General features: G+C 47.2%; 3 protein-coding genes across 6 annotated transcripts; 2 read left to right on the top strand and 1 right to left on the bottom strand.

Moving 5' to 3' along the window:
- The first annotated feature begins 44,090 nt into the window (after positions 1-44,090).
- Positions 44,091-48,168, top strand: LOC123119804 (spore wall protein 2). 4 transcript variants are annotated; one of them, XM_044539733.1, is made up of 10 exons: positions 44,092-44,336; positions 44,411-44,449; positions 45,335-45,388; positions 45,797-45,850; positions 46,209-46,262; positions 46,361-46,432; positions 46,515-46,604; positions 46,756-46,845; positions 47,203-47,259; positions 47,603-48,168. In XM_044539733.1, exons 1-10 carry the CDS (start codon positions 44,250-44,252, stop codon positions 47,921-47,923), a joined length of 918 nt encoding a protein of 305 aa, XP_044395668.1. In that variant the 5' UTR covers positions 44,092-44,249; the 3' UTR covers positions 47,924-48,168. The 4 variants fall into 4 exon arrangements, with proteins under 4 accessions (XP_044395670.1, XP_044395668.1, XP_044395669.1 ...); XM_044539732.1 differs by having other exon boundaries at positions 44,093-44,336; positions 47,600-48,168; XM_044539735.1 differs by lacking the exon at positions 46,756-46,845 and having other exon boundaries at positions 44,091-44,336.
- Positions 48,169-48,948: 780 nt separating this feature from the next.
- On the top strand, positions 48,949-53,959 carry LOC123119801 (polyprotein of EF-Ts, chloroplastic). The gene is made up of 4 exons (XM_044539730.1): positions 48,949-49,231; positions 49,707-51,352; positions 52,234-52,945; positions 53,120-53,959. Exons 2-4 carry the CDS (start codon positions 49,753-49,755, stop codon positions 53,724-53,726), a joined length of 2,919 nt encoding a protein of 972 aa, XP_044395665.1. The 5' UTR covers positions 48,949-49,231; positions 49,707-49,752; the 3' UTR covers positions 53,727-53,959.
- Positions 53,960-54,038: 79 nt separating this feature from the next.
- Positions 54,039-56,979, bottom strand: LOC123119803 (5'-adenylylsulfate reductase-like 6). The gene is made up of 4 exons (XM_044539731.1): positions 56,681-56,979; positions 55,420-55,592; positions 55,202-55,326; positions 54,039-54,753 (listed from the first exon to the last, which is right to left on the bottom strand). The coding sequence occupies exons 1-4, from the start codon at positions 56,876-56,878 to the stop codon at positions 54,347-54,349; spliced, it is 903 nt and encodes a 300-aa protein (XP_044395666.1). The 5' UTR covers positions 56,879-56,979; the 3' UTR covers positions 54,039-54,346.
- Positions 56,980-70,969: the final 13,990 nt, after the last annotated feature.

The raw sequence follows: 70,969 nt of genomic DNA, 5'->3' as shown, positions 1-70,969 counted from the left end.
AACGCTTCCGCTTTCGGTCTACGAGGGTACGTGGACACACTCTCCCACTCGTTGCTATGCATCACATAGATAGATCTTGCGTGATCGTAGGTAAAATTTTGAAATACTGCGTTCCCCAACACAAGAGTCGATCTACCTCGAGATCGTAATGGTTAAACCCTAGATGTCTAGCCTGTATGATTTGTCTTAGCCCCTACGGACTAAATCCTTCCGGTTTATATAGACACGGGAAGGGCCTAGGGTTGTCCAGAGTCGGTTTACAGAGAAAGGAAACTGCTCATCCGGACGCCAAGCTTGCCATCCACGCAAAGGAGAGTCCCATTCGGACACGGGGGAAGGTCTTCTGTCTCGTATCTTCACGGCCCATCAGTCCGGCCCATGTAGTATAGGCCGGCTCCCCAAGAACCCCATAATCTAGGACTTCCTCAATAGCCCCTGAACCAGGCTTCAATGACGATGTATCCCGCGCGCAGATTGTCTTCGGCATTGCAAGGCGGGTTCCTCCTCCGAATACACCAAAGCAGTTGAACAAGAGAACTATATCCGGCTCTGTAAAACAGTTACAACCCTAAACCACAAGGGCAAAATACTTGAACAAAATAAGTCATGTCCACTGACAGCTTTTTCCGGCGAGACGTTGCATCCGGCCTTATCATTATATCAAACCGTTTTTTGGCCTCTCGCCCCGGGTTTCGAGGCACGGCCTCTATTGACACGTCTTGTCAAAGCAGAGATCGTGTCCCCTTATTGTGGGATTCTCATCAATACAGGCTTGGGTAATCCAACCGCATCATTCGCACGACCCCTTGGGAACAGGCGAGTTTTAATACTTGAGGGGGGCGCTTGATATTCACGGCCTATATAAACGGATAAAGATCCAACCTCTCACCCCACGCCCTCTTCCTTCCTTTGCCTTCCCATCCTCAAGCTCCAGCGCCCAAGCTTCAACCTTTCCCACCGCCTCCAACCATTCCAGGAATGTTTGGATCTGGTGCTCAAGGTAAGTGGATGGCCTCCTCCGTGACGGAGGAGAACGTCAAAGAACTCCGGAGGCGAGGTACCTGACTGCGGAAATCACACACAGGCTCCCCGCAAAAGGGCAAGTCATCCCTACACAAGAGCCCGCTGAGAGGGTCGTGTTCATCCCTCATTCCTCCATGGGCTGGGGTTTAGCCTTCATCCCTTTGTTCGCGGCCTTATGTTCTATTACGGGCTAGATTTTCATGATCTAGCCCCGAACTCCTTCCTTCACATCTCAGCGTTCATCATCGTGTGTGAGGCATTTCTCTGCATCTCCCCACACTTCGGCCTATGGCTCAAGGTCTTCAATGTGAAGCCGAAGGTGGTCGAGGGGCAGCACGCAGATTGCGGCGGCGCCATGGTGAGCAAGCTCCCCAAGGTCACCTGGCCCAAAGGGGCCTTTGTGGAGACCGTCAAGACATGGCAGCAGGAGTGGTTCTACATCACCGAACCATGCGGCACCAAGTGGGTGGCCACTCCCGCATTCAGATCCGGACCCCCGTTGCGGCTTGCGTCGTGGACCAACAAAGGTCTGGACTGGGGGTCGTCTGCCGAGGTGTTGATGCTACGGAAGCGCGTCAAGAGTATCATAGAAAAGAACCCCAGCCTTACTGATGTGATCCAGGTGATGCTAGTCCGTCGAACCCTTCTGTGCCAGCGACGGCCTCTCCGAATGTGGGAGTTTAATCCGGAGGGGCCGCTGACCTTGCAGCGTTTCTTTGGCACGACGCACAAAGAGATGTGGAAATTGCTCTTCAAGACTCAGAAGTCATGACCGGAGACGTCTGAGGACATTGGCCTCGACTGCAATCATCCGGCCACCCCGGTAAGTATTAAATTTCCGAACATAGCTTTAGTTCATCAAAAGAAAGAAAGAGGGAATGCTGAGAAATTCCTCCTCCAAACAGGGTTGGACGAAAAAGGCAGAGTGGATCAGGTGTCCGGCCCCACTCCCCGAAGACCCCAGCCAATCCTCTGCTAATGAAGATGCTGGTCCCGGCGCCATACCAGGCGCCGGTGAAGAAGAACAAGAAGAAGAAAGGCCAGGAGGCCGAAAGTGGCCTCCACCATAAAGGTACTCCGGACGCCGTGTCCGGAGGGACCGAGGCTCCCTCCTCCCATGAGGGGGACGAAGACAAGGATGAAGAGGAGGAGGAAAAAGATAACCCTCCTCCCAAAGGGAAGAAGAGAGCGGCCTCCATAGACCCAAAGGCGGAGGTTTCCAAGAGAGGAAAATATCCCTGTCCGATGACTCGGATACGGACGACGAAGCCGCCCCCAAGCATCGCGCCAAGGTCAAGCCCCTAGCCGAGTCGTAAGTATCTAAAGATGCTCTACACACATCCAGTTTGTTTCCGAATCGTGGGAATCATATTAAATCATGTGCTGCAGTCCGGCCCGCGATCTTCCCCAACTAGCTTCATCATCGGGGAATTCTCTGGCGTCGAAGATGATGGAGAGCGAATCACCTCCGCGAACTGATGTCTACTACACAACCTTCTTCTTGTAGATGTTGTTGGGCCTCCAAGTGCAGAGGTTTGTAGGACAGTAGCAAATTTCCCTCAAATGGATGACCTAAGGTTTATCAATCCATGGGAGGCATAGGTTGAAGATGGTCTCTCTCAAACAACCCTGCAACCAAATAACAAAGAGTCTCTTGTGTCCCCAACACACCCAATACAATGGTAAATTGTATAGGTGCACTAGTTCGGTGAAGAGATGGTGATACAAGTGCAATATGGATGTGTTGTAGGGTGAAACCCTAGAGGGGATCTTTTCACACTTGGAGGGGGGAAAGGAGGAAGAACACTCAAGAACACAAGGCACAAATCACTCAAACAAACCCAAATATCACATCCACTAGAGTAGCACACAAGAGATCCACTAGATCACATGAACAATTCAAGGAAAATAGCACTAGGGTAAAGTTCTTCCCACTAGGTGAGGTCTTGAATCCAAGAGGATCTTCCCCAAGAAGGAGGGCTTGATCTCCAAGAGGAGCTACTCCAAGAGGAGGTCTAGATCTCCAAGAGGAGGAAGATGAGCAAAGCCCTCTTTGTGTTCTAAAATAATTTGCTAAACCTAGAAAGGAGGTGGAGGTGGTCTATTTATAGTCTAAGCCACGAAGGGGTAAGTGGGAGAGGGATACAAGGCCAAAGGCCCGCGGTTGCGCACAGGCTGAGCGGAAGTACCGGGTCTTGGGCGGTAGTACCGCTTGTAAGCGGTAGTGCCGCTTGGACTGGGCGGTAGTGCCGCTTAGATGGCCTTAGCGGTAGTACCGCTTGTAGGCGGTAGTACTGCTCGTTCCAGGTCTTCTTCCTCCTTCTCGTTCTCCTCTCCCTTGCTCCATGGATGCTCGAGTCTCCGTCTTCCCCTTCTCACGATCAACTTCCTCGTACCTAAGAATGAACAATGTTTCCGAGTGAGGTAGAATCCAATTCTCGCGGGAATCCAAACGAGACTCGAATAGGAAAGAGTTCACCTCGTTCTCGATGTTGCGTGCACGTGCTCTTGTCATTGGCCCTCTTGGTGCTTGCGGTGGAGATGGAGTGTCGGTGCGGGTAGTTGAGGGATGCTCCGCGTCATCTCCCCCCTTGGGAGAGATCCGTCCACGGATCGTGCTCTTCATCACCATGGTACTTGGCCAAGTCTTTGACGTTGAAGATGTCACTTACGTTGTACTTGTCACGTGGGATGTCAACCTTGTAGGCGTTGTCGTTGTAGCATGCTAGCACCTTGAATGGTCCGTCGGCTCTCGGGAGTAGCTTGGACTTGCGTTCCTTGGGGAAACGGTCCTTATGGAGATGTATACATACTTGATCACCCGGTTGGAACACCATCGGAGACTTGTTGATGTTGAGCCTGGAGGCTAGTCGGTGTACTTGGCGCTCGATCGTGGAACGTGTTTCTTCATGCATCTTCTTGAGGTATGTGGCTCTTGCGCTTGCGTCCATGTTAGCTCGTTCTTGAAGCGGTAGAGGAAGGATGTCCAACGGTGACAATGGGTTGAAACCATAGACAACCTCGAAGGGGGACTTGCCGGTTGTAGAGTGTCTTGCGCGGTTGTGGGCGTACTCAGTGATGGGTAGGCACTCCTCCCACTCCTTGATGTTCTTCTTTATCAACATGCGTAGGAGAGTTGGAAGCGTTCGGTTGGTGACTTCCGTTTGGCCATCGGTTTGAGGGTGGTACGCCGTGGAGAAGAGTAGCTTGATTCCGAGCTTGGCGCATAACGTCTTCCAAAAGTAGCTTAAGAACTTGACGTCTCGATCGGACACAATTGTCTTTGGCACACCGTGTAACCTCAAGATTTCCCTACAAAAGAGATTGGCAACATGTGAAGCACCGTCTATCTTATTGCATGGGATAAAATGAGCCATTTTAGAGAATCGGTCCACAACAACAAATACGGAGTCCTTGCCATTTTGAGTCCTAGGCAATCCAATTACAAAATCCATGCTAATCTCTTCCCAAGGTTGGTGTGGAATAGGTAAAGGCATATGTAAACCATGGGATTGAGATTGTGACTTAGCTTTGCAACATGTAGAGCACCGGTTGGTGAAACGGGCGACATCGCGAAACATCTTGGGCCAAAAGTAGTTCCTGGAGAGCGTGGCATAAGTCTTGTCGCATCCAAAGTGTCCCATGAGTCCGCCTCCATGAGCCTCTTGCAAAAGTAACAAACGAAGAGAAGACTCGGGAATGCATAGTTTGTTAGCTCTCATAAGATAACCATCTTTGATATAGTATCATTCCCAAGAAGTATGCGTCACACACTTAGCATAAGGAGTGGCGAAAGTCACATCATGCTCATATAAATCTTTGATATGATCAAATCCAACAACATACAATTCAAGTTGAGTAAGTAACATGCATTTGCGGGAAAGGGCATCCGCCACAACATTCTCTTTGCCCTTAATGTACTTGATCACATAGGGGAAAGATTCAATAAATTCACTCCATTTAGCATGTCGTTTATTCAACTTGGTTTGGCCTTTAAGGTACTTAAGTGTTTCATGATCGGTATGTATGACAAACTCATGCGGACGAAGATAATGCTCCCAAACATGCAACACACGGACTAAAGCATACAATTCTTTGTCATAGATGGGATAATTGAGTTGAGCACCGGAGAGTTTTTCACTAAAATATGCAATGGCTCATTTTTCTTGCATCAAAACTCCACCAAGTCCATTACCACTAGCATCACAATGGACTTCAAAAGTTTTGTCAAAGTTAGGCAAAGCAAGAATGGGAGCATGAGTAAGCAAGGTTTTGAGCTCATCAAAAGCGGTTGCTTGCAAGGGTCCCCAAACAAAAGGTGCATTTTTCTTACTCAAGGCATGCAAAGGTGCTGCAATAGAGCTAAAATCTTTCACAAAGCGACGATAGAAACCCACAAGGCCAAGAAAACTACGCACTTGTTGCAAATTGGTGGGTTGTGGCCAAGTTTTAATTGCTTCAATTTTAGACTCCTCAACATGGACACCCTTTGAGGAAACAACGAAACCCAAGAAAACAAGTTTGTCAACACCAAAAGTGCACTTTTTCATGTTTGCATAGAGACGTTCCTTGCGAAGAGTTTGCAAAACAGCCCTAACATGTTTTAGATGTTCTTTGATGGATTTGCTAAAAACAAGTATGTCATCGAAGTAGACCACAACAAAAACTCCAATGTAAGGGCGAAGCACAAAATGAATAAGACGCATGAAAGTACCGGGAGCTTCCGATAAACCCATGGGCATAACCAACCACTCGTACAAGCCAAATTTGGTTTTGAAAGCGGTTTTCCATTCATCACCTTCTTGTATGCGGATTTGATAATAGCCACTTTTAAGATCAATTTTTGAGAAAACGGTGGCACCGCTAAGCTCATCTAGGCGAGGAATGGGATGCCTATAACGAACGGTGATAGCATTGATGGGTCCACAATCGGAGCACATGCGAAAACTACCATCTTGCTTGGGCACAAGTATAACTGGAACGGCACAAGGGCTTAAGCTTTCACGTACATGACCGTTGTCGATGAGTTGTTGTACTTGCCGTTGGATCTCCTTAGTTTCTTCGGGGTTGACGCGGTAGGGAGCCTTGTTCGGAAGAGGTGCTCCGGGGATGAGGTCGATCCTATGTTCAATGCCACGTAGAGGAGGAAGACCGGGAGGTAGCTCATCGGGAAGACATCCTCGAATTCCTGCAACAAATTAGAAAACACTAAAGGAAGAGGATTAGGAGTGTTAGTCTTTGCCACCTCATCTTTGCATAGGAGAACAAAGTGGATGACACTTGATGGGTTCTCACACACTTCTCTCATCTCTCTTTTTGTGGCTAGGAGGACTAAGTTTTTCTCTCTTGTCGAAGAGGCGCTCAATTTTGGCTTGTGGCTCTCACTTTCTTTTTGGTGGATCACTCTATCACTAGGATCTCCACGATGGGTGGATGCTTGCTTATCGGCGATCACTTGGCTTGGTGACATTGGTCGAAGCACATATTCTTTGCGTTTCATCTTGAAGCTATAGTGGTTGGTTCGTCCGTTGTGCATGACTCCGCGATCGAATTGCCAAGGCCTCCCCAAGAGGAGATGGCACACGGACATTGGGACCACGTCGCACTCCAAGGTGTCCTCGTAGGCGCCGATCTTGAAAGAAACTTGCACCGTATGCTCCACTTGAATAGTGCCAGAGTCGCTTAACCATTGTACCTTGTAGGGACGAGGGTGCTTCTTCGTTTCCAATTGCAGCTTGGAACATAGCTCTTCACTTGCTAAGTTGTGACAACTTCCTCCGTCGATGATGACTTTCACGGAACGCCCATTGATGCCGACCTTTGTGTGGAAGATGTGGCACCGTTGGTCTTCGTCTTGGTGGTGTTGAAGCGTCAAGACCTTGGAGACCACGAGAGAGGGACTTGAATCATTGTCGCAAAACACTTGGTCATCTTCATCTTCGTTCACGCGCCGGTGCATGGCCACATGCTCAATGGCTTCCATTTCTTCTTCGCTCATCGAGTCATATGTGCCATCATCGTTGTAGATCATTGTTCGCTTGTTTGTGCATTCGAAGGACTTGTGTCCTCGGCCACCACATGTGAAGCACTTGAATGAACTTGTCTTGACGGTGTCGTTTGGTGGCGCCAAAGATGAGGAAGACTTGGACTTGTAGGTGCTTGCCGGAGGACGAGCGAGGAGGGCGTGCTTGTAACTTGACTTGTCGCCGGTACTTGGTGATGCTCTAGTTGAAGTAGGAGGTGCCGGGGTCGCGGGAGCTTGAGAGTAGGAGTCGTAGGTCTTGGACGAGTACTTGGCGTATTTGAAGTCATCTTGGACTTGTCGCTCGGCCTTGGTCACTTGATGAACTAACTCGAGAAGGTTTGAGTATGGTTGGAAGTCGGCAATCCGCTTGATTGGGTGGTTGAGGCCGTTCAAGAAGCGTGCCATTGTTTGCTCGTCGTCCTCCTTGACATTGGCTCATATCATGGCAATCTCCATTTCTTGGTAGTATTCTTCCACCGTCTTCGTGCCTTGTTTGAGGAGTTGCAACTTCTTGAAGAGATCACGGGTGTAGTGTGTAGGCACGAAACGGGCTCTCATGACATCCTTCATCGCCGTCCAAGTTGTGATTGGTGGTTCGCCTCTTGTACGTTGTTGCTCGATTACTTGTTCCCACCAAATAAGGACGTAGTCTTGGAACTCGAGGGAGGCCATGGCGATCTTCTTTTCCTCGTCGTAGTTGTGAAGACGGAATATCTTGTCCACCTTCAAGGCCCATGAGAGATACTCTTCGGGATCATTGCTTCCGGAGAACTTGGGCATGGTGAACTTGAGCTTGCCGTAGCGGAGTTCTTCATCGAAGTAGCGGTTTTGATGTCGCTCTTGCCGTGGAGGAAGGTCCTCAAACGCTCGTTCCTCGAGATGTCGCTCTTGGCGTGGAGGAGGGTCTTGAAGCACTTGTTCCGCTTGGTGTCACTCTGTCTTGGAGGAGGACGATGGATATGCGCTTGGTTGCGCCTTTCTTGTTGCTCTTCGCGTCGCGCGGCTTCTTCTTGTATCTCGCGACGAAGAGCTTCCTCTTGTTCTCGCACTTGGCGGTTGCGCTCTTCAACGGCTCGAGTGGCGTCGTGGAGTGCGCGTTGTGCTTCGAGTTCTTGCGCTTCACGTTCGAGGGCTTGTGCTTCATGGCGCTCTTGTGCGTGTCGAACTGCCTCACCGTCTTGAGGGTCTTGACGAGGCACTTGTGGAGGTATTTGCTCTTGCTCCATTGCTTCTTGCGCTTGGTGTCTTGCCCTTTCACGTGCTCGAACTCGGTCTTGTAAAACATTGCCATGGAATGGATTTTCTTGAGAATTTCGATCGTGGGGAGCATCACGTCGAGGGACTCGAGCTCGGGGAGGACTTGTATCATAAGATGAGTAGTCCGAAGAGTGTCGACTTGAGCGGTGGCTTGAGTGGCGCTGTCTTGTTGAAGTAGACGAGGAAGGCGGGCATTGCACGATCATGTTGCGGAGCTCTTCCATTTGTGTAGTGAACTTGTCGTCGATGTAGTCGCGGTTCCTTGCTTCCGCTTGACGAACGTCGGCGGCGAGTCGGTCAAGGCGTTCACCCAATGCTTCACTTTCTTGATGGAGCGCTCGTTACGCGGTGAAGAAATGGCCCTTGGTGACGTAGTTGTGATCACCATCTTGCTCCACGAAAAGCGGGTTCGCCGACGAACTTGGCCTATCCATCATAACCAAGTGGGGTGAGTAGGAAAATGAGAGAACAATACCGAAGTTACCTTTTCCGAGGATTGAGGATGTAACAAGTGTCACTCAATGTAATGCCACAATAGTAGAATTGGAACCGGGTTTGTTTCTCACACCTACAAGTAAAAGGCTTATGGAGGAGCTCGGTTGGGATGGTGGCAAAAATTTCAAGCAAATTGTTAGTCAAGATATTGAAAAGGTTGAGAAAGTTCACAAAAATGCAAGTAAAGCAAATAGATCAAAGCCAAGAGTATCACTAGGAACACACACACGGAAGATAGATGGGATACGCACAACCAAGGGGTGAGCTCAAAATGTGTGACCACGGAAAATGCTCTTGTTGTGCGAATGCTAGAGAGACGCTAGCCCGATTGCTCAATTGGGCAAGATACGCTTGTGCACCCACCTATGATAGAAACGTTCCGTCTTCAATCCCAACTATGCTATGTATGTGGTGACCAAGATGATATGCAAAATGGCTCAATGCTATTGCTTATAAGCTCTTCGTGTCTCCTCTTTTGCTTAAAAGCTTTTCATTCTTTCTCTTTTTTTTCCACTATGCTTGATGCGCGAGCCAAGTATGATATGAGACAAGTATGTAAGATATGCACAGGAGAGACTTATGGCACTAAGATGATAACACAATCACTAAGGTGCACAAGAGCGTGGCCCGGCAATTCTCAACTCGCTAGTCTCGATGGGTAAGCAACGCAAAAGGCTCGGGCTATCAATGCAAAAGCAAAGGTGAGTGTCGTCGAGGTTCCGTCCTTTCTTACGGTTAGCGGTGAAGATGACTCCGAGGCGATGATGTCGATGACGGAGATGTCGATGTCGAACGTCCCTAAGTAGCCGAAACACCTTAGGAGACGCGAATCACAACTCAAACAACCTCAAGTGTTATATGGAACAAAATGGGTTAGGTTGCGGTGGTCGGTGGTGGCTATGCGGATGATATGGTTGAGGCCTAGGCAAACTTTCCAAAATTTGGAAACTTTGATGGAGTCAAATGATGGTGGTGGTATTTTTGTGGGAAGGGGGATGTCAATAGCTTCAAAACGATCTAAAGAACGTCAAAAAGGACTCCGGATGAATTAGTTATGGCCAAAACGGTGAAACTCGGAACGCTGAAACTGGGAGGGGCGGTAGTACCGCTTGGGATGGGCGGTAGTACCGCTCGTGTCGGGTTTTTTCGCAAAATCTGGAGCTGGGAGGAGCGGTAGTGCCGCTTGGAAGGGCGGTAGTACCGCTTGGAGGAGCTAAGCGGTAGTACCGCTAGGTGGGCGGTAGTACCGCTGGTGTCGGGAAAATTCGCAGATTGAATCGGTGTGCGATTTTGGGGCGGAAAAGGATGATCTCGGTGGCAAAATTTGACGAAATTCGTGGAGGAAGGGTGGGGATTGTTGGGGAGGGGCTAGATCCACTTGCCAAACATCAAATCCATGGACCAAAACAACCAAATCTCACAAGATCCAACAAATTGCAAGAAAAAATTTGGGGCTATTTTTTGTGGGGATTTTCGAAATTGGACGAAAAACAACAAAATCAAGCTAGCAAATGGGGGGATGGGACTCCAAGATGTGAATCAACCTTGCTCATGATACCAAGATGTTGTAGGGTGAAACCCTAGAGGGGATCTTTTCACACTTGGAGGGCGAAAAGGAGGAAGAACACTCAAGAACACAAGGCACAAATCACTCAAACAAACCCAAATATCACATCCACTAGAGTAGCACACAAGAGATCCACTAGATCACATGAACAATTCAAGGAAAATAGCACTAGGGTAAAGTTCTTCCCACTAGGTGAGGTCTTGAATCCAAGAGGATCTTCCCCAAGAAGGAGGGCTTGATCTCCAAGAGGAGCTACTCCAAGAGGAGGTCTAGATCTCCAAGAGGAGGAAGATGAGAAAAGCCCTCTTTGTGTTCTAAAATACTTTGCTAAACCTAGAAAGGAGGTGGAGGTGGTCTATTTATAGTCTAAGCCACGAAGGGGTAAGTGGGAGAGGAATACAAGGCCAAAGGCCCGCGGCTGCGCACAGGCTGAGCGGAAGTACCGGGTCTTGGGCGGTAGTACCGCTTGTAAGCGGTAGTGCCGCTTGGACTAGGCGGTAGTGCCGCTTAGATGGTCTTAGCGGTAGTACCGCTCGTTCCAGGTCTTCTTCCTCCTTCTCGTTCTCCTCTCCTCTCCCTTGCTCCATGGATGCTCGAGTCTCCGTCTTCCCCTTATCACGATGAACTTCCTCGTACCTAAGAATGAACAATGTTTCCGAGTGAGGTAGAATCCAATTCTCGCGGGAATCCAAATGAGACTCGAGTAGGAAAGAGTTCACCTCGTTCTCGATGTTGCGTGCACGTGCTCTTGTCATTGGCCCTCTTGGTGCTTGCGGTGGAGATGGAGTGTCGGTGCGGGTAGTTGAGGGATGCTCCGCATCAGGATGGTAGATATAGGTTTTTGTAATCTGAAAATATAAAAATAGCAAGGTAACTAATAATAAAAGTGAGCGTAAACGGTATTGCAATGCATTGAAACAAGGCCTAGGGTTCATACTTTCACTAGTGCAAGTTCTCTCAACAATAATAACATAATTGGATCATATAACTATCCCTCAACATGCAACAAAGAGTCACTCCAAAGTCACTAATAGCGGAGAACAAACGAAGAGATTATGGTAGGGTACGAAACCACCTCAAAGTTATTCTTTCTGATCGATCTATTCAAGAGTCCGTAGTAAAATAACACGAAGCTATTCTTTCTGTTCGATCTATCATAGAGTTCGTACTAGAATAACACCTTAAGACACAAATCAACCAAAACCCTAATGTCGCCTAGATACTCCAATGTCACCTCAAGTATCCGTGGGTATGATTATATGATATGCATCACACAATCTCAGATTCATCTATTCAAACCAACACAAAGTACTTCAAAGAGTGCCCCAAAGTTTCTACCGGAGAGTCAAGACGAAAACGTGTGCCAACCCCTATGCATAGATTCACGAGCGGAACCCGCAAGTTGATCACCAAAACATACATCAAGTGGATCACGTGATATCCCATTGTCACCACAGATACGCAATGCAAGACATACATCAAGTGTTCTCAAATCCTTAAAGACTCAACCCGATAAGATAATTTAAAGGGAAACTCAATCCATTACAAGAGAGTGGAGGGGGAGAAACATCATAAGATCCAACTATAATAGCAAAGCTCGCGATACATCAAGATCGTATCACCTCAAGAACACGAGAGAGAGAGAGAGAGAGAGAGAGAGAGAGAGAGATCAAACACATAGCTAATGGTACATACCCTCAGCCCCGAGGGTGAACTACTCCCTCCTCATCATGGAGAGCGTCGGGATGATGAAGATGACCACCGGTGAGGGATCCCCCCTCCGGCAGGGTGCCAGAACAGGGTCCCGATTGGTTTTTGGTGGCTACAGAGGCTTGCGGCGGCGGAACTCCCGATCTGTTCTGTTCCCCGAAGTTTTTAGGGTATATGGATATATATATATATATATATATATATATATATATATATGCGAAAGAAGTCGGTCAGGGGAGCCACAAGGGGCCCACGAGGGTGGGGGTGCGCCCAAGGGAGGCAGGCGCGCCTCCCTGCCTCGTGGCCACCTCGAAGCTTCCTTGACTTCAACTCCAAGTCTCCTGGATCACGTTCGTTCCAAAAATCACGCTCCCAAAGGTTTCATTCCGTTTGGACTCCATTTGATATTTCTTTTCTGCGAAATACTGAAACAAGGGAAAAAACAGAAACTGGCACTGGGCTCTGGGTTAATAGGTTAGTCCCAAAAATAATATAAAACTATATAAATAAGCCCATTAAACATCCAAAACATAATATATAATAGCATGGAACAATCAAAAATTATAGATACGTTGGAGACGTATCAAGCGTCCCCAAGCTTAATTCCTGCTCGTCCTCGAGTAGGTAAATGATAAAAATAGAATTTTTGATGTGGAATGCTACCTAACATATTTATCAATGTAATCTTCTTTATTGTGGCAAGAATATTCAGATCCATGAGATTGAAAACAAAAGTTTAATATTGACATGAGAACAATAATACTTCAAGCATACTAACAAAGCAATTATGTCTTCTCAAAATAACATGGCCAAAGCAAGCTATCCCTACAAAATCATATAGTCTGGCTATGCTCTATCTTCATCACACAAAATATTTAAATCATGCACAACCCCGATGACAAGCCAAGCAATTGTTTCATACTTTTGATGTTCTCAAACTTTTTCAATCTTCACGCAATACATGAGCGTGAGCCATGGACATAGCACTATAGGTGGAATAGAATGGTGGTTGTGGAGAAGACAAAAAAGGAGAAGATAGTCTCACATCAACTAAGCGTATCAACGGGCTATGGTAGGGTACGAAACCACCTCAAAGTTATTCTTTCTGATCGATCTATTCAAGAGTCCGTAGTAAAATAACACGAAGCTATTCTTTCTGTTCGATCTATCATAGAGTTCGTACTAGAATAACACCTTAAGACACAAATCAACCAAAACCCTAATGTCGCCTAGATACTCCAATGTCACCTCAAGTATCCGTGGGTATGATTATACGATATGCATCACACAATCTCAGATTCATCTATTCAAACCAACACAAAGTACTTCAAAGAGTGCCCCAAAGTTTCTACCGGAGAGTCAAGACGAAAACGTGTGCCAACCCCTATGCATAGATTCACGAGCGGAACCCGCAAGTTGATCACCAAAACATACATCAAGTGGATCATGTGATATCCCATTGTCACCACAGATACGCACATGCAAGACATACATCAAGTGTTCTCAAATCCTTAAAGACTCAACCCGATAAGATAATTTAAAGGGAAACTCAATCCATTACAAGAGAGTGGAGGGGGAGAAACATCATAAGATCCAGCTATAATAGCAAAGCTCGCGATACATCAAGATCGTATCACCTCAAGAACACGAGAGAGAGAGATCAAACACATAGCTACCGGTACATACCCTCAGCCCCGAAGTTTTTAGGGTATATGGATATATATATAGGCGAAAGAAGTCGGTCAGGGGAGCCACGAGGGGCCCACGAGGGTGGGGGCGCATCTAGGGGGTAGGCGTGCCTCCCTGCCTCGTGGCCACCTCGAAGCTTCCTTGACTTCAACTCCAAGTCTCCTGGATCACGTTCGTTCCAAAAATCACGCTCCCGAAGGTTTCATTCCGTTTGGACTCCATTTGATATTCCTTTTCTGCGAAACACTAAAACAAGGGAAAAAACAGAAACTGGCACTGGCTCTGGGTTAATAGGTTAGTCCCAAAAATAATATAAAAGTGTATAAATAAGCCCATTAAACATCCAAAACAGAATATATAGTAGCATGGAACAATCAAAAATTATAGATACGTTGGAGACGTATCACGAACCTCCCCGCCACCTACTACGGACGATGCCGAGGTATTATCCCAAAGGACCTCTCCAGTTTGTGGAGAGGCGCGGGGGACCGCCAAGATGGCACCAGAGGGTAATGCCTCGGCTGCCGAGAACATGGGGGATGCAATCCCCATGGAGACTTATGGGCGGGGCCTCGACCAATCCGGCCCCCAGCCGGGCACCACTCCGGACACCCAAGTGGCTCCGGAGCCGAATAAGCGCCCCCTTCGAAGGAGGGGGGCGTCAACTCCAGTGGCGACCTCCGATAATTCGGAGGCGATGAACACATTGATGGAGATGCTTCAACGCGCTTCCATCATGGAGGAGCACCGTACCCTAATGGGTGTGGTGGTTGAAAAGGTTCAGTCTGCTAAGAGCGGGCTGAACGAAGCCTTCACGAACCTGTTAACAGGTTTCGAGGTATGCGATGTAAGAACTTTTAGCCACTGTTCATATGAAAAAATATGCTTGTGTATAGATAGTAGCCCCTGAGACTCTGTTCGGTTTGTGGAAAAGCGGCCGAACAGAGGATCGATAGTATTCGCAGGACATAATGTACTTATCTATTTTGAAAAAGCAGGCATCGCTGTTAGCGGCAGCCGCCTAGGCCGCCGAAGTATCCGAGCTCAAGCGGAGGCTGGGGCTGGCTGATGAGGATCTCGTCCGCATCAATAAGAGGTTTGATGAGGCACATGGTATGTTTGCGAGAAAAAGAAAAATGTTTGTACACTCGAAATGTGTGACCATGTGGAGTCTAAGCTCCTTTTCATTTGCAGGAAGTGCAGCCGCGGTCGACACCCTGAAGGGCGACCTCGCCCAGGCCAAGGAGCAGGCGCGGATAAGCCAAGCAGCTACTGACAAAGCGGCCGCTGATTTAAAGGCCGAACAGGCTGCCCGCCACTGATACGAGGAGTGGGTGACTGAAGTAGAGCAGGCACTCAAGGACGCCGCCAATAAGTGCGAGTCCTTGGAAGATAAAAATAAAGCCCAAGTGGCCGAGCTGGCCAAGACTCTCTAGGAAGCCAAGGAGGCGCGGAACGACTCCCGTGCGGTGCGCGAGGAGATCAAGCAGGCCAAGCAGATAGCAGTTGGTAAGCGCTTCCTTTTACAGAGTAAATTCAGCAGTCAGAAGTATGCCCTGCTCACTCGACTATGGAGTTCTCCAGATGCATTCGCGGATCTTCCAAAGAGTGCTGCCGACGCCTCGCAGTTCTTCCGGGCCCAGGAGGGGCACACGGCGGAGAAGCTATTCTGGTCGCAATTCACGGTGCAAGAGCGCTCGTCGCTGTTGAACGACCAGATGGCGCAATGGGCCGAGCTGCATAGGGTGTACGGTTTGGCCATGAGGGACGTTATTGTCCAACTATGGCCGACCAAACCCGTTCCGAGCAGCTACTTCAGCCTAGTGCAGCGACTCAGCGGCGCGCTGCCCCGAATTGATGCAATCAGGCGATCGGCATGCATAGAAGGTGCGCGGATGGCCTTCGCCCGTGTCAAGATGCACTGGGCAAAAATGAAGGCCGCCGTTGTGGCAGTTGAGGGCCCGCCTAGAGGCAAGGACCACCGCACGCCGGAGCGCTATTTCGGGGACATCCTGGAGGGTGCCCGTTTGATAGAGGGTCAATGCTCGAAGGATCTTATGTTCGAATGAATGTATCCGGATTATCCAGACTTTTAGTTTATGAAACAAGGCCTATGTATAACATGCTTGCTTTGTTTTTTTTACAAATTATTTTCCTCCTGTGCGGCCGTTTGTTATATCTAAAAGTTTGCCAGTCATTGGCTTCGGCCCACACTTAGATGCTACGAGGGTGTTCAGAATAGCACGTGACCACACTTGTTCCAACGTCTTGGTCCGTAAAGGAGGTGATTGTGCAGTGAACGAGGCAATCAGACTATGCGGCTTTAACACTCTCACTTGGCCTAAGGAGTTTGACAATAGAATTAGAGGCGTAGCCCCTTGTGTCGTCCAGTTAGCCGAACTTGGGTGCTTGAGATGCCTGACCGGGTGGAGACCAGTCCTTCGTATAATACGGAAGAAATCACTAGAGATTTAGTAAGTTGCCAAATTGCTGACAAGCTCGCGCCACATCATGACAGTCAGTTTTCGGCTTTCTCTACTGAGGTGCTTTACTGAGCAAGCCAGAAACACAATCGCAGAAGTTATCCCTTTACTACCTTAGCCGCATAAGCGGAACGTAAGGTGGTAAGCACAGGAGCCGGGCAACCCAACTATTGACCAAAGACATGATTCGGAGCGCATATAATGTGAAATTCGGGACGCCGAAGTATACTGTGAAAGTGTTCGGACTTGTTGATTTTGAATGTTTGTGGCGAAATAAAGCCCCTGGCCATTAATGCCACCGTGTGCGTATCCATTGGTCGTGAAGACGAAATGGAGTAGGTCAATGCCGAATAAGATAGGAAAAAAACGTTTCCATTATAGTCTGATTTGATACGTTCAAAACGTACTCTTACAGAGGACGGCGTACAGGTCCAGGCTATTTTGCATTCCAAGAATTTGTAGGTAAAGGAAGAGTTCCATACAGGACCTAATAAAGGTGGTCTTTGAATATCTTGCCGCATGTCTGCGTCACTTTCATCTTTGAGGGAGGTTCCTTGAAAGGAACGGTCCACGGCCATTCTTACGAAACTGGGCTCGGGGGGGGTCCTTGTTCGTCCGTGGAATAGCTAGGTTTTAATGCACATGTGTTATTGAAGAAGAGAGGGAAAAGTAATCAAAAAAGAGAAAAAAGGTCAAGGTCATATAGGGTGTAGTTGCGCTATAGACCCATCCGTATTGTGCCTCCGTTGATGCCCAGGGTATTTTGAGTGCATAATTATGCACACGCGGTACAAATGTCGCGGGTGTGTGCGGCAATCGACGGAGGCAAAACTGCTAGGCTAGCTCTGGAGTTGCCGAGCTGTCATCGCACGTAGTTGATCGGACTCGTTTGTCCGGGGGCTTGATGGCCGATAAGGTATGCGGTTTAATAGGGTTGCTTTGTACCTCGGCTACGAGGGCCACGGTGTGTTCCTCGGTACGGAGGGAGCGCTCCGTGTTTCCATTAACTGTAATGATGCCACGGGGTCCGGGCATTTTGAGCTTTAAGTAAGCATAGTGCGGGACCGCGTTGAAGCGGGCGAAGGCGGTTCGTCTGAGCAGGGCGTGATAGCCACCGCGGAAGGGGACGATGTCGAAGATCAAGTCTTCACTTTGGAAGTTGTCCGGCGAACCGAATACTACTTCCAATGTTATGGTGCCCGTACAACGGGCTTCAATGCCAGGGATCACTCCTTTAAAGGTGGTTTTGGTGGGCTTGATTCTTGATGGATCAATACCCATTTTGCGGACAGTGTCCTGATAAAGCAGGTTAAGACTACCGCCGTCGTCCATGAGGACTCGTGTGAGATGGAATCCATTGATAATTGGGTCGAGGACCAATGATGCCGAACCTCCATGACGGATACTGGTCGGATGGTCTCTGCGATCGAAAGTGATTGGACAGGCTAACCATGGGTTGAATTTTGGGGCGACCGGCTCTATGGCCTAGACGTACCTTAGTGCACGCTTGCGCTCCCTCTTGAGAATATGTGTAACATATATCATATTCACTATTTTGACCTCGGGGGGAAATCTCCTCTCTCCCCCTCTGTTTGGTTGGCGAGGCTCTTCATCGTCGTCCTCGCTAGGCGGCTCTTTCCCCTTATGTTCGGTATTGAGCTTACCGGCCTGTTTAAAGACCCAACAATTTATGTTGGTATGATTAGCAGGCTTGTCAGGGGTGCCATGAATCTGGCAAGGCCGATCGAGTATTCTGTCCAAACCGGATGGACCATCCTTGTTTCATTTGAATGGCTTCTTCCGCCGTCCAGATTTGGAGCCGCTAAGTCCGGCGTTGACCGCCGTGTCTTCGGTATCGTTATTGCTGTTTTGGTGCTTATGCTTGTTGCATCGTGGTCTACTATTGTTGTCTTTGGCTTCGGAGGTGCCAGGGCCGCTGGTGCTGTTGCTTTGACAAGCCAGCCAGCTGTCCTCTCCCGCGCAGAAGTGGGTCATGAGTGCGGTGAGGGCTGCCATGGACTTTGGCTTTTCTTGGTCGAGGTGTCGGGCAAGCCATTCGTCCCGGACGCTGTGTTTAAAGGCCGCGAGGGCTTCAGCATCTGTACAATCAACAATTTGGTTCTTTTGATTAAGAACCTGGTCTAGAGCTTTCGGGCTAACTCTCTGGTTTGCTGGACTATGTGACTAAGGTCATCGGCGTCCGGAGGCCGGACATAGGTGCCTTGGAAGTTGTCTCTAAAGGCATCCTCCAAATCTTCCCACCTACCAATAGAGTTTTCTGGGAGGCTATTTAACCAGTGTCGTGCTGGTCCCTTGAGCTTCAGGGGGAGGTACTTGATGGCGTGGAGATCATCACCGCGAGCCATGTGGATATGGAGAAGAAAATCTTTGATCCATACTGCGGGATCTGTCGTTCCATCGTATGATTCAATGTTTACAGGTTTGAACCCTTCTGGGAACTGGTGCTCCATTACCTCATCAGTGAAGCATAAGGGGTGTGCGGCGCCTCCGTATCATGCGACATCGTGACGGAGTTCGGATGACGTCCATATGCGGTTTTCGGCCCGGGTGAGGTTGAGCTTATCGCGCCAGGCCTAATGGCCATCCTCTCGCGTTGGGGCACGCCCCCTTGATCCGTAGATTGATCTGGTCTGACCGGCTCTATTGTCCAGGTCCTGTCGTAGGTCGTAGGTATATCCTGGGGCCGCTATCTCCCTGCCTCTAAGGCGGGGTGGTGCGGGCTGGTGTTCGCCTGAGTGGCCGCTCTATCCCGTCCGCGCGGTGGCCGGTCTGGTTCATCAGCGCGGTCATGTTTTGACGGTATTGGCTCGAGGGCCTCGTCGTTGAATTGTGGTAGTAACCGACGCTTTGGATAACTTCTTGGTGGGCGTTGAAGCCCATACTATTCGGCAGCTAGGACCTGGGTCCATCTGTCGTTGAGTGTATCCTGATCGTCTTGGACCTGTTGTTGCTTCTTTTTTAGGCTTCCCGCCGTGGCAATTAGCTGGCGCTTAAAGCGCTCCTGCTCAAATGGTTCCTCTGGCACAATGAAATCTTCGTCATCGAGGCTTACGTCATCCTCGGAGGGTGGTAGATAGTTGCTGTCCTTGATACGTCCATTTTGCATCATGCTTTTATATCGATATTTATTGCATTATGGGTTGTTATTACACATTATGTCACAACACTTATGCCTATTCTCTCGTATTTTACAAGGTTTACATAAGGAGGGAGAATGCCGGCAGCTAGAATTCTGGGTTGGAAAAGGAGCAAATAATAGAGACCTATTCTGCATATCTCCAAAAGTCCTGAAACTCCACGAAAGTTATTTTTGGAAATAATAAAAAATACTGGAAGAAGAATCTATGTCAGGGGGGCCTCCACCTGTCCACGAGGGTGGGGGCGCGCCCCCTGCCTCGTGGGCCCCCTGTTGGCTCTCCGATGCCCATCTTCTGGTATATGAAGTCTTTCATCCGAAGAAAAATCATAAGCAACCTTTCTGGACGAGACTCCGCCGCCACGAGGCGGAACCTTGGCGGAACCAATCTAGGGCTCCGGCAGAGCTGTTCTGCCGGGGACACTTCCCTCCGGGAGGGGGAAATCATCGCCATCGTCATCACCAACGCTCCTCTCATCGGGAGAGGGCAATCTCCATCAACATCTTCACCAACACCATCTCCTCTCAAACCCTAGTTCATCTCTTGTATCCAATTCTTGTCTCTAAGTCCGGGATTGGTACCTGTAGGTTGCTAGTAGTGTTGATTACTCCTTGTAGTTGATGCTAGTTGGTTTATTTGGTGGAAGATCATATGTTCAGATCCTTTATGCATATTAATACCCCTCTGATTATGAACATGAATATGCTTTGTGAGTAGTCACGTTTGTTCCTAAGGACATGGGAGAAGTCTCGCTATTAGTAGTCATGTGAATTTGGTATTCGTTCGATATTTTGATGAGATGTATGTTGTCTATCCTCTAGTGGTGTTATGTGAATGTCGACTACATAACACTTCACCATTATCTGGGCCTAGAGGAAGGCATTGGGAAGTAATAAGTAGATGATGGGTTGCTAGAGTGACAGAAGCTTAAACCCTAGTTTATGCGTTGCTTCGTAAGGGGCTGATTTGGATCCATATGTTTCATGCTATGGTTAGGTTTACCTTAATACTTTTGTTGTAGTTGCGGATGCTTGCAATAGAGGTTAATCATAAGTGGGATGCTTGTCCAAGTAATGGCAGCACCCAAGCACCGGTCCACCCACATATCAAATTATCAAAGTACCGAACGCGAATCATATGAACGTGATGAAAACTAGCTTGACGATAATTCCCATGTGTCCTCGGGAGCGCTTTTCTCTATATAAGAGTTTGTCCAGGCTTGTCCTTTGCTACAAAAAGGATTGGGCCACCTTGCTGCACTTTATTTACTTTTGTTTCTTGTTGCTCGTTACAAATTATCTTATCACAAAACTATCTATTACCTATAATTTGAGTGCTTGCAGAGAATACCTTGCTGAAAACCGCTTATCATTTCCTTCTGCTCCTTGTTGGGTTCGACACTCTTACTTATCGAAAGGACTACGATAGATCCCCTATTCTTGTGGGTCATCAAGACTCTTTTCTGGCGCCGTTGCCGGGGAGTGAAGCGCCTTTGGTAGGTGGAATTTGGTAAGGAAAAATTTATATAGTGTGCTGGAATTTACTGTCACTTGTTACTATGGAAAGTAATTCTCTGAGGGGCTTGTTCGGGGTATCTTCACCCCAACCAGTAGAGCAAAGAGTTGCTCCTCAACCTACTGAAAATGAAAATGTCTACTTTGAAATTCCTTCGGGTATGTTAGAAAAACTGCTAGCTAATCCTTATGCAGGAGATGGAACCATGCACCCTGATGAGCACCTAATCTATGTGGATGAAGTTTGTGGATTATTTAAGCTTGCAGGTATACCCGATGATGTTATTAAGAAGAAGGTCTTCCCTTTATCTTTTAAGGGAGATGCATTGACATGGTATAGGCTATGTGATGATACGGGGTCATGGAACTACAAACGATTGAAATTGGAATTTCATCAGAAGTTTTATCCTATGCATCTTGTTCATCGTGATCGCAATTATATATATAATTTTTGGCCTCGTGAAGGATAAAGCATCGCTCAAGCTTGGGGAGGCTTAAATCAATGTTATATTCATGCCCCAATCATGAGCTTCCAAGAGAAATAATTATTCAAAGTTTTTATGCTCGGCTTTCTAATAACAATCGCACCATGCTCGATACTTCTTGTGCTGGCTCTTTTATGATGAAGACTATTGAATTCAAATGGGATTTATTGGATAGAATTAAACGCAACTCTGAAGATTGGGATCTCGGCGAAGGTAAGGAGTCAGGTATGACACCTAAGTTTGATTGTGTTAAATCTTTTATGGATACCGGTGTTTTCTGTAAGTTTAGCACTAAATATGGACTTGACTCTGAGATAGTAGCTTCTTTCTGTGAATCTTTTGCTGCTTATGTTGATCTCCCTAAGAAGAAGTGGTTTAAATATCATCCTCCCATAGAAGTAAAAGTAGCTGCACCTATTAAAGTTGAAGAAAAGACTATCACTTATAATGATCCTATTGTTCCTACTTCTTATGTTGAGAAACCACCTTTCCCTGTTAGGATAAAGGATCATGCTAAAGCTTCAACTGTGGTCCGTAAAAGCAATATTAGAACTTATACACCTCCTGAGCAAATTAAAGTTGAACCTAATATTGCTATTGTTAAAGATCTCTTGTCTGATAATATCGATGGGCATGTTATTCATTTCCATGATGAAACTGCTAGAATTGCCAAACCTTGTGCTAAAGATAAACATAGACCTGTGGTAGGCATGCCTGTTATTTCTGTTAAAATAGGAGATCATTGTTATCATGGCTTATGTGACATGGGTGCCAGTGCTAGTGTTATACCTCATGACTTATACAAAGAAATTAAGCATGATATTGCACCTACTAAGTTAGAAGATATTGATGTCACAATTAAACTTGCCAATAGAGATACTATATCGCCAATTGGAATTGTTAGAGATGTTGAAGTCTTGTGTGGGAAAACTAAATATCCTGCTGATTTTCTTGTTCTTGGTTCCCCACAAGATAGCTTTTGTCCCATTATATTTGGTAGACCCTTCTTGAACACTGTTAATGCTAGGATAGACTGCGACAAGGATGTTGTTACTATAGGTTTGGGTGATATGTCTCATGAGTTTAATTTCTCTAAATTTCGTAGACAACACCATGAAGAAGAATTGCCTAGTAAGGATGAAATTATTGGTCTTGCTTCTATTGCCGTACCTCCTAGTGATCCTTTAGAACATTATTTGCTAGACCATGAAAATGATATGTTTATGAAGGGAAATAGATGAAGTATTCTTTAAACAGGAACCTATCCTGAAACACAATTTGCCTGTTGAAATCCTAGGGGATCCTCCCCCGCCCAAGGGTGATCCTGTGTTTGAGCTTACACCGTCACCTGATACTCTTAAATATGCTTATCTTGATCAAAAGAAGATATATCCTGTTATTATCAGTGCTAACCTTTCAGAGCATGAAGAAGAGAGATTATTGAAAACTCTGAAGAAGCACCGTGCTGCTATTGGATATACTCTTGATGATCTTAAGGGCATTAGTCCCACTCTATGTCAACATAAAATAAATTTGGAGAAAGATGCTAAACCAGTTCGTGATCATCAACAACGGCTGAATCCTAAGATGAAAGAAGTGGTAAGAAAGGAAATACTAAAGCTCCTTGTGGCAGGTATAATTTATCCCGTTGCTGATAGTCAGTGGGTAAGTCCTGCCCATTGTGTTCTTAAGAAAGGAGGTATTACTGTCGTTCCTAATGATAAAGATGAATTGATTCCGCAAAGAATTATTATAGGTTATAGGATGGTAATTGATTCCGCAAATTAAATAAGGCTACTAAAAAAGATCATTACCCCTTACCTTTTATCGATCAAATGCTAGAAAGATTATCCAAACATACACATTTTTGCTTTCTAGATGGTTATTCTGGTTTCTCTCAAATACCTGTGTCAGCCGATGATTAATCAAAGACCACTTTTACTTTCCCTTTTGGTACTTTTGCTTATAGACGTATGCCTTTTGGTTTATGTAATGCACCTGCTACCTTTCAAAGATGCATGATGGCTATATTTTCTGACTTTTGTGAAAAGATTTGTGAGGTTTTCATGGACTACTTCTCCGTTTATGGATCCTCTTTTGATGATTGCTTGAGCAACCTTGATCGAGTTTTGCAGAGATGTGAAGAAACTAATCTTGTCTTGAATTGGGAAAAGTGCCACTTTATGGTTAATGAAGGTATTGTCTTGGGGCATAAAGTTTCTGAAAGAGGTATTGAAGCTGATAAAGCCAAGGTTGATGCTATTGAAAAGATGCCATGTCCCAAGGACATCAAAGGTATAAGAAGTTTCCTTGGTCATGCTGGTTTTTATAGGAGGTTCATTAAGGACTTCTCAAAAATTTCTCGGCCTCTGACTGATTTATTGCAAAAAGATATACCATTTGTCTTTGATGATGATTGTGTAGAAGCATTTGAAATACTTAAGAAAGCATTGATCTCTGCACCTATTGTTTAGCCACCTGATTGGAATTTACCCTTTGAAATAATGTGTGATGCTAGTGATTATGCTGTAGGTGCTGTTCTAGACAATGCTCAGAGAAATTATGCTACTACTGAAAAAGAATTCTTAGCAGTTGTATTTGCTTGTGATAAGTTCAGACCTTATATTGTTGATTCTAAAGTAACTATTCACACTGATCATGCTGCTATTAAATATCTTATGGAAAAGAAAGATGCTAAACCTAGACTTATTAGATGGGTTATCTTGCTACAAAAATTTGATTTGCATATTATTGATAGAAAGCGAGCTGAGAACCCCGTTGCAGACAACTTGTCTAGGTTAGAAAATGTTCTTGATGACCCACTACCTATCGATGATAGCTTTCCTGATGAGCAATTAAATGTCATAAATACTTCTCGTACTGCTCCATGGTATGCTGATTATGCTAATTACATCGTTGCTAAATTCATACCACCTAGTTTCACATACCAGCAAAAGAAAAAGTTTTTCTATGATTTGAGACATTACTTCTAGGATGACCCACATCTTTATAAAGAAGGAGTAGATGGTGTTATTAGACGTTGTGTACCTGAGCATGAACAGGAACAGATCCTACGCAAGTGTCACTCCAAGGCTTATGGAGGACACCACGCTGGAGACAGAACTGCACATAAGGTATTGCAATCCGGTTTTTATTGGCCTACTCTCTTCAAGGATGCCTGTAAGTTTGTTTTATCTTGTGATGAATGTCAAAGAATTGGTAATATTAGTAGACGTCAAGAAATGCCTATGAATTATTCACTTGTTATTGAACCATTTGATGTTTGGGGCTTTGATTATATGGGACCTTTTCCCGCCTCTAATGGATACACACATATTTTAGTTGTTGTTGATTACGTTACTAAGTGGGTAGAAGCTATTCCAATTAGTAGTGCTGATCATAACACCTCTATTAAAATGCTTAAATAAGTTATTTTTCCGAGGTTTGGAGTCCCTAGATATCTAATGACTGATGGTGGTTCACATTTTATTCATGGTGCTTTTCGAAAAATGCTTGCTAAATATGATGTTAATCATAGAATTGCATCTCCTTATCACCCGCAGTCTAGTGGTCAAGTAGAATTGAGCAATAGAGAGCTCAAATTAATTTTGCAGAAGACTGTTAATAGATCTAGAAAGAATTGGTCCAAGAAACTTGATGATGCATTATGGGCCTATAGAACTGCATATAAAAATCCTATGGGTATGTTTCCGTATAAAATGGTTTATGGTAAAGCATGTCACTTACCTCTCGAACTAGAACATAAGTCTTATTGGGCTATTAAAGAGCTCAACTATGATTTCAAACTTGCCGGTGAGAAGAGGTTATTTGACATTAGCTCACTTGATGAATGGAGAACCCAAGCTTATGAGAATGCCAAATTGTTTAAAGAAAAAGTTAAAAGATGGCATGACAAAATGATACAAAAGCGTGAGTTTAATGTAGGTGATTATGTGTTGCTATACAACTCTCGTTTAAGATTTTTTGCAGGAAAACTTCTTTCTAAATGGGAAGGCCCTTACGTTATCGAGGAGGTCTATCGTTCCGGTGCCATAAAAATCAACAACTTCGAAGGCACAAATCCGAAGGTGGTGAACAGTCAAAGAATCAAACATTATATCTCAGGTAATCCTATAAATGTCGAAACCAATGTTACTGAAACCGTAACCCCGGAGGAATACATAAGGGACACTTTCCGGAACGTTTCAGACTCCGAAAAGGAATAGGTATGTGGTACGGTAAGTAAACCGACTCCAAAACATAAGAAGCAGTCCGGGAAGGACACGAGGCCTCCACGAGGGTGGAGGGCGCGCCCTACCCTACTGGGCGCGCCCCCTGCCTCGTGGTCACCTCGTGTGCTCTCCGGACTCTGTTTTCTTGCACGTTACGTATTTTGGTCGGTAAAAATTCATTATATAATCTCCCGAAGGTTTGGACTCCTGTATCACGCAATTGTCCTCTATTCTTGTTTCGAGCTGTTTTCTGTTAGGATTTTAAAGGCCAGGCATCATGTCGTCCCCCTTCTCCAACATTGGTGACAACGATGCTTGGCTAATGAAGATAGAGCTGAAGAGGGAAGAACCCGTGGAGATCAACAAGGATGAAGGGATCAAGAAGGCCACGGAGGACCAAGTTCCGGCTGCAGGAGACACCCTTCAACTTGATCACAATCTTCTTACCCCAACTGAGATTGAAGCTTTCAAGATGATTGAGTTAGCTCGTATACAAAACAAGTATCTCACCCGTGAAAATATTTTGTTGAAGGAGCATATCGTCGCACTCAAGGGCATTATCCACAAGTTGGAGGATCTCTTACGCTCGATGTGCGATTACCCATCATCAACAACTCCACCTTCTTCACCAGCAAAAGGAGACATAATTACATGCGTATGGGCACTCCCCTTGGCAACTGCCAAGCTTGGGGGAGATGCCCCGGTATCGTATCACCATCACACTCTTATCTTTACTGTTTTTCTTAGTTCGATCCTTTTAGTAGTATCTTGATCTAGTAAAATAAAGTTTTAGTATGATCTAGTTTTGATTTTTGCTTTATGATCCCTTTATGTAATCGAGTCCGTGAGCTATATAATAAAGATTGGTGTTGAGTCAAGGGCTTGATTATCTTGCTATGATCTTGAGTGAATAAAAGAAAAGAGAAAAGAATAAAAAGAAATAAAAAGAGATCATATTGATCATATGTAGAGTAATGACTTCACATAGAAAGAGTATGATGATTAAAAATTGTTGAGAGTTGACAAACATAACTTTGGTCATCGTTGCAATTAATAGGAAGTAATAAAGAAAGAGAGGTTTCACATATAAATATACTATCTTGGACATCTTTTATGATTGGGAGCACTCATTAAAATATGACATGCTAAAGAGTTGATGTTGGACAAGGAAGACAACGTAATGGGTTATGTTTTCTTATATCTGAGATAAAGTATATTGTCATGGATCATCCAACATGTTGAGCTTGCCTTTCCCCCTCATGCTAGCCAAATTCTTTGCACCAAGTAGAGATACTACTTGTGCTTCCAAAAACCCTTAAACCAGTTTTGCCATGAGAGTCCACCATATCTACCTATGTATTGAGTAAGATCCTTCAAGTAAATTGTCATCGGTGCAAGCAATAAAAATTGCTCTCTAAATATGTATGATTGATTGGTGTGGAGGAAATAAGCTTTATACGATCTTGTGATGTGGAAGAAATAAAAGCGACGGACTGCATAATAAAGGTTCATATCACAAGTGGCAATATAAAGTGACGTTCTTTCGCATTAAGATTTTGTGCATACAACCCTGAAAGCGCATGGCAACCTCTGCTTCCCTCTGCGAAGGGCCTATCTGTTACTATTATCCTCTACCTTATGCAAGAGTCATGGTGATCTTCACCTTTCCTTTTTACATTTTATCCTTTGGCAAGCACAGGGTGTTGGAAAGATCCTGATAGATATATCTAATTGGATGTAAGTTAGCATGAACTATTATTGTTGACATTACTCTTGAGGTAAAAGATTGGGAGGCGAAACTATAAGCCCCTATCTTTCTCTGTGTCCGGTTAAAACTCCGTAACCACAAGTATTGCGTGAGTGTTAGCAATTATGAAAGACTAAATGATAGTTGAGTATGTGGACTTGCTAGAAAGCTCTGACATAGACTCTTTCTGATGTTATGATAAATTGCAATTGCCTCAATGACTAAGATTATAGTTTGTTAGTTCTTAATAAAGTTTCTGATTCATACTTTGCATTGTGAATAGATTATTACTTGAGCATAAGGAATCATATGAAAATATATGTTGCTGTTATAAGAATAATCATGATGCCCTCATGTCCGTATTTTATTTTATCGACACCTCTACCTCTAAACATGTGGACATATTTATTGTTATCGGCTTCCGCTTGAGGACAAGCGAGGTCTAAGCTTGGGGGAGTTGATACGTCCATTTTGCATCATGCTTTTATATCGATATTTATTGCATTATGGGCTGTTATTACACATTATGTCACAATACTTATGCCTATTCTCTCTTATTTTACAAGGTTTACATAAGGAGGGAGAATGCCGGCAGCTGGAATTCTGGGCTGGAAAAGGAGCAAATAATAGAGACCTATTCTGCACAACTCCAAAAGTCCTGAAACTCCATGAAAGTTATTTTTGGAAATAATAAAAAATACTGGAAGAAGAATCTACGTCAGGGGGGCCTCCACCTGTCCACGAGGGTGGGGGGCGCGCCCCCCTGCCTCGTGGGCCCCCCTGCCTCGTGGGCCCCCTGTTGGCTCTCCGATGCCCATCTTCTGGTATATGAAGTCTTTCGTCCGAAGAAAAATCATAAGCAAGCTTTCGGGACGAGACTCCGCCGCCACGAGGCGGAACCTTGGCGGAACCAATCTAGGGCTCCGGTAGAGCTGTTCTGCCGGGGACACTTCCCTCCGGGAGGGGGAAATCATCGCCACCGTCATCACCAACGCTCCTCTCATCGGGAGAGGGCAATCTCATCAACATCTTCACGAGCACCATCTCCTCTCAAACCCTAGTTCATCTCTTGTATCCAATTCTTGTCTCTAAGTCCGGGATTGGTACCTGTAGGTTGCTAGTAGTGTTGATTACTCCTTGTAGTTGATGCTAGTTGGTTTATTTGGTGGAAGATCATATGTTCAGATCCTTTATGCATATTAATACCCCTCTGATTATGAAGATGAATATGCTTTGTCAGTAGTTACGTTTGTTCCTGAGGACATGGGAGAAGTCTTGCTATTAGTAGTCATGTGAATTTGGTATTCGTTCGATATTTTGATGAGATGTATGTTGTCTATCCTCTAGTGGTGTTATGTGAACGTCGACTACATAACACTTCACCATTATTTGGGCCTAGAGGAAGGCATTGGGAAGTAAAAGTAGATGATGGGTTGCTAGAGTGACAGAAGCTTAAACCCTAGTTTATGCGTTGCTTCGTAAGGGGCTGATTTGGATCCATATGTTTCATGCTATGGTTAGGTTTACCTCAATACTTTTGTTGTAGTTGCGGATGCTTGCAATAGAGGTTAATCATAAGTGGGATGCTTGTCCAAGTAAGGGCAGCACCCAAGCACCGGTCCACCCACATATCAAATTATCAAAGTACCAAACGCGAATCATATGAACGTGATGAAAACTAGCTTGACGATAATTCCCATGTGTCCACGGGAGCGCTTTTCTCAATATAAGAGTTTATCCAGGCTTGTCCTTTGCTACAAAAAGGATTGGGCCACCTTGCTGCACTTTATTTACTTTTGTTACTTGTTGCTCGTTACAAATTATCTTATCACAAAACTATCTGTACCTATAATTTCAGTGCTTGAAGAGAATACCTTGCTGAAAACCGCTTATCATTTCCTTCTGCTCCTCATTGGGTTCGACACTCTTACTTATCGAAAGGACTACGATAGATCCCCTATACTTGTGGGGTCATCAGTCCTCCGAGTCCTCGTTCCCGACCGGGTTGTCAGAGTTAATTTGCCCCTCCTCCCATTCATCATGTTCGGATGTTGGTTCGACGGGGGCTTCGAGGTCTTCGGCGTTATCCGGAGTGTTATTGTCTCCGGTGCCGGTATTACTGTCTTTTCGCGACGCAATTTTGAATGGCGCCGCTGACGTCAACGCTTTGGTGGCGCCTCAACAGGCTCATCCTCGACCGGATCCTTCCTGCCGTCGCGATCATCTTCTTTGGGTGTGTCCACCATATAAACATCATATGAGGAGGTGGTCGTCCAACGTCCGGTAAACGGCGGGTCTTGGCCTTGTTCGTCTCCGGCATCGTCATTCATACCATCGATGTCTTCGGAGGCGTAGTCCAGCATGTCGATTAAGTCCTCGATAGTGGCTATGAAGTGGGTGGTGGGTGGGACGTAAAATTCCCGCTCTCAGCCCCTAGTCCGGGCTGTGCGCAATTCGGCAGTGATTCCTCTGTAATGGCGAGGGATCGCATTAAGTCCAGAGCCTCGTTTAAGAGCGAGGTTTGGACAGGGAAGCGAGATTCCGTGGAGCTGGGCGCGGCAGGAGTCTCCTGGCCAAGCTCACGTGACGCGGACCTCGAGAGTTCGGAGCTAGTCTCCGGAGGCGAGTCCGACTTTCCGATGACAGGGGGAACTTGGTTTAATTCCAGGCCTGCCAGTGATGCGATCCCCTTCGGATCTTCGGTGGCGAGCTCCATAGTTGTAGAGAGTCCGGCGGGCTCTAAACTCCCGTCTTCGGACCTGGTAATATGCTTCGGATCTAAGGCCAGAGCGGTGGTTGGGGCCGCGAACCCTTCGAAGATCAAGTCTCCTCGGATATCAGCGAACTAATTCAGATTCCCAAAACTGATCTGATGACCAGGGGCATAGCTGTCAATTTGTTCGAGGTGGCCAATCGAGTTGGCACGCACCGAGAAGCCGCCTAACACGAAAATTTGACCGGGGAGGAAAGTATCCCCTGAAACAACATCGTTGTGGATGATCGATCGGGCCATCGAACCTTCTGTCGACGGCACAGTGGAACTCTCAATGAAAGAACCAATGTCGGTGTCAAAACCGGCCGATCTCGGGTAGGGGGTCCCGAACTGTGCGTTTGAGGATCGAAGGTAATAGGAGGCAGGGGACACGATGTTTTACCCAGGTTCGGGCCCTCTTGATGGAGGTAATACCCTACTTCCTGCTTGATTGACTTTGATGAGTATAGGGGTTACAAGAGTCGATCTACCTCGAGATCGTAATGGCTAAACCCTAGATGCCTAGCCTGTATGATTTGTCTTAGCCCCTATGGACTAAACCCTTCCGGTTTATATAGACACCGGAAGGGCCTAGGGTTGTACAGAGGCGGTTTACAGAGAAATGAAACTGCTCATCCGGACGCCAAGCTTCCCGTCCACACAAAGGAGAGTCCCATCCGGACACGGGGGGAGGTCTTCTGTCTCGTATATTCACAGCCCATCAGTCCGGCCCATGTAGTATAGGCCGGCTCCCCGAGGACCCCATAATCCAGGACTCCCTCAACGGGGACGGGACAGGACGGACCGCCAAACCTAGACAAATCTGGAGAAAAATGGAGATTGGACAAGGAGCTTCGAGAGGAGAAAGCTTAAGTGTGGCTCGGGCATTTCATCGAACACCTCATGTGCATAGGAGGTGAGCTAGAGCACCACAAAGCTCTCCCACAGTCGGCCAAAAAAACAGAGCACTCCACTGCTTTGATGGCGGCCAAGGGGGTATATATAGGCATCTCATTGGTCCCGGTTCATGGCTGGAACCGGGACTAAAGGACCCCCTTTGGTCCCGGTTCCAGCCACGAACCGAGACCAATGGTTGTGGGCCAGGAGTGAGGCCCATTGGTCCCGGTTCGTGTCTGGAACCGGGATCAAAGGGGCCAGACGAACCGGGACCATTGCCCCACGAGGCCCGGTCGGCCCCCTGGCCTCACGAACCGGGACCGATGCCCCCATGGGTCCCGGTTCGTGAGAGAACCAGGATTGATGGGCTTACCCGGCCTAGACCTGTAGGATCGGAAGTATGTCTAGAGGGGGGTGATTAGACTACTTGACCAAATAAAAATCTAGCCTTTTCCCAATTTTAGTTCTTGGCAGATTTTAGCAACTTAGCACAAGTCAAGCAATCAACCTACACATGCAATTCTAAGAGTATAGCAGCGGAATGTAAAACAATTGCATATGAAGGTAAAGGGATGAGTTTGAAGGAGCAAACGCAATGTTGACACGGAGATTTTTTATCTGTGGTTCCGATAGGTGGTGCTATCGTACATCCACGTTGATGGAGACTTCAACCCACGAAGGGTAACGGTTGCGCGAGTCCACGGAGGGCTCCACCCACGAAGGGTCCACGAAGAAGCAACCTTGTCTATCCCACCATGGCCGTCGCCCACGAAGGACTTGCCTCACTCGGGTAGATCTTCACGAAGTAGGCGATCTCCTTGCCCTTACAAACTCCTTGGTTCAACTCCACAATCTTGTCGGAGGCTCCCAAGTGACACCTAGCCAATCTAGGAGACACCACTCTCCAAGAAGTAACAAATGGTGTGTTGATGATGAACTCCTTGCTCTTGTGCTTCAAATGATAGTCTCCCCAACACTCAACTCTCTCTCATAGGATTGGATTTGGTGGAAAGAAGATTTGAGTGGAAAGCAACTTGTGGAAGGCTAGAGATCAAGATTTATGTGGTTGGAATGGAATATCTTGACCTCAACACAAGTGTAGGTGGTTCTCTCTCAGAAAATATGTATTGGAAGTGTAGGCATGTTCTGATGGCTCTCTCCACGAATGAAGAGTGGGTGGAGGGGTATATATAGCCTCCACACAAAATCTAACCGTTACACACAAATCACCAAACTCGGTGAGACCGAATCATGAAACTCGGTCGGACCGATTTAGTTCAAAATGTGAATGTTAGGATTATCGGTGGGACCGACTGGATCAACTCGGTGGGACCGATGTCATTAGGGTTAGGGCATAACGTAATCTCGGTGAGACCGATTACACAAACTCGGTGGGACCGATTTTGGTAATAGTCAAACAGAGAGTTGGTCAGGCAAACTCGGTGGGACCGATTCGCTCATCTCGGTTGGACCGAAACGTTACGAAAGGGAAACAGAGAGTTTGCATTGCAATCTCGGTGGGACCGATCGCTCATCTCGGTTTGACCGAAACGTTACGAAAAGGAAACAGAGAGATTACAACCCCATCTCGGTGGGACCGAGATCCCTATCGGTGAGACCGAATTGATTAGGGTTTCTGGCAGTGGCTATGACAACTGAACTCGGTGGCTCCGGATATGAAATTTCGGTGGGGCCGAGTTGGACTTTTTGGTTTAGGACATATGTGGATATGAGAAAGTAGTGGAGGGTTTTGGAGCATATCACTAAGCATTTTGAGCAAGATCCTCATTAAGCAACACCTCATCCCTTCTTAATAGTATTGGCTTTTCCTATAGACTCAATGTGATCTTGGATCACTAAAATAGAAAATGTAGAGTCTTGTGCTTTGAGCTTGAGCCAATCCTTTGTCCTTAGCATTTTGAAGGGTCCACTTTCTAATCCATGACATGCCAATCATTGAGCTTTCCTAAAATATTCATCTTGGAATAGCATTAGCTCAATGAGCTATATGTTGTTAGGAATTACCAAAACCACCCAGGGATAGTTGCAATTTCAATCTCCCCCTTTTGGTTGATGACAACATATAGATCAAAGCTTCGACAAATGATAAATAGTATTGAAAAACATCGTCGCTTTGAGAAGTATGTGATAAGCAAGAGCTCCCCATAAATTTGTGCATTATTTAAGATTTGCTTTTGAATGCAAATGCACAATCGATTAGGATCATGGGTTACTCTTCCATGTCACATACATCTTGGTGGAGCGCTCAAAATGATAGAGATTAAAAACATGCACTCATCACCAAGCAAAGTGAATGATCATAATAAGACATGAAAGATAGCATTATCCAACAAGCATTAAGGGTAGCATATGATCAAACACATGATCAAACAAGTATCTCACAAGGACACAAAGTAGTATCACACAAGCACGCAATAAAGTTTCAAACCAAACCAAATAAGTGCAAAGAGAGATAAAAACCAACACTCTCTCTCTCTCTCTCGAAGCCTATGATCTATACATTTTTCTCCCCCTTTGGCAACAAGTTACCAAAAAGTTTGAAAATGCATAGTGCTAAACGACTCTCAGGCTTGATCTTCGGGAGGTGGTGTTGAGAGAACTCCAAGGACGAAGGCTTCTGATGAAGTAGCTGGAGCTGGTGGAGTAGCTGCTGGAGTTGGGACTGGAGTTGTAGCTGCTGGTGCTGAAGTTGTAGCTCTAGTGTCTGTCACTGGCACTGCAGCAGATCTCTGTCCTCTGGGCACTCTAGCAAATGCATCTGTGGTAGACTTGCCCTTCTTCTCCTCTGCTTCCTCCTGAAGTTGCTCAACTACAGTTTGGATTTCAGTTACCTTGACATCAAGGTCATAGAATTTTGTCTCAATAATCCTTTCCAAGCTCTCCTGGTTCTTGGTCAGGGTGGCCAAGCCCTGCTCAATCCTCAGATTGGATTGGATCAGATATCCAAGCTGGTCTTGCTTGCTCTTCAAGAATACCTGAGATGCCTCTTCCACATTTGGCATCTTTGCAGCTTTCTCAGCTTTAGCATTCTCTCTCTTTTCTTGTGCTTGCATAGATGATGGTTCATTCTCAGCCATGACAATTGTGTTGTCCTCAAATTCAGGGTAGATGGGCAGGTGCTCCTTATCCAATGTACTTGCCTTTGCCCATCTTTGAGTTGATTAGCTCCTGAATTTGTGGGGCATATCCACAACCTCTCTTCTGATCAGCTGCAGTCCTCTTGATTGTTTCCACAATCAGGCTCATAACCTTGAACTTTCGTGGGACATCAAATATATGCAGCAGGTTTATGGCATGTCCTCTGATCATCTTGTGATCCCCTGACTTGGGTAGCAGTGTGTGCCTTAGAATCCAATTGATAGTTGGCAGACCAGACAACAAATACTGTACAGATCCAAACTTATGTGTATCCAAAGCAGCATCTGGGATCTCTTTGTACATCTTGGCCATAGAGTTGTGGTCCTGCTTCTTCTTTGCATAGATATCCAAGTCATCCTCATGTTCTTCAGGAGCATTGATCAATTGAGCCCATTCTTCAACTGTAGACTGGTACCTAGTACCCTCAGACATCCACACAATCCTTCCATCTAGATAGAAATGTGCAGTGGAGTAAAATTGCATAATGAGCTCATCATTCCACTTGGTGAACTTCTGAGCCACAAACTTATCAACTCCACATGCCTTGAAGCTGTCATATACACCGGGGAAGTGTTCCTCATTCTCCTTGATGAACTTCCAGTCAACCCATCTCATGTCACACACTATGGGCTTCTTGTCAAGCAGAATTGTCTCATAGAAGTCCTGCTGTTCCTTAGTGTGGAATCTGTAGTCCACAACAGTCCTTCTCCTGGTAGCATATGGATCAGACTCTCTCCATAGTCTCAATCCTGAATCCTTCCGGATTTTCATATTTTCTGCAACTGGGTGTGCATCATTGTGATCAGGGATCTTGGGCTTCAGCTTTCTCAAAACTACAGAATCATCTTCTTCTTCTTCAGAAGCTTGAGGCACTGGGGCCTTGTTTTTCTCCTCAGCAGGTATGTTCCTAGTGCTCCTCTTGGGTTTTGGCTTTGGAGCTGGAGCAGCAGCCTTAGGAGCAGCTTTGGGCTTAGATGGAGCAGCCCCTGATCCGATTGCATCTCCCATAAGCTTTTGAGCTTTGGGTGCTGGTGCAGCATCCTCTTCCTCTTCCTCTTCTTCAGAATCTCTCATCATAGATGGCTTCCCAATAACTCTGGCAATGGTCTTCTTGACCCTTTCTTTTCTCTTCTTCCCATCTCCAGTTTCCTTGGGTTCAAGAGTGAACTCCATTGTTTCTCCTGTGGCAACTTTTCTTGGCTTAGACATGGGCTGTCTTCTTGCTGGCATCTTTGTTTTCAGACCTGGCTTAGTTGCTGCAGATGAGCCATACTCTTTCTTCAACACTTTCTTCTTTGAAGTGGCTTCATCTTCAAAAGCCACATAATCTTCATCTTCAGAGTCAGAAGTTCTCTTCTTTCTTGTCCTGGTGGCAGCCTTTGGCAGATTGCTTGGAGTGCTCCTACTGCCTTCATCATAGCTGCTAGAGGGACTAGTGCCCTCACTCAACTGAACCTGTTCCTCTGACTTGTTTTGGCTGTCACTTTGGTCAGACATCTTGCAGGCAAACTGTCAGCAGACCCTGTGAATAGGTTATAGATGAGGAGTAGACGAGCATCACAAAGTACAGGAGTTTTTGCAAAACTGATGACTTAAAAACTTAGTTTTAGTTCTTCACAGAAAGCATTTCGGATCTACCGATTTGCAAACTCGGTGATACCGAAGCAGCTTTTGGAACCTGAACTAGTGAACTCGGTCAGACCGAGTCACAGTTCGGTGGTACCGAGACTGCTAGGGTTTCACAGAGAATCGAACTCGGTCACACCGATTTGCAATTTTCGGTCGGACCGAAAATGCGTGTGCTCTGGCCTAAGCCAAAATCGGTGAGACCGATTTCTACAACTCGGTCGGTCCGAGATGAGTTCGGCGGAGACCTAACCCTAAATTTTCAAATCAAAACTAATCTACGGGATGATTTCGCTGGACAGGATGATTTCAATCATGGCAAGAATCATGGCAAAGCAATATGCTAAGAATCGGAGTTAAGGATTAGCACAATGATCAAGTTCGTACCCTAGTTCGACGACGAACTTGCTACGGTGGCAACGGCGGTGAAGATTTCCGTTGACGGCGGCGGAGACCAGCGGTGGGAGGTCGCTGGCGACGAGAGGACGATCCGGAGACCAGAGGAGGCAGAGTAGGTTACGCGGGGGCGAAGGGGTTCGGAGAAATTTCCAAAATTTGACCCGGCGGTATATATAACCTGACCCTGTCGGTGTGACCGAGTGGAACGACTCGGTGGCACCGAGATGCAAAACTGCAAGCAGTTACTGCAACTCGGTGTGACCGAAAAGTTCTAATTGGTTGCACCGAGATTGAAAACCCTAGATCAACTTGGTGACTCAGTAGGACCGAAAAGGATGAATCGGCCAGACCGAGATGCACAAAGAGGTTTTGGAGGTTTAAGTCTATGACGTATGTGGTTCGAATCTGACTTGATCAAACTTTGTGATGTAGCACGAATAGAGTTTGAGACGAGAAAAGCATAGATAGCTAGAGGGTGTTCTTAGGCATTCTTGTCCATCCATTTGGCAAAAAGAGAAAAAGCCAAACAATCAAAGCAACAAATGGATGTCCTCGAATGAGTAAAATATGCAACCAACATGCTCAAACAATAAAATGGCAAATGAAATATGTGACAAAGCATGCACAAACATTCTAGCATCTATCAAGCAATTGGCGATGACTAGGTCATCTATATATGAGTATATTAACATAGGAGTCAAATGAGAACACTTGATCATAGGTCATACTCATCGTTTAAGCACAAGCGGGGTTACCACTTTTACATAAAGCATTGTTGTGATCACACCATTAGAGTTGCTTTAGCTCATTGATTTGAGTAAAGCTCCCCCTAGATGTGATATCCCCCCTAAGAGGGATGAACTAACCTTGGGTTTTGTCGATGATGACTTCATGTAGGTGTTGAAGATGTAGATGCTCAATGTTGATGTAGATCATTCGGAGCAATCCTTTGGAGTGAGTTGCACTTTCAATACCTACACGGGTTAGTCCCACAAGGAACAAACAAGGATATCCATAGACATAGAGTGATGCATACACAAGATGATGTCCATGAAAGCATTAGGTTACCTTGTCCCTTGTCTTACCAACAAGAGGGTTTGTGACTCCTTGAACTAGTGCAAGATATGGAAGTTGTTTGCACTTGTCCTCGCCAAAATGATAAGAGTGAAGTATGTTGGCGGAGTCACCCTCAAGAACTCTCTGGTTCTTCTTCTTCGGGATCCACATCATCTTGATGGGAATCCTTGGAATCGTAGTTGTGCTTGATGAAGTAGAACTTGATGTAGTCTTGGGAACCCACTTGACCAAGGCCTTAGGTGCTTCTTCAAATGCATCAATTTCCTCTTGAAGCTTGTCCTTGCCTTTTTGCTTGTGGTCTTGTGGTGGAAGATCATCTTGAGCTTGTGTTCCTTTGAAAGAAGTAGGATTATACTTCTCTTGTTGAGGAACAAACTTCGTCTTGGGGTATTGATCTTCTTCCCACTCAATTCCATTGGCATTGAACTTTCTTTCAAAACCAACACCTTGATTCTTCCGGTGTCTTCCTTGCTTGCGCACAATTTCCTCAAATTGCTTACTTCCGGCAAGACTCTTGTAAACACCTTTCTCTATGATTCCCTTCAATAAGCTATTTTCTTGCTCAAGTGTAACTTGGCTAAGAGAATCATTAGTGGAATCAAGAGAACTACTAGAAGCAACAACATTGGATTTAGCATGATTGTTGTTACCACTAGATGAGGAATCTTTCTTGTTCTTGTTGCTAGATTTAACTTGTGGCATGTAAGTAGACAAGAGTAAACGCTTGGCAATGTAAGAAGAACTTTTCTTGCGAAGATCATCATTGATTGCCTTTAAAAACTCATGCTCTTGCTCAAGGTTGAGCTTTTCAAAGCGTAGCTTGTCATGAGTCTTTAAAAGTTCTCGATGATTTTCCAAGGTAGTTTCATGAGCTAACTTAAGAGTGTTTAGTTCTTTAGTTAGACGCTCAATCTCCTTCTTATCATCATCATTCGTTTTATCTTGATTAGCATGATTAATTGACGTTTCATCATAGTTTTCATCACTAGAGTTGTCAACAAGTAAATCATCATCACCTAGCAAATCATCTTCATCACTATTGAAATCAACATACTCGGGATGTGTTACCTTTGGACCTTTGGCCATGAAGCATCTTCCAATTCCTTCATTTGGTGAGTCAAATATGTCGTAGGAGTTGGTTGACACAAGTGCTAGACCGGCAACACCTTCATCTTGAGTATATTCAGAGTCGGAGTGATAACTTCTTTCGGAGTGATTGTCGGAGTCGGAGCCGGATACCCATTCACCAACATGAGCTTGATGTCTTCTTTTTGTGTAGCTCCTTGATGACTTTTCCTTCCTTTCCGAATCCTTGCTTCTCCGAGAGGGTCTTCGTTCATAACGATCATATCTACTCCTCCTTTCTCTTGGTGGTGATTCTTCTCTTTTACTTCTTCTTTTGGGAGAATCTTCTCTTCTTTTGTAGGGGGGCCGTACACTCATTGGAGTAGTGTCCGGGTCTTCCACAATTGTAACAATTTCGCTCACGACTAGAAGACCTTTTGTCATTGTAGGACCTTGACTTGGAACTTCTCTCCTTGCTTCTACTCTTGTAGAACTTGTTGAAGTTCTTCACCATTAGGCTCAATTCTTCATTGAAGGTTTGTTTCTCACTTGATGATGTGGGAGCTTCACATGAGGCTTTGTAAGCACCACTTGACTTGTTGTGGAGCTCTTCCTTATCCTTGAGTGACATCTCATGAGCAACAATTCTTCTAATGGCTTCCATTGGCTTGAGATCTTTGTAATTGGGCATCATTTCAATCAATGTGCACACGGTATCATATGTTCCATCCAAGGCTCTTAGGATCTTCTTGTGATGAATCTATCGGTCATCTCTTCACTTCCTAAGCCGGCAATCTCATTTGTGATGAGAGCAAGCCTAGAGTACATTTCAGCGACACCTTCACCATCCTTCATTTTGAACTTGTCAAGTTGACTTTGAAGCACATCCAATTTGAATTCCTTGACGGAGTCGGTACCCTCATGCATATCAATCAAAGTATCCCAAATTTCCTTTGCATTCTCAAGACGGCTGATTTTGTTGAATTCTTCGGGGCACAATCCGTTGAAGAGAATATCACAAGCTTGAGCATTGTATTGTAGCATCTTCAACTCTTCCGCGGTAGCTTCACAGTTCGGTTCTCTCCCATCAAAGAATTCACCTTGCAAGCCAATACACACAATAGCCCAAACGGCGGGGTTATGTCCAAGAATATGCATTTTCATCTTATGCTTCCAACTAGCAAAATTAGTACCATCAAAGTAAGGACCTCTACGGTGGTAATTTCCCTCGCTAGACGCCATACTCTCCTAGGTTGTGAAACCAAGGCTATGACCACCAAAAGCTATGGAAATCAAAGCAAATGAGACCAAAGCTCTGATACCACTTGTAGGATCGGAAGTATGTCTAGAGGGGGGTGATTAGACTACTTGACCAAATAAAAATCTAGCCTTTTCCCAATTTTAGTTCTTGGCAGATTTTAGCAACTTAGCACAAGTCAAGCAATCAACCTACACATGCAATTCCAAGAGTATAGCAGTGGGATGTAAAACAATTGCATATGAAGGTAAAGGGATGATTTTGAAGGAGCAAACGCAATGTTGACACGGAGATTTTTTATCCGTGGTTCCGATAGGTGGTGCTATCGTACATCCATGCTGATGGAGACTTCAACCCACGAAGGATAACGGTTGCGCGAGTCCACGGAGGGCTCCACCCACGAAGGGTCCACGAAGAAGCAACCTTGTCTATCCCACCATGGCCGTCGCCCACGAAGGACTTGCCTCACTCGGGTAGATCTTCACGAAGTAGGCGATCTCCTTGCCCTTACAAACTCCTTGGTTCAACTCCACAATCTTGTCGGAGGCTCCCAAGTGACACCTAGCCAATCTAGGAGACACCACTCTCCAAGAAGTAACAAATGATGTGTTGATGATGAACTCCTTGCTCTTGTGCTTCAAATGATAGTCTCCCCAACACTCAACTCTCTCTCATAGGATTAGATTTGGTGGAAATAAGATTGAGTGGAAAGCAACTTGGGGAAGGCTAGAGATCAAGATTTATGTGGTTGGAATGGAATATCTTGACCTCAACACAAGTGTAGGTGGTTCTCTCTCAGAAAATATGTATTGGAAGTGTAGGCATGTTCTGATGGCTCTCTCCACGAATGAAGAGTGGGTGGAGGGGTATATATAGCCTCCACACAAAATCTAACCGTTACACACAAATCACCAAACTCGGTGAGACCGAATCATGAAACTCGGTCGGACCGATTTAGTTAAAAATGTGAACGTTAGGATTATCGGTAGGACCGACTGGATCAACTCGGTGGGACCGATGTCATTAGGGTTAGGGCATAACGTAATCTCGGTGAGACCGATTACACAAACTCGGTGGGACCGATTTTGGTAATAGTCAAACAGAGAGTTGGTCAGGCAAACTCGGTGGGACCGATTCGCTCATCTCGGTTGGACCGAAACGTTACGAAGAGGAAACAGAGAGTTTGCATTGCAATCTCGGTGGGACCGATCGCTCATCTCGGTTTAACCAAAACGTTACGAAAAGGAAACAGAGAGATTACAACCCATCTCGGTGGGACCGAGATCCCTATCGGTGAGACCGAATGGATTAGGGTTTCTCGCAGTGGCTATGACAATTGAACTCGGTGGCTCCGGATATGAAATTTTGGTGGGGCCGAGTTGGACTTTTTGGTTTAGGACATATGTGGAAGTGAGAAAGTAGTGGAGGGTTTTGGAGCATATCACTAAGCATTTTGAGCAAGATCCTCATTAAGCAACACCTCATCCCTTCTTAATAGTATTGGCTTTTCCTATAGACTCAATGTGATCTTGGATCACTAAAATAGAAAATGTAGAGTCTTGTGCTTTGAGCTTGAGCCAATCCTTTATCCTTAGCATTTTGAAGGGTCCACTTTCTAATCCATGCCATGCCAATCATTGAGCTTTCCTGAAATATTCATCTTGGAATAGCATTAGCTCAATGAGCTATATGTTGTTAGGAATTACCAAAACCACCCAGGGATAGTTGCACTTTCAGGACCAAAGCCCTGTTTTCTACTAGTGAAGAATCACTCCAAAGTTCTTGTCTAGCGGAGAACATAAGATGAAATTGTTGTAGGGTACGAAACCACCTGATATGGCAAATAGACCTTGGGCCCATAGTTTTCACTAGAGGCATCTCCCTCAAGAACATAACATATGGTGGGTAGAAAAATTACTGTTGGGCAATTGATAGAAAAGCACATAGCTATGACGTTATTCGTGGCATGATCAGTACATAGGCATTATGTCCGTGACAAGTAGACGTTAAACTTACTAACGCTTACTACTATTACTCCACTTCGAGAGCGCTTCTATGCTTGCCTCTGTAGGTATTAAGTTCATAACAAACAGGGTAATGCATGAAGTATGATGACATAATGTAGACAAACTAAAACCAAGCAATATGATTGAACCCCCGTCGTTTTTCCCTTAGTAGCAACAATACAAATACGTGCCTTGCTACCCCTTTCTATCATGAGGTGAGGACACCGCAAGACTAAACCTATTACTATGCACCACTTCCACTAAAGATCCAATCATCAACTTGACCAAAAAAACTCATATATCGGAAAGCATTACATAGCTATACGCAGAGCCCGTGTAGCCAGACGCGACCATGGCCGCACACGGGCTGGCGGCACAGGAGTTCGAGGACTCCAACGTCGCCAACTGTGCATCCACGTGCAGCCGTCCAACTTTCAGGGGTGCATGTGGCAGATGGATAGTGACAGGCTGTCCACGTCCATCATCGACCGCAGGTCCACCGGCGCCGGCGACAGACAGGTCGCGGACTCCTCCGAGGACGAGTAGGACATGGGAGGCGGCAGGGGATTGTGTCCCAAGTGGGTCGATCTGATTCTCATGTTCTATTCTTTCTTGCCGGAGACCACACCTCCACTTCACGGGTCTTGAACCTTGCCGCCGTTCATGTTGACAGCAGATGGAGGACGTGGTTACCGATGCTGAATAGAAAGGAAGTGGACGACAGCGCCGCCGTAGGATAGGTTTAGGGTCGACACATTTTTTAATGAAAAATGTTGTAATGAATTTCGTTCGTTTATAAAAAAATCTGTCGTGTTTGCATGAATTTCGTGCGGTTAGTTGAAACTTGGTTTGAAATGTATGTGTGCAGTGTTAGATGGCCGGCTCCTACATCTGTGTCCGTAGAGTAGTCCCCTATCCACAGACAGATGTAACAACAAATTTGCGGGTAAGCAAATGTCCTAAGACAAAAGCCGCTCGTGAACCCCGCAAAAAAGCCGCTCATAAGTAGCACGTCACTGCAAAAAAGAGTAGCCCGTCACTGCTTAACAGCGTGCCAACATTATATTTTCTGATAGGCGCCGGTCGACCGATCCAAATTTCGGCCGGTCGCTGCGCCCATCGCACGATTTAGTTTTTTTAAACCATACGATTACTTGGTCAACCTTACGGAAAACGCCAAAAAAAGCAGAGGGGAAAAAAGAAAGGGGAAAGAGATCAACGCCATGCTAGTCCTCGGCCGCCGCCGACCTGCGCTCGCCGAACCTTGCCCGTTTGCCTCGCCGCAGACGCTCGCGGTCGAAGCTCGCCGCCGCTGCTCGCAACAAAAAGGTTGTTGACCATAGCAACTTTTTCTTTCGCCTCCGTGTTGCATCTATGGTAGCTCCGCGGCGCCGACCGCAACAGCGTCCCTCACCGGTGCTGAACACCGCCGGTTGCAACACCAATGGCGCTTGCAGACAAAGCCGATGGTAGCAAAAAAATGTTGGTTCAAGCAAAAATCAAAGCCGGTGGAAGCAAAATTGGGGCTGGTTCCAGCAAAAACAAAAGAAAGTGATAGTAAAAAGGATTGTTGGTTCCAGCAAAAAATCGAAGCCAGTTGTAGGAAAATTAGAGCTGATCCAGGAAAACCAAGATAGTGGTAGCAAAAAAGGACGCTAGTTCCAGCACCGCTCGCTGCCGGTCACAGCATAACTCGCTAGGACGTAGTAGCACTCGATGCCGGAGTTGGAACCAGCCAGTGGAGGAGCTGCAATCGCCAGGGAGTAGAGCTACATCCGACAAGGGCAAAGTTGGAACCCGTGAGTGACGGAGCTGCAACCATTAGGGCACAGCTGCATCCGTTTTGGGGTGGAGCTGGAACCAGCTAGTGGCAGAGCTGCAACCGCGGCTAGAGTAGAGTTGCAATCGGCGGGTGGCGAAGCTGGAACGGGCTAGGTGTCCTCTTCCGCAGATGTGCGTCTTCCCCCTTCGTCACACGACCGCCTGCTGGTTGAAGCATTGCGGCGTCGTGGTTGTAGCTCCGCGGCCTGTTGGTTGCAGCACACCACGCACCGGCCGGCGGTGGCCAGCTAACAATAGGGCGGTTGGTCAGGGCTTCGAGTGGCTCGCGGCGGCTCAAAAGACACAGATTGGCGAAGTAGAGATTAGTCAACGTGCAGAGACATGGGGAGATAAGAAAACGAGTGGCTGAGAGGCTTCGTCGGAGATGAGAACGAGAGATAAGGGACGCGTGGACTGACTACATGGTGGCTACCGAGTATGCGGGAGCGAACCTCGTGTGATTTTCGATCAGACGGCCCGGGAACAAGCAGTGCCTTGTTGATCAGATGGCCCGCGAGCGACCGGCGCTAGCGTTAGCCGGCCGACCAGCCAGAAACGTTTCCATTTCTGATATGTACAAATCCCGTTTTAAATCGTTCAATAAACTTGAAAAAAATAAATGACGGTGAGAGACCAAGCGCAGCGGCCTCTCCTCGTATAACCAGACCACCCACCACCTTCCGTCCTTCCCATTTCAGTTTGAGTTTCAAATCTCTCTGTCTCACGCGCAACGTTAGTGCCGCTCCCCCTCCCTGCGAAACCCTAACCCTAGCCACCATCAGCGCGCTCCCTCCCTCGATCCTCATGTCCGATTCCGAAGCATCCCCGACGCCCGCGGTTGCGGTCGCGGCGGTGGAGGTGGCGGCGGGCGAGAACTCCCCGTCTCCGGCGGTGAGCACCGGCCAGCCCATCCTCCGATCTCAGTACCCGCGGTCTGGTTTCTGATCGTTTGCCTCGTTTTGCAGAGGAGTGAGGAGCTGCTGCCGGTGGCGGAGAAGATCTCGGTGAGGATCCCCTTTCCTCGTATTTCTCTCTGAAGTTCTCTTATATTAGCAGCATTTTTTTAGGCTATGATGAATGGCAGGTTTCCTGAATTGCAGCAGTTTTTGTGTGTGACATTTGTGAGCATGAATACGGGGAGATAGAAAAACCAAGTGCAACTAGAACACATGTTAGCTAGGCGTTACTGGTTGGATTACCAGCTACGAGCAGATCAGTATGGTGGTCGTAACCATGAATGTTTGTAAATGCTTGCACCATAAGTCCTAATCCTGAGGAACAAGGTTGCATTACCAACTTTCGTCATGTTGAGAAGTCATTACAGACGTACCATAATTAGTTATTTTACTTGCATTCCTACATACTAGGTTCCTGAATTCCACCAAAGCCCAGCACTTTGAGAACAACATCCATACTCTCCACCTCATTAGGGATACTAAACAATGGCTTCATCTTCAAAGTTACAGACCATGCTTCTAGAATTCAGAAGATTTGGAGTTAAGTGACTAAGATCAGACAATCACGTGTTCAATCTTCAATGAAAAAAGTGATAAAATAATGTTTAAGAACCAGTTTCATCTGAATCAATGTGTGGGGGTAACCTTCTTCTGTGTTGAGCGCTGAATCCTGGACCTTCCTATTCTAGGATTCATGAATGAACAATTCTAGTTCTGATATATAGGTATGTAGCACTTTGTCAGTTTGTCCATGCGTACTGTATATTTCACCCAGAAATTGTCCCAAGTCCCTTGTTTCTGATTATATCGAATCTATCATAGCTCTTCGATTCAGCATTGTCCTTTTGTGCTGATATGTTTATAAACAATGTTTGTATTCTAAGATTCTGAGAGAAAGAAGGAAATGAACCTTTCTATGTTTTTGAATAACAGGAATTAAATGAATCACAGTCAGAGCTTTTGGGAAGACTTCGAGGTCTTAAGGAGGTATGCTGAAATATTGTAAAGTAGACATCTTTATTCTTCTTTTCATGCATCTTTTAATTTAATTATTTAATGAATGTTTTGCTTTGTTATATGGTTCCCATTTGATCCATAGTAGTGTAATGACATGGTATCTGTGCGCACAAGTTTCATCTTACCATTTGAAGGGCACACCTTAATGAGCGTGGGCTCGCCAGAAATAGAAAAGAAATTACATCTTTGCGGTTTTTACTTGTAATACCTAAAACATGAAATAATATGAATATGGTTATATTTTCAGAGCAAAGCCCTCAAATGCATAATGGGCGTGTTTACTTTTTGTTACAATTTGTACATTATTTCATTGCTTCACTTGAAATTGTTAATATTGGAACTGCTTTGTTAATATATTTATCCTGTTTCTTTTTTTAGGATTTGCAGAGCTGGAGAAGCAATTTAGACACCCAAGTGCAGAAATACAAAACTGTGAGTTTCTGCGCACTTCACTTGATGATATCTTCTATATCAAGAATTTGTTTATCTGAATTTACATATATTCTTTCTTGAATCCCCAGAACTATTGTATTGAGTATCGACACATTATTTGCAGAACGGTTGTCATATTTCAGTGATTGGATGATAGTTTGCTTTGTTTTTGGGTTTGGGTTCAATAAAACATGCAAGGGGATAATGAAGGCCTTTGGTCAGAAAGTTTCTACATGTGTTCATACTTCCAAACAATACAACCTTCCTTGAATGAATGCAAACTAACTGTGAGCTAGCACTCGTGCTGCAGCACTCCTTGCATTTGAATACCAACTTATTATCATTCTATGTCTTGCAGGAAATCTCCGATATCAAAACTGCACTTAATAGTGAAATAGACCAGCTGAAATCAGTAAGGACATGTCCCAATATTCTGTAAAAAGGTTTTAACTAGTAATCTCCTATTTTTGCACCGTAGGCAAACTGCTTTATCTCCTTTGCCCATACCAGGATTTCCAAGAACTGAGGACCACCCTTAAGAAGCAACAGGAAGATGTGACTATTAGCTTGAAGAATTTGGGGGTAATTACCTTTTTTACATTCATGATGGTGTAAAGCATTGCTGTCTACCTTTTTTTTCAATGTCTGCTTCATTTTCTTTCAGCTAGAAGATGCTACCGAAACTGATGGGAACAAAGGAAGTGGGGAGGAAAATACAAGTGAGGGTGCATTAGGAAACATGGGGGACCTGAAAGTAAGTATATTTCTGGTTTAGTATATCTGCTCAAACATTAACTGTCCTGTCAATATATTTTCGGATGGGTAATTACCTTTTTCACATTCATGATGGTGTAAAGCATTGCTGTCTACCTTTTTTGTTCAATGTCTGCTTCATTTTCTTTCAGCTAGAAGATTCTACCGAAACTGATGGGAACAAAGGAAGTTTGGAGGAAAATACAAGTGAGGGTGCATTAGCAAACACGGGGGACCTGAAAGTGAGTATATTTCTGGTTTAGTAGACCTGCTCAAACATTAACTATCCTGTCAATATATTTTTGGATGTATTACTTATTGCAACCTTACGGTATTAATTACTCCCTCTGTCCCAAAATAAGTGTCTCAACTTTGTACTAACTCTAGTACAAAATTGTATTGAGTTTGAGACACTTATTTTGGGACGGAGGGAGTACTTGTGTTCTTATAATGATTAGTTTGCACAATTCATGGATACATAGGTAGTTGCAACCATATGATAAGCACTTGTGTCTTATTAATGGTCATAGTAGCACCTCGTTAAATGCAAATTTTGTGAAACTGTTTCTTAACCTGTGCCCCTTCCCCTCTTTTTTCAGTTGGAGGATAATCCAGAAAATAATGATGAAAGCAGTGGGGTTGAGGAGGAAAAGAATGTGAGTATTTACCTATTACACGGCTAGCGGCTAAGGCAGACTGGCAATGATTGATTTTACACCTCTTGTTGAATTACAGAACCTGCAACAATCAAGAATGTTGAGAACTATAAATCCAAGTCCTGAAATTTAGCATGACATCTTCTCCTAACGTAGCTTGATCTTTTTAGAGGACTCACAACTAGTTCTTTTTTGAAATCATTGAGCATGTGCTAAGTAGGCATGCTAACACTAGTACCAGGAAAACAAGTAGATTTAAGTGACAGTATGGTGGAATCATACATGCTCAGATGATTGTCTAGTAATTATTTCACTTGACCTTTTACATTCTCGATTGCAGCAGGAGGCCCCTGAAGAAGATGGCATGGCGGGCAAAGAAGGTACCAAGACGGAAGATGACATGGCGGGCATAGAAGGTACCATGACGGAAGATGACATGGCGGGCATAGAAGGTACCATGACGGAAGATGACACGGCGGGCATAGAAGGTACCATGACGGAAGATGACACGGCGGGCAAAGAAGGTACCAAGACGGAAGATGACACGGCGGGCAAAGAAGGTACCAAGACGGAAGATGTCATGGCGGGCATAGAAGGTACCAAGACGGAAGATGACACGGTGGGCATAGAAGGTACCAAGACGGAGAATCCAAGCGACGAATAAATCAGTGCATGAATGGAAAGTAGAAATGGTGCCACTTCTTTGGTGGCCCCGCAGTAGAAACTTAAAGGGCAGTGGTAGATCGGTTCCTCTACAAGGGACGGCCCATGCTCTGATCATCTGGTCGTGTAGCGTGGTCTTTCTCGAACGCTGCTGCGATGAGTGGGCTCCAGCACGCAGGAATTGTTGCAACCTGTTTAACTACCTTATTAATGTAAGAGTGCCCCCTCGAAAATTTCACTGTTTTTGCTTGACCTGGGTTGTTTTGCTGACATGGGAGCATGAGTGTTGGCATGGAAGAAACTTGTGTAGAGATGTCTTTCTTAACCTTAAGGCGGCATATCTTCATGCATTATTCTTTTTAGAAACATCTTCATGCATTATGAAACTGATATGAACGGGGAGGTACATCACTGAACTGTGTTTTTTTGTTGGGTGGTCGCTGGATACGGCTGAATCTATGATGCAGGTGGATCATTTTTTTTTGTTGCGAGCCCTGTTGAATGTGTGCGAATGGATTCGCTGTAGGAATGCTTAGACCATACGACGCCACGTTTGTTGTCCTGGTTATTGTGGTGTTACTGAGGCCGCGCTGCCTGTACATTTATATACTTAGAGTGTTTCCAATAAAATATGTAAATTTTGGAGATGTAAAACAGAAGATGTAAAAATTTACATCTTCAAAAAATGTTTTTACTTCAAAATCAGGGCGGCGGCCGCGGGGCAAAAGCTGTGCTGCGGGGCGGCGGTGGGGTGTTGGGGATGAACCGGGCGACGGCCGTTGAGTGGCGGAAAATACGGTCGATTCACAGCATACGGGCGGAGCGGCGGTGGCTGGCCGTATGCTTGGCGGTTGGGTGGTGGCTGCGGCGACGACGGAAACAGCGGCGGGGACGAACCGGGCGGCGGGGGTGGAGTAAACGCTCAAAAACAGCACTGGCTGTCCCTGTCCTATCAGATAACCACGGTTTTTACAAGGTGTCAGATAGACAGCCACGGTTTTTACAAGGTGGGGAATCTGCACACGCACGACTTGAGAAAACTTGCACACACACACACACGGGGCACAACTGACCGACGGAACTCAAAGGCAACCGTCGTGGCAGCGGAGCGGGCCAGGTCCAGCGGCACAGCAAAACTGCGCGCCCCGTCCATCCCGGCCATCCACTGCTACCATCAGTCTATCGCCTCTGCTCCTTCTCCGTTTCGTTTCCAGATAAGGCTATATATCCCCAGCAACCCCTCCGCCTCCTCCTCAGCCTCCCTCTCCCCACGACGGCCACCGCGGGAGCTCGCCGTCGCCCCGACGAGGTAACGCCGTGTTCCCGCCCGTGCCGCCCCTGTCCCGCGTAGTAGCTAGCTCGTCGGCGACACTAATGCGGCCAGCTCCGTCGTCCATGTCTCTCGTCTCCCTCCCGCCCTTGCTCCGCCCTCTCGAGCATCTCCTTTGCCATCGCTTGCGCGGGACGTGTTTGTGGGTATGCCTGCGCCGACTGCCGACGGTCGTCTTGTTTCGGAGCACTCCAGCCCGCTTTCCCACTCTGTAAAGCGATAAGTTGTACTAGGGTGGTACTCGCTGTGTGCATAGGCACTGGAATGCTGGACAGGAAGCATATTCAGAATCCAGTGCAATAGTTGCTCCCCCAAAATTTTGCTGGCTCTAATACTGCCTATGTTTGTTTTTAGTTCTCAACTGATGCTCTTTCGCAGCATCTGTACTGCTTTTTGTTCGTCGGATTATCTTGCTCTTCTTGCGCGGTGCTGAAACGAGTCTGTCCTTGTGCAGGGTTCTCAAGGAATCAAGATTCTGACATAGCTCCCCTGAACTCAGCATGACGCCGGTGGTTCATTGCTCTGTTGGCACCATCAGCCTGTTCCACATAGGCAGTTTCAGGCCCAGCCGAGAAATCCAGATAAGAAGGTTCCGTGGTTCAGAGAGGTATTCGAGAGTCACATCGCCCTCGCGCCATGGGCTGCTGCAGCCACAGACACCATTCCACCTGATCAGCATCTACAAAAGAAGCTGGTCCTCTGCCAACAACAGGCTAAGGACCTTGTCAGCAGCAGCTGTTGGGACCGATGTCACGGTGGAGGGTTCGGCATCTCCGTCAGGAGAAACCTCCGAGGCCGCACCTGCCGCTGCTGAAACTACTGGGCAGGCTGTGGCTAGCAAGAGCCCGGCTTCCTCCCCTCCCAAGTTAGGCCGCAACCCACGTAAGAGCGAGATGCCTCCGTTGAAGGATGGTGATCTAGTTCCTGGTGCATCCTTTACTGGGAAAGTCAGGTCTATCAAGCCATTTGGAGTCTTTGTTGACATTGGAGCATTCACTGAAGGCCTTGTTCATATCTCCCGAGTAAGTGACGGTTTTGTGGAAGATATATCTACCCTCTTCACTGTTGGGCAAGAGGTGTCAGTGAAATTAGTGGAAGTAAATAAAGAAACAAGGCGCATCTCCTTGACAATGCGGACAGGTGGAGATTATGTCAAGGAAGCACCTACGGCTCCAAGCGGTGGGAGGAGTCCAACTGCAGCTGCGCCTAGAAGCTCACCAAGGCAAACAAAGGATTTCAAGAAGATAGACGAGGCAAAGTATACACGAGGACAATCTCTGACTGGCACTGTGAAAAATACGACAAGAACAGGGTCATTTGTGACACTGCCTGATGGAGAAGAAGGATTCCTCCCAAGGGAAGAGGAAGCAGCAGCACTGTTCACCCTTATCGGGCATTCCGCACTGGAAGTTGGTCAAGAGGTAACGGTGAAAGTATTGAATGTAGCACGAGGCCAGGTCACATTGACAATGAAGGGGGGAGAAGATGATGACGATGAGTTGTCGTCGTTAAACACCAACCTGAAGCAGGGATGGTCCAGAGGGACCAACGCTTTCGAGTTAGCTTTCCGTAGGAGCAAGGAAATCTCTGCATTCTTGGACCAGAGGGAAAAGGTTACGGCTCCAGAAGTGAAAACAGAAGTTGAGACTGAGACTTCAGTTTCAACTTCTGGGGTTGAAAGCGCAATTGATGACAAGCTCGTTGAGCCTCCTACTGAAGTTGAAAGCAAAGAGGATAGTTCTTTAACAGAAACTGTCACTGGCACCGTTGAGCCTCCTACAGTTTCTGCTACTGAAGTTGAAACCAAAGAGGAGGACAGCGCTTCAACAGAAGCTGTCACTGGCGCCATTGAGCCTCCTACAGTTTCTGCTACTGAAGTTGAAACCAAAGAGGAGGATAGCCCTTCAACAGAAGCAGTCACTGGTGCCGTTGAAGAAATCACTCCTGTTGATAAGGCTGAGGAGCCAGAAGAATCAGTACAGGAGGTTCCTACAACTGCAAGTAGTGAGTCTGCTGTGGTAACTGAGGAAGTAGCAGCCTCGGATGAGAAAACCACAGAGGTTTCTGCTGCTGCAGCTGCAGAAGCAAGCACAACCACAGGTCAGCAGTAATTTTGTTGACCAGATCTTATCTGCAAAAGGCCCTGACATGTAGTAATTTGATCAGTCACATCCTGTCTACGAAAGGCTCTTCAAGCAACTCTACCTAATTAGGAAGAGTATTTAGGATAGATTGCATGTAAACTGTTCAAGCAACTCCTTTTGCCAGTTCTTTTTACAGTTTTTCGTGTAGTATTGTTCCTTGCTTTGGTAAATGATCCCCTTACAGATTGCATGTAAACTGTTCAATGCACTTAAAGTTTGTCCTCGCTAGCTCAAAGGGCTCAGTTGGTCCGTATTGTTTGTCGCTAGGGGATCATATGCAATCCAGATATCATCTCATCCGCCCCTGTACTGTTTTGGACTATGGAAGATAAGCCACAACATGATACTTTGGTTTGGCTTCAGTTTTTGGAACATCGCATTAGGAGGCTTTCTTGTTCTTCTGCATTTGCATAGCTTTGTCTGATTTTTTGTCTTGTGGCAGCTACATCTTTTCCTACAAATTTGTTGACAGCACTGAAGGTTTTAAGTTTGTTGTCTAATATTTCAAGATGGCATAAAGAGATTTCCTGATGACGTGTAACTGTGTCTCATAAATGCTTTTAGAAAGTGACTGCCTAATACAAATTTTGATTTCCAAATATCAATCTGAATTTATTCTAAAATGAGACACCAGTACATGGTCCTAAAGCTTTTATGGACACAGTGTAAGTTACAATTAACATTTCCATTATTTGCAATTTGTTTTTCCTTTTTTTACAGACATGCTTGTCCCCACATTTTCTGCAGCATAGTTCACTGCATATTGTACTTTATTGGTGAACTGTTGTTAGAGCAGTAGAAGAAAGATTTTGATGGTTCTTTTCTGCATCTGTGCAGCAACTATTTCTCCTGCTCTTGTCAAGCAGTTACGTGATGCAACTGGAGCAGGCATGATGGACTGCAAAAAGGCTCTTGCTGAATCGAGTGGTGACATTGATAAAGCTCAAGAATTCCTCCGGAAGAAAGGGCTAGCTGCTGCTGACAAGAGGGCTGGAAGAGCCACTGCGGAGGGAAGAATTGGTTCTTACATACATGACAGCAGAATCGGTATCCTTATTGAATTGAACTGTGAGACTGACTTTGTATCACGAGGTGACGTCTTTAAGGAGTTGGTCGATGATCTTGCCATGCAAGCTGCTGCTTGCCCTCAAGTAAATTACATTTCCATTGACGATGTCCCGGAGGAGGTTGTGAAGAAGGAGACGGAGTTGGAGATGCAGAGGGAGGACTTGCTGTCGAAGCCTGAGCAGATCCGTGCTAAGATTGTCGAGGGCCGAGTAAAGAAGAGGCTTGGAGAATTTGCATTGCTTGAACAACCATTCATCAAGAATGACAAGGTCACAACCGGTGAATGGGTGAAGCAAACTATTGCTACAATCGGAGAGAACATGAAGGTGAGGAGGTTTGTTCGGTACAACCTGGGAGAAGGGTTGGAGAAAAAAAGCCAGGATTTTGCTGCTGAAGTTGCAGCCCAGACAGCCGCGAAACCACCACCAGCTGCTCCTGTGAAGGATGACAAGCCTGAGGAATCGGTTGAAGCTGCAGAGAAGTAACTTCCTCTCAGAATCTCATGTTGCTCATATGTGCTGTTTATGTTTCTTGGGGTGTGCATAATATGTGCACCAGAATGTTTTTACTGTCTTGGCATTTCTAACTTCTAATTGCATAGACCATTTCCCCTAAAGTCAACACTCAATCTAACTTGTCATACCTATGTTTCCAGGAAACCAGCTGTGGCAATTTCAGCTGCATTGGTAAAGCAACTCCGAGATGAAACTGGCGCTGGTATGATGGACTGCAAGAAAGCGCTGGCTGAGACTGGGGGTGACCTTCAGGGGGCTCAGGAGTTCCTCAGGAAAAAGGGCCTCTCGTCCGCAGACAAGAAGTCGTCTCGCCTGACCGCTGAAGGTCTGATTGGCTCATACATCCACGACAACCGCATAGGATGCATGATTGAAATCAACTCTGAGACTGACTTCGTGGCTCGCAATGAGAAATTCAAGGAGCTGGTGAATGACCTCGCAATGCAAGTGGTGGCATGCCCACAGGTTGAATATGTCTCAATGGAGGACATACCAGAGAGTGTTGTCAGCAAGGAGAAGGAGATTGAGATGCAGAGGGAGGACCTGCAGTCGAAACCCGAAAACATCAGGGAGAAGATTGTGGAAGGGCGGATATCAAAGAGGCTTGGAGTGATGGCCCTCCTGGAGCAGCCCTTCATCAAGGATGACAGCAAGACGGTGAAGGATCTCGTTAAGGAGACGATCGCCGGCCTGGGGGAGAACATCAAGGTACGGAGGTTTGTCAGGTATACCCTCGGCGAGAACTGATAAATGAGACAGTGACCTCCGTTACAATCCATGGCATCAGGAGTCGGGCACATTTTGATTCATCGTGGTGCATAGCTGCTGCTAGTTTGTACTGAGTTCCATGTATAATTTTGTATCACTTGTTACCATTGTTCCTGGTTACAAACAACACACTTTTTTGCACACCTTCAATGTAGATGAGAGGAGAGATCAATATATTGTCCATGAAAGGATTACGGCAAATTAAATTGGTATCTTGTTCCATGTTTTACTTCAGAGTTTTTGCTTTAGCCAGAAGAATCGATTTTACACTTTTTATCCCTGGTGGTACTATATGGAAACATAGGTCGAAATGTCTTTCACTTATTAGTACAAGACAGATGAACATACTGCAATTGCAGATTACATGTGAAAAATAGTACAAGGGCTTATGATGTGTGCCCAGTTGCTCAAAAACTATGACAATTGGTGCTCATGATTAATGTTACAGTGTGTCTACACAGGCTCAACAGTATCCCTAAGATTTACATGCTACAAACAAGATGTTCCACTACATGTTCATGTGAGTTACAAGAGCTTCCACATCCAGCGCAATTCAGACAGCCCGCATGCTCTCCCGCCCGACGTTAAAATCCAAATCATCAATCCAATCTAGCAGCTCGGGGAGAAGATTGCCCACCAAGAGACACGGAAGCAAGAGATGATGCCCAGACTCTCATGTTTATGGCTCCAAACATGAGCCTCCATTTGCTCCACATCTTCCTTACATCCACGGCATGGGGCACACATTCGAGCAGCTGCGTCAATTTGGCAAGGACTCCAAAGTTGGCGTGCCGGAAGTATTGAGCCCACAAGCCTTTGATGCAGGCGAAGAACTTTGGGAAGAAGAACGAGAATATCCTTAGGAAAATAAAGAGGATGCTGAATGCTAGGTAGGGCTCGCTCTTCACTGATTCGCTGACTGAACCATTCCAAAGCTTCACATACTGTGTGCTTCTTTCGGTTGTGTTCCACTTCCGTGGACCAAGATATGCAACTGGTTCTTGTCCTGCATCGAACAGAGTCTCTGTTAAGACAGAATAAGAGTACCGCCACATACTTCCTATTTTTCTATGAATTTAGTAACATTATCAAAGTGTGACCAGCTAATGATAGTGCAGTATCTGATCTAACAATCATACTGGTTAGGTCATAGTAAAATGATGACAATTACATCTGTGCATATTTTTTTCGAGAGTAACATCTGTGCATATTTAACATCCATATAATTGTATCGCTATTTTTCCTCCAGAGAATTACTGTTGCCATCTTATCCATAGAACTACTATTCCCGTCTTTCGAGTTGTGCAATAGAGCACAGGCTGCTTGGACAGTAAGATGATTAATATTTCATACTAAAAGAGTGGCGTACCACAGTAGCCATTATTTGCTAATCACTATAGGATATCAGGTGGGTTACAACTCGGTAAATGCACAATGAGCATTGAGAAACCTACCAGTAACAGCAGAGTAGAAGTTGACCAGTGAGTTGAGATCTTTGGCAACAAGAGGCCAAAATGCATATGACTCATGAGCTATTAGTATAGAAGGAAGGCTGCGGACACCATATCTTGATAAAACTCTGCAAATCATAAGGAGGCATTAGTTAAGGCCATTGGTCATATTAATGGGTAAGAAAGGATGACAGGAACACCACTACGCATAACGGTCTTACGTTGGCATCACGTTGGACTGTTCTACAGCCAAGTGCTTAATATGTGGATACATTGAGCTAAGATCGTCGAAGATTGGTCTCATTCTATGAGAGAAAGGGCACCATGATGCATAGAAGAGGACAGCAGTGTACTCCTTTCCACCCAAATCTCTGATAAGTTCCTCCCCATTAACCTGCAAAGTTTTTCAAGGTGAGGTTCATATTAAGCACGGCACGGACCAAAGGACTCACACTTCATAAGCAGATGATTTTCACAGTCTATTTGCTAATTATCCACACTACAGCAAATTGACTAGAGAGCAGAGACTACAGGGAACTGCTATGGCATAACCATCATATTAGCGCCGTCTCATTGGCAGGCAATCCATCGAGGCATTTAAACCTCTTAGAAAAGTGAATCTTAACGCCATCTCATTGAAGTGGCAACCAAGCTCATTAATAGCAAGAAATAAACATCTCCTGGGCCCTAGGCCTTCAGGAGCCAGTGCTATCCAAACGCAGGCATCCCAAACGCTCAATGGTATCTTGTACGTTCTGATTCACTACTACATGAAATTTTAATTCACTTGCAGAATGAACTGACAAAAACTGGTGCCATAAGCACAGCAAGTTACAGAAATGAGGACACTGATCCGCTCAATGACACCGAAACAACACACGGAATCTAGCTGAATTGCCCCTAAATTGGCATCTTGAAAAGCTAGGACCGATGAAAGATGCCAACGCATTCCAAATAAATTTATTTCAAGCGCAATATTTGTGGAAAACAAAAGATGATTCGATGCAGGATAAGAGCCAGACTAGCCACCCAACTGAACCTTCATACTCCTGCGTTGACTAATACCCAATCAGCTTGCACAAAAATAAATAAAACAAGAACGGTTTATTTCGCCCCAAATGAAATTGAAAGGAAATCGCCTAACCAAATCAAAATTATATAACAGAATCCCATCATGATAAACGTCAACTTTTTCCCCAAGAATTGCAAAGTGAATTCGCTCAATTTACTTCTGAAACCTGTAAAAAACAAAACTAACTTGTTGGCACCTAAATAGCATCAAGATTTAGGAACTGGACATTTAATTGTGTGACATACGAATCGACGGGCGAACAGGGATTCACGAGAGAAGAGAGATCGACGAAGAACCGTACGAACGAATCTCCGGATTCATCCACACAATAAATGCGCAGGCACACCCAAAAAAGGCAAACAATTTGTAGCCAACCAATCCAGCTCGGAGCTATGGTTGGAGACACGCACCTCCTCGGCCGGGTGCCCCTCCGTCGAGGTGCGGCAGGTTCGCCGGAGCCCCTGGAGGAACGGCGGCGGCCTCTCCTCCGGCCTTGGGCACCGACCAGAGTGTGCCGCCGCGAGCGGGTACGCGCGCACCTGGGACGGCACGGGGAGCTGGAGGAGCACAAGGAGGAGGAGGGGGGCGGCGAGGAGGCGGCCGGCCATGGCGAGAGGGGGGAGGAGAGGAGTGGGAGGAGGACGCGTCGTGAGATTTCTTGGTTGTTTTTGGAGGTCAGCTTTGTCACGAGAACGAAAATATAAATGTAACAAATTTGGAGGGTGTTTCCGGATAAGAGCAGATTCTCGGAGGGCTGGAATGGAAAACGTGGTCGTAGTAGTGTAGTTGGGATTGGAGTTGGAAAGCGTAGTTTAGCCCTAACCGGTTTATTTAACTCGTGTTGTTGTTGTTTGTTTATGAGTGAATTCCAGTTTTTACCCCCTAATTTAGCATTTTTGACATTAGTTACCCCATTTAACAAATTTTCATCCAGATTACCCCATTTAGTGACAATATTGTCTGTTTTTACCCCTTTTAATTTTTAGGAGCCTTCTAGATCGTGTTTTACCCCAGAGAGACTCAGTGCCCAAACACACATTTCTATTATCTCTATCTCTACTACCTAAAAGAAACGTAAGGTTCCCTTTTACGTTTCGTCCAACCTCCTCGTGGTAGTTTTGCAAAAAGCCCCCTCAGTTTACAGGAAATCAACCCGCAGTCTCTGTTTTAGTGGCATCCAAAAAAAACTTTTGACTTTAAAAAAAAACCTATAGGCATTTCAATTCAGTCCGCAGTCCTTTCCTTTCTCTTATCCACTCTACGCCGGCGGCTACGCCCATTCCGTCGTGCGCCGGCGGCCGCCGTGCCTCGCGCAGGAGGATGGACGGCGGGGAGAGGCGCGATCGCTCCCGAGCTCCTGTGCCCACGCCTCGCGCCTCCTTGCACAGCTCCGGCGGCCACTCGCCACACGCCGTCGCCGGCGACCACAAGCAGCGACTGTCGCACCTCTACGCGCGCCACCCCGAGGCCCCAGCCACGCCGCGCCGCCGTCCTCCGCAATCCCGGCCTCCTCCTCGACCTCGCCTCTCCGTGCGAACAAACGGCGTCGCCGGCGGCGGCCACGGCCACCGTGCTTGAGCTGACGGGCGCCGACCGCACGGGGCTCATCTCCGAGGTGTTCGCCGTTGTAACACCCTGAGAATCATGCTACAGTAACCCCCTGTGATTAAGCTAATCATATTGCTAAACAGGGCTAGATCACATTTGAACCACACCCTTGTCAAACTCCTAGTTCAAACTTCAATTAAATTTAAAAGTGGAAAATGAAAGTTTTCAAAAATTCAAACAAAAATGTTCAGTGGGTTCTAAATAATACACTGGTAATTATGGTGGAGAAATCACATTTTTATAAAATGTCTAAATACTTTTAAATGAAATAAAACAAAAAAGGAAATAAACAAATAAGAGAAAACAGAAAACAAAACAGTCAAAAGAAAAAAAGGAGCAGGCCTCCCCCCCACTGGACCCGCGGCCCAAACCCCCCCCCCCCCGGCCCAAGCTGGGCCGCCACCCGCGCCCCGGCCCAGCCCACCTTTCCCCGCGTCCCCTTCCTGTTCCCCCGACCGGGTCGGAACAGGGGAGCGTCGCCGCCGAACCCCCTCGCCGGCGGTGAACCCCGCGAGAGGATAAGGGCGCCAGCGGCCCCCCGCTCCCTCGGGCCTCTCTCCCACTCGCCCCCGCTCTCCCTCGGCCTCTGCGCCTTCTCCCCCGCCAGATCCCCCTCCCTCTCCCCTCCGTTCCCCTCTGCCCGAGCGCGCTCGCCGCCGTTCCCGTCGTTCACGCGGCCACCGTGCCCCACTCGCCACCTCGCCGTGCCGTACGACGTCGCCGCCCTCGACTACATCCCCTCCGCCTCTCCGCCGAAGCTCGGAGCCACTGCATCGGCCTCCCCGAGCTCGCCTTCATCTTCGGACGCCGGCGACCCCCTTCTTCCCCGGCGACGACCTGCTGCTCCTAAGCACCCACGGGCCTTTCTTGCGCCGCGCGGTGAGCTCCTCTACCTCCTACCCCTCTCCGCTAGCTCGCTCGCGCTCCGTAGCTGCTTCCCCGCGCGCGCCCGAACGCCACGCCGCGGAGCTCGCCGCCGGCGTGTCTCCGGTGACCAAATGGTCACGGGCGTTGGCCCGCTAGTCCGACCGCACCGTGCCGCACCCACCTAGCTAGCTAGTTCGGCCGTTCGCGCGCTCTAGCGTAGCTTCCGTCGGGCACCCGTAGCACCTCGCCGCCGGCGAGCTTGTAGCGGTCGCCCCGGCCGTTCCAGCCCCTCCGACCACCGCCGTTGGACGCGCGACGTCGAGCCGCGTCGAACGCGCCCAGCCACGCCCCCGGAGACCCCCTGTACGTGAAACCCGCGCCCCTCCCGAGCCGCGCCGCCGTGCGTTTGGTCGCCGGCGATACTCCGGCGCCGGCCGCCGACGTGGCACACCTGGGGCCACCCCTGGGTCACTGCCAGTGGCCCCCACGGGCCCAGTTGACTGGGTTGACCCAGTCAACTGCTGACTGGGCAGGCCCAGTCACTGACATGCGGGCCCCGCCGCAAAAATTAAAAAAAGAAAAGAAAAGAAAATGTTTTATAAATAAAAATAATTAGTTTAATTAATCTCTCACTGACAGGTGGGCCCAGTAGTTAATTAACTAAAAACTAATTAGTTTAATCCTCTGTTAACCCACTGTCTATGACAGGTGGGTCCCCCTTGTCAGTTTGACCAGTCAACCCGGACTGTTGACCGCTGACGTCACTCCTACGTCATGCTGACGTCATATCCCTTTTTCTGTTAATTAAATAATTCCAGAAATTCAAATAAACTTTGAAAATTCATATCTTTTAAACCGTAACTCGGATGAAAATGTTTTCTATATGAAAGTTGCTCAGAACGACGAGACGAATCCGAATACGCAGTCCGTTCGTCCACCACACCTCCCTAACCTATCGAACTAGCAACTTTCCCCCTCCGGTCCGTCTGTCCGAAAACGCGAAACATCGGGAATACCTCCCGGATGTTCCCCCCCTTCACCGGTACCACCTACTGTCGCGTTAGGGCACCCCTAGCACCGCTCATTGTCATGTCACGCATCGTCATGCTTATGTTTGCATTGTATTTACTGTTTCTTCCCCCTCTTCTCTCCGGTAGACTACGAGACCGACACTGCTGCTGCCCAGTTCGACTACGGAGTCGACGACCCCTCCTACTTGCCAGAGCAACCAGGCAAGCCCCCCCCTTGATCACCAGATATCGCCTACTCTACTCTCTACTACTTGCATTAGAGTAGTGTAGCATGTTACTACTTTCGATATCCTATTCTGATGCATAGCCTATCCTTGCTACTATTGTTGATACCTTTACCTGCAATCCTACATGCTTAGTCTAGGATGCTAGATTTCCATCAGTGGCCCTACATTCTTGTCCGTCTGCTGTGCTATACTATCGGGCCGTGATCACCTGGGCGGTGAACACGGGCATATACTTATATACTATATACATGACACATGTGATGACTAAAGTCGGGTCGGCTCGTAGGAGTACCCGCAAGTGGATCTTTGTGGCGGAGCGACAGGGCAGGTTGAGACCGCCTAGGTGAGAGGTGGGCCTGGCCCTGGTCGGCGTTCGCGGATACTTAACACGCTTAACGAGATCTTGGTATTTGATCTGAGTCTGGCCATTTGGTCTATACGCACTAACCATCTACGTGGGAGTAGTTATGGGTATCCCGACGTCGTGGTATCAGCCGAAGCTCTTTTGACGTCAGCGACTGAGTGGCGCGCGCCGGATTGGACTGGAACGCCACTAGGCTAGGTCTGCTTCCGGCCGCGTACGCAACGTGCAGGTGTGCATAGGGCGATGGGCCCAGACCCCTGCGCGCATAGGTTTAGACCGGCGTGCTGGCCTCTCTGTTGAGCCTAGGTGGGGCTGCGACGTGTTGATCTTACGAGGCCGGGCATGACCCAGAAAAGTGTGTCCGGCCAATTGGGATCGAGCGTGTTGGGTTATGTGGTGCACCCCTGCAGGGAAGTTTATCTATTCGAATAGCCGTGTCCCTCGGTAAAAGGACGACCCGGAGTTGTACCTTGAGCTTATGACAACTAGAACTGGATACTGAATAAAATACACCCTTCCAAGTGCCAGATACAACCCGGTGATCGCTCTCTAACAGGGCGACGAGGAGGGGATTGCCGGGTAGGATTATGCTATGCGATGCTACTTGGAGGACTTCAATCTACTCTCTTCTACATGCTGCAAGATGGAGATGTCCAGAAGCGTAGTCTTCGACAGGACTAGCTATCCCCCTCTTATTCCGGCATTCTGCAGTTCAGTCCACTGATATGCCTCTTTACACATATACCCATGCATATGTAGTGTAGCTCCTTGCTTGCGAGTACTTTGGATGAGTACTCACGGTTGCTTTTCTCCCTCTTTTCCCCTTTCTATACCGGATTGTCGCAATCAGATGCTGGAGTTCAGGAGCCAGACGCCACCGTCGACGACGACACCTACGACACTGGAGGTGCCTACTACTACGTGCAGGCCGCTGACGACGACCAGGAGTAGTTAGGAGGTCCCAGGCAGGAGGCCTTGCCTTTTCGATCGTTGCTACTTTTGTGCTAGCCTTCTTAAGGCAAACTTGTTTAACTTATGTCTGTACTCAGATATTGTTGCTTCCGCTGACTCGTCTATGATCGAGCACTTGTATTCGAGCCCTCGAGGCCCCTGGCTTGTATTATAATGCTTGTATGACTTATTTATGTTGTAGAGTTGTGTTGTGATATCTTCCCGTGAGTCCCTGATCGTGATCGTACACATTTGCGTGCATGATTAGTGTACGGTCAAATCGGGGGCGTCACAAGTTGGTATCAGAGCCGACTGCCTGTAGGAACCCCCTTCCACACTCCTTGGCCGAAGTCGAGTCTAGACATTGCAAAACTTTTACTAACATGGCTGTGCGTCTTACGGGCCCACGTCGCCATTGGGTGGTACTAGGATCTTTTACTCCTCGACCTTTACTCTGGGACTCTGAACTCTCTTCTACTCGGGTTAAACGAATTTACTAACTCTAACACTAGGATCCCGTGACCGCGTTCACCCCAAAGATGGATAAGCCATAGTTGTTTCTTAGAATAGTATTTTGAACAATGCACACACTGTCATTTGACTCCTTTGAAACGTCTTTGCTTTCAGATGGAACCCACGAGGCAGGTCGTTCGCCACACGATGGCCATTGGTGCCTCGGGATCACCTGCGGTGCTAGCTGAGATGATGACCTATCTGGGTTATCGCTGGCACCCTGAGTTCACCGTCTACGAGGAGTACCAGGACTTTAACCAGGAGCAGTACCGTGCCATCGTCCACCTCTACTCTCGGGAGTACGACTCCACTACTGTGCTGCACACCGCACATGGTGTTGGTGTGACCATCGATATGGCTGTCCACGATGCAGCCTATGCTGCTCTGACACGTCTTCGTGGAGAGTATCAGGAGTTGGACACCTCCCCTTTCAGGCACATTGCTATCGCCTCTGATGTTGGTACGGAGGGATACTATACTGCTGCCTACTCCACTGTCACCCGGGAGCCCTTCTACCATCAGCACCTGGTTCTGCATGCTGATGGGCTGGATCGAGCTAACCGAGCTCTTCGCCACGAGATGTACACCACCCGTCAGCACCTTTACCGTGCTCTGACGCTGCTGCACCCCTTTGTCCGATCTGGACAGGTACCGCGTGCTGCGATCTACCCAGCCAGGACCGTGATGCCCCACGGTGTTGGTTGGCCAGAGGTGGGAGGCTACTCTCCCGCACTTGGTCCTTTTCTGCCACCTGAGCACCGGGCTCTACACCTGAGTATCCGCGGCCCCCAGTCTGCTGACGTGGAGGATTATCCGTTACCTCACTACCAGCTGTCGGGCTACGATTACCTCCACAGTACCTCTTGGGACTGATGTAGGCTTGATTGTAGTATTAGTTGCAGTCGCCGCGAGCCTGTGTGCCGCCTATGATGTTTTAGTCTATGTACTGAACTCTATGTACTGAACTCTATGCATGGCCCCTTTTGTAAGTTATGCCGACTACTATGTAGTAGCTATCGTGCTCCTTTCATTATGCATGTTTCATCATGAATGATTCTTGTCATTGCAAATTTTCTCAATGCTGAACTACCCCTGTTATATATTAGCAGGATGGTTAGACCAGGTGGTCGTGGTCGTGGTGGCGATGCCCCACCACCACCTGAGTACATGGCTGGTATGATCCAACAGTTTGAACTGAACCGCCAATTCATGGAAAATATGATGGCTCAGTTTCCTCGCCCCAATATGAACCACAGCCAGCCCAAGTGACTCTTCAAGATTTCATACGCCTCAACCCAACCATCTACCGCAGCTCAACTCAGCCTCTGGATGCTGATGACTGGCTCCGTGACATCACCTATGAGTTGGAGTCTGCTGATGTAGCCCCTGCCAGCTATGTCAATTTTGCTTCCTTCTTCTTGAAGGGACCCGCAGCTCAATGGTGGGACAGCCACAGGCGTACTCTGCCAGCTGGAACAATCATCACCTGGCCAGACTTCCAAGCTGCTTTTCCGTGCCCGCTTCATTCCTCAGGGAGTCATGGACCGGAAGAAGCGTGAGTTCCGCAACCTCACCCAAGGCAACAAAACTGTCGAAGCTTATCAGCGGGAGTTTCTGGACTTGTCCCGCTATGCTGAAGAAGACATTGCAACTGATGCACGCAGACAGGAGAAGTTCCCGTGATGGCCTTCAAGCTGACATCAAGCTCGCACTTCTAGTGCATGACTTTGCTGATTTCGCCACCTTGGTGAACAAGGCCATCAATGTCGAAACTGGTCTGCAGGAATACCAGAGCTCTAACAGGCGCAACCGTGACACGGGCTCATCTTCGGGCCCGCCCTCACAGAAGCGTAAGATATGGATCCCGAACAGCATGTATCGTCCAAATGCTTCTGCCCCAAAGCAGACCTATGCTGCCCCTCGTCTCGCCTACACCACCGTCCAGGCAGTCAAGACTTCCAGCTCCACCATCCCAAGCTCCCTGTTCCCACTCCGAATAATGGCTTGTGCTTCAGGTGTGGTCAACCAGGACACCGTGCTAAAGAATGCAACCAGAACCAGAATCAACTGGCCCTTCCAGCAACTGGCCGTGGTAACAATCAGCCCCGCAACAACAATGCTAAGTCTTATGGTCGTGCTCATGCCAACCACGTTGATCTCAACGAAGCTCAAGACCAGCCTGCTACTGTGATGGGTACACTCCTCGTAAATTCAGTACCAGCATCCGTTTTATTTGATACAGGTGCATCGCATTCATTCATGTCAGAAGATTTTGCATACAAGCACGACGTTAAATGTGAGGAGATGAACACCTCTGTATTGGTCAAAACCCCCGTGGGACAGTGTCAAACCTCCTTGGTTGGCATCGATGTCCCCGTGGAAATCGAAGGGCTGGAATTCTATGCCTCTCCCATTATCCTGAAGACGTCTAACATCGACCTCATTTTGGGTATGGATTGGTTGAAAGCGCATACTGCTTCTATAGTTTGCGCCACTAAAACCGTCCATCTGCTACACCCTTCAGATGAAATAGTTGCTTACCAAGCTAATCTGGTGCAAAATGCCGAGGCAAGGCTCTATGCATTGAATGCATTGAACGCTGCACCACTCGAGGGCATTGAAAACATTCCCGTCGTGCGTGAATTCCTCGACGTCTTCCCTGAAGAACTTCCAGGGATTCCCCCTGCTAGAGCTGTCGAATTCATCATCGACTTGAAACCAGGCACCACTCCTATAGCCAAGCGACCCTACAAAATGCCGCCGCATGAACTCCTTGAGCTTAAGGAGGAAATCGACAAATCTCTTCGCAAAGGATTCATTCGCCCAAGTTGCTCTCCTTGGGGAGCACCTTCTCTCTTTGTCAAGAAGAAGGATGGGACAAACCGGTTAGTTCAAGACTACCGTCCTATAAACCAAGCTACCATTCAGAATAAATACCCTCTTCCTCGGATCAATGATCTGTATGATCAACTGGCGGGTTCGTCAGTGTTCTCTAAGCTCGACTTGAGGTTGGGCTACCACCAGATCCGTGTTCGCGAAGAGGATATCCCAAAGACCGCCTTCGTGACTCGCTATGGTTCATACGAGTACACCGTCATGTCTTTCGGTTTAACCAATGCTCCAGCCACCTTCTCTCGTCTGATGAACTACATATTCATGGATTACCTCGACAAGTTCGTCGTGGTTTATCTGGATGATATCCTGATATTTTCCAAGAACGAAGAAGAACATGCTGAACATCTTCGACTTGTGCTGGAAAAGCTACGAGAACATCAACTATATGCCAAGTTCTCTAAATGTGAATTCTGGCTACCCGAAGTAACCTATCTGGGGCATGTCATCTCTAAGGATGGTATTGCCGTCAACCCCGAGCGAGTTCAGGCTATTCTTGATTGGACTCCTCCCAAGAACGTTAAGCAAGTCAGAAGTTTTCTCGGTCTCGCCAGCTATTGCCGTCGATTTGTCGAGAACTTCTCCAAGATCGCCAGGCCTCTGACTAACCTGTTGCATAAGGGCGTCAAGTTCCAATGGACAGACAAATGTCAGGAAAGTTTCCAGGCACTCAAAGACAAGTTGACTTCTGCCCCAGTTCTAGCTCCACCTGATACTAAGAAGGACTTCGTCATTTACTGCGACGCTTCCCGTCAAGGATTAGGCTGTGTCCTAATGCAAGACCGCAAAGTGATTGCTTATGCCTCTCGACAATTGCGCCCTCACGAAGAGAACTACCCAGTTCACGACCTCGAACTTGCTGCTGTCATTCATGCGCTGAAGCAGTGGCGACATTACCTTCTCGGTAATCGTTGCGAGATCTTCACTGACCACCAAAGTCTGAAGTATCTGTTTACTCAGCCAGATCTGAACCTCCGTCAGCAGAGATGGATGGAGCTCGTTGCAGACTTTGACTTGGGTATTTCCTATACTCCAGGCAAGGCTAATGTAATGGCTGATGCCTTGAGCCGCAAGTCTTACTGCAACCACCTCCAGGTTCATAAAGTTCAGCCCTCGCTTGTTGAAGAATTCAGGAAGCTGAACCTCCATATTGTTCCTCCGGGTGCACTCGCTCCCCCTCCTAAAGAATTTGGCAAGGTGAACCTCCACGTTGTTACCCAGGGTTCCCTCAATACCCTAGTTGCTAAACCAGATCTCGAGGACAGCATCAAAAGGCTACAGAGGTATGACTCTGAAGCCCACAAGATTAAGCGCTACCTCGCAGAAGGAAAGCCCTCATTCTTCACCATTTCTGAAGATGGCACCCTATACTTCAAGGGCCGCCTAGTGGTGCCATGTGCAGAGAAAAACCTGGATATGACACAGGAAGTTATGAAAGAAGCTCATGATACGCCTCTAAGTATCCATCCTGGTAGTACAAAGATGTACCAAGATATCCGTCAGAGATTCTGGTGGACTAATATGAAGCAAGACATTGCTCGTTATGTTGCTGAGTGTGACGTTTGCCGTCGTATCAAAGCAGAACATCAAAGGCCTGCTGGAACTCTGCAACCTATCTCTATTCCTGAATGGAAATGGGACCATGTTGAGATGGACTTCGTCACTGGATTTCCCAAATCGCAGAAAGGTAATGATGCTATTCTTGTCATCATTGACCGGCTTTCCAAAGTTGCACATTTCCTGGCAGTCAAAGAAACGATCACTGCTAGCCAGTTGGCAACGCTCTATATGTCCAGGATTGTTTCACTCCACGGTATTCCATTGGTTATCAGTTCAGACCGTGGTAGCTTATTCACTTCAAGATTCTGGGCAAGTTTCCAAGAAGCAATGGGAACTCATCTGTCATTCAGTACTGCGTTTCATCCTCAATCGCAAGGACAAGTTGAACGCGTCAATCAAGTTCTCGAAGACATGCTTCGAGCTTGCGTTATTTCCTTCGGCAAGAAATGGGAGGAATCTCTCCCGTATGCTGAGTTCTCCTATAATAATAGCTATCAAGCTAGTCTGAAGATGGCCCCCTTCGAAGTGTTATATGGACGAAAGTGCCGAACCCCTCTGAACTGGTCAGAAACTGGGGAACGTCCACTCTTCGGTCCGGATATTATCCAAGATGCCGAAGAACAAGTCCGCATTATTCGCGAGAATCTCAAGACTGCTCAGTCACGTCAGAAGAGTCAGTATGACCGTCATCATAAAGACATGGTCTATCAACCTGGCGAAAAGGCTTATCTTCGAGTCACACCTATGAAGGGTGCTCACCGCTTCGGGATCAAGGGCAAACTAGCTCCTCGCTATATTGGCCCATTCACTATTCTCGAAAGGCGTGGAAAAGTGGCATACCAACTGGAACTACCGCCGAACCTTTCTCAGGTTCACGATGTGTTCCATGTGTCACAGCTCCGCCGTTGCTTCAAGGATCCAATCCGAGCTGTGGATCATGAAGTGCTCGAATTGCAGCAAGACCTCTCCTATAAGGAGCATCCGGTCCGCATTCTCGACCAAGCTGAACGCCGCACACGTCAGAAGGCGATCAAGTTTCTCAAAGTCCAGTGGTCGCACCATTCTGAAGATGAGGCCACTTGGGAACGAGAGGATCGTCTGCGCGAAGAATACCCCGCACTGTTTCCTTCTACCTCCTAAATCTCGGGACGAGATTTCTTGTAGTGGAGGAGATTTGTAACACCCTGAGAATCATGCTACAGTAACCCCCTGTGATTAAGCTAATCATGTTGCTAAACAGGGCTTGATCACATTTGAACCACACCCTTGTCAAACTCCTAGTTCAAACTTCAATTAAATTAAAGTGGAAAATAAAAGTTTTCAAAAATTCAAACAAAAATGTTCAGTGGGTGCTAAATATTACACTGGTAATTATGGTGGAGGAAACACATTTTTATAAAATGTCTAAATACTTTTAAATGAAATAAAACAGAAAAGGAAATAACCAAATAAAAAGAAAACAGAAAACAGAACACAGAAAGAAAAAAAAAGAGGAAAAGCCCTTCCCCCCCACTGGACCCGTGGCCCGTCTGGACCGAACCCCGCCCAAACTGGGCCGCCACCCGCGCCCCGACCCCGGCCCAGCCCACCTCTCCTCCCTCGCCCCTTTCCTGTTCCCCCGACCGGGTCGGAACAGGGGCGCGCTGCCGCCCGACCACCTCGCCGGCACCGACGCCGGAGAGGATAAGGGCGCCAGCCCCCGCTCCTCCTCGGGCCTCTCTCCCACTCACCCCTGCTCTCTCTCTCGGCCCCCGCGCCTCCCTCTTCCCTCCCCCGGATCCGCGCCGCTCTCCTCTTCCCCACGCCCGACGCGCTCGCCGCCGTTCCCGTCGTTCACGCGGCCACCGTGCCCCAATCGCCACCTCGCCGTGTCGTACGACGTCGCCGCCCTCGACTACACCCCCTCCGCCTCTCCGTCGAAGCTCGGAGCCACTACAACGACCTCCCCGAGCTCGCCTTCATCTTCGGACGCCGACGGCCCCCTTCTTCCCCGGCGACGACCTGCTGCTACTAAGCACCCACGGGCCTTTCTTGCGCCACGCGGTGAGCTCCTCTACCTCCTCCCCCTCTCCGCTAGCTCGCCCGCGCTCCGTAGCTGCTCCCCCACGCGCGCCCGAACGCCGCGCCGCGGAGCTCGCCGCCGGCGGGTCTCCGGTGACCAAATGGTCACGGGGTCAAGCCCGTTGCACTCCCCGCCGTTTGTAGATGCCCCCCAGCCCCTCCGCTTTCTCGATAGCTCGCCGTAGCTGTGTTCCGTCGGGCACCCGTAGCACCTCGCCGCCGGCGAGCTCGTAGCGGTCGTCCCCGGCCGTTCCAGCCCCTCCGACCACCGCCGTTGGACGCGCGACGTCGAGCCGCGTCGAACGCGCCCAGCCACGCCTCCGGAGACCCCCTGTACGCGAAACCCGTACCCCTCCCGAGCCGCGCCGCCGTGCGTCTGGTCGCCGGCGTTGCTCCGGCGCCGGCCGCCGACGTGGCACACCTGGGGCCACCCCCTGGGTCACTGCCAGTGGCCCCCACGGGCCCCAGTTGACTGGGTTGACCCAGTCAACTGCTGACTGGGCAGGCCCAGTCACTGACATGCGGGCCCCGCCGCAAAAATTAAAAAAAGAAAAGAAAAAGAAAATGTTTTATAAATAAAAATAATTAGTTTAATTAATCTCTCACTGACAGGTGGGCCCAGTAGTTAATTAACTAAAAAACTAATTAGTTTAATCCTCTGTTAACCCACTGTCTATGACAGGTGGGTCCCCCGTGTCAGTTTGACCAGTCAACCCGGACTGTTGACCGCTGACGTCACTCATACGTCATGCTGACGTCATATCCCTTTTTTTGTTAATTAAATAATTCCAGAAATTCAAATAAACTTTGAAAATTCATATCTTTTAAACCGTAACTCGGATGAAAATGTTTTCTATATGAAAGTTGCTCAGAACGACGAGACGAATCCGAATACGCAGTCCGTTCGTCCACCACACCTCCCTAACCTATCGAACTAGCAACTTTCCCCCTCCGGTCCGTCTGTCCGAAAACGCGAAACATCGGGAATACCTCCCGGATGTTCCCCCCCTTCACCGTTACCACCTACTGTCGCGTTAGGACACCCCTAGCACCGCTCATTGTCATGTCACGCATCGTCATGCTTATGTTTGCATTGTATTTACTGTTTCTTCCCCCTCTTCTCTCCGGTAGACTACGAGACCGACACTGCTGCTGCCCAGTTCGACTACGGAGTCGACGACCCCTCCTACTTGCCAGAGCAACCAGGCAAGCCCCCCCCTTGATCACCAGATATCGCCTACTCTACTCTCTACTACTTGCATTAGAGTAGTGTAGCATGTTACTACTTTCGATATCCTATTCTGATGCATAGCCTATCCTTGCTACTACTGTTGATACCTTTACCTGCAATCCTACATGCTTAGTCTAGGATGCTAGATTTCCATCAGTGGCCCTACATTCTTGTCCGTCTGCTGTGCTATACTATCGGGCCGTGATCACCTGGGCGGTGATCACGGGCATATACTTATATACTATATACATGACACATGTGATGACTAAAGTCGGGTCGGCTCGTAGGAGTACCCGCAAGTGGATCTTTGTGGCGGAGCGACAGGGCAGGTTGAGACCGCCTAGGTGAGAGGTGGGCCTGGCCCTGGTCGGCGTTCGCGGATACTTAACACGCTTAACGAGATCTTGGTATTTGATCTGAGTCTGGCCATTTGGTCTATACGCACTAACCATCTACGTGGGAGTAGTTATGGGTATCCCGGCGTCGTGGTATCAGCCGAAGCCTTCTTGACGTCAGCGACTGAGTGGCGCGCGCCGGATTGGACTGGAACGCCACTAGGCTAGGTCTGCTTCCGGCCGCGTACGCAACGTGCAGGTGTGCATAGGGCGATGGGCCCAGACCCCTGCGCGCATAGGGTTAGACCGGCGTGCTGACCTCTCTGTTGAGCCTAGGTGGGGCTGCGACGTGTTGATCTTACGAGGCCGGGCATGACCCAGGAAAGTGTGTCCGGCCAATTGGGATCGAGCGTGTTGGGTTATGTGGTGCACCCCTGCAGGGAAGTTTATCTATTCGAATAGCCGTGTCCCTCGGTAAAAGGACGACCCGGAGTTGTACCTTGAGCTTATGACAACTAGAACTGGATACTGAATAAAATACACCCTTCCAAGTGCCAGATACAACCCGGTGATCGCTCTCTAACAGGGCGACGAGGAGGGGATTGCCGGGTAGGATTATGCTATGCGATGCTACTTGGAGGACTTCAATCTACTCTCTTCTACATGCTGCAAGATGGAGATGTCCAGAAGCGTAGTCTTCGACAGGACTAGCTATCCCCCTCTTATTCTGGCATTCTGCAGTTCAGTCCACTGATATGCCCCTTTACACATATACCCATGCATATGTAGTGTAGCTCCTTGCTTGCGAGTACTTTGGATGAGTACTCACGGTTGCTTTTCTCCCTCTTTTCCCCTTTCTATACCGGATTGTCGCAATCAGATGTGGAGTTCAGGAGCCAGACGCCACCGTCGACGACGACACCTACGACACTGGAGGTGCCTACTACTACGTGCAGGCCGCTGACGACGACCAGGAGTAGTTAGGAGGTCCCAGGCAGGAGGCCTTGCCTTTTCGATCGTTGCTACTTTTGTGCTAGCCTTCTTAAGGCAAACTTGTTT

Source organism: Triticum aestivum, chromosome 5D (genome assembly GCF_018294505.1).
Source record: "Triticum aestivum cultivar Chinese Spring chromosome 5D, IWGSC CS RefSeq v2.1, whole genome shotgun sequence".
Lineage (NCBI taxonomy): Eukaryota > Viridiplantae > Streptophyta > Magnoliopsida > Poales > Poaceae > Triticum > Triticum aestivum.
The sequence above is the reverse complement of the archived record's forward strand: the minus strand, read 5'-3'. Positions and strand labels throughout refer to the sequence as shown.

Excerpts from the sequence above, each read along its gene's own strand:
- LOC123119804 (XM_044539732.1), top strand. The coding sequence starts at position 44,250 with ATGTCCGATTCCGAAGCATCCCCGACGCCCGCGGTTGCGGTCGCGGCG. Across the intron at positions 46,263-46,360 it reads AAATAGACCAGCTGAAATCA|GATTTCCAAGAACTGAGGAC; the intron begins GTAAGGACATGT and ends TGCCCATACCAG. Across the intron at positions 47,260-47,599 it reads GGGTTGAGGAGGAAAAGAAT|CAGGAGGCCCCTGAAGAAGA; the intron begins GTGAGTATTTAC and ends TCTCGATTGCAG.
- LOC123119803 (XM_044539731.1), bottom strand. The coding sequence starts at position 56,878 with ATGGCCGGCCGCCTCCTCGCCGCCCCCCTCCTCCTCCTTGTGCTCCTC. Across the intron at positions 55,327-55,419 it reads CAGTCCAACGTGATGCCAAC|AGTTTTATCAAGATATGGTG; the intron begins GTAAGACCGTTA and ends TATGATTTGCAG. Across the intron at positions 54,754-55,201 it reads CTTCTACTCTGCTGTTACTG|GACAAGAACCAGTTGCATAT; the intron begins GTAGGTTTCTCA and ends TGTTCGATGCAG.
- LOC123119801 (XM_044539730.1), top strand. The coding sequence starts at position 49,753 with ATGACGCCGGTGGTTCATTGCTCTGTTGGCACCATCAGCCTGTTCCAC. Across the intron at positions 51,353-52,233 it reads AGAAGCAAGCACAACCACAG|CAACTATTTCTCCTGCTCTT; the intron begins GTCAGCAGTAAT and ends GCATCTGTGCAG. Across the intron at positions 52,946-53,119 it reads TCGGTTGAAGCTGCAGAGAA|GAAACCAGCTGTGGCAATTT; the intron begins GTAACTTCCTCT and ends CTATGTTTCCAG.